Here is a 67,122-nt window from a genome sequence, read left to right as displayed (position 1 = left end):
TTTGATCTTTTTTCCATGATTTAACCAATTATGTTTTTGGGTTAAATAAAAAAAATCCCTTTTTTTGGACTTTAACCTGTGCCTAAGTTTCCTTCGCTGCTCGGTCCATCACAGATAGTTATGCAGATTTCTTTTTTGCAGGTTATTTTTTAAATATTAAAGGCAGCTTTCCAGAATTTTATTCATATCAACTATACCTTTGGGATACATTCATATGAAGTTAAACTTCAAGAGTCCATGAAAGTAGACAAGTCGAGAATAAATAAAATCTGGAAAAAAAAACAAGTGTTGTGATCTCACTTGCTTTATTTATATTTATTTCAGTGTGTTTTATAAATTAATTATGTGTATGACTGTGTTTTCATGGTTTGAGAAGTGTGTGCAAGTTAATAAATATGTTGATGTTATGGTGTAGTCTAATAATGGCATCTTCTTCAGTAATAAATTCTGGAATTTTCCAGAATTTAAAAAGTTGAGATAAATAGTACAAAGAGGTCTTGTGTCTGGCATATTCTGCAGCTCTGTCTACAGCCTCCCTGTGTTTGTGTAAATAAAGATGGCTGAAAAGCTGAGGATTCAGCTTACTGGGAACTTACTTCCACAATAAAAGAGACATTTGACTTCCACTCCTTATTTTCTGCTCTTTGACAGTATAGTAAGGGATTATAGCTATGAATAAAAATATATAAAAGGAACAAAAAGAAACTATTCAGACAACATGACACTGGCAAGTGATAACAAAGGAGCCTTTTCTCAAACCATAGGTAGGTTTACCTCAAACTAAGCCTTGTGGGACATAAACACTTCAGAATTCAGACTCAAAGGACTGCCACTTTGAGCCAACGATTGATTTGCCAGATAATGCAGGTCAAATTTCAGTTAGAACTTTAGTGTTAGGGCCTCACACAGCAACTTAAGCAAGCCAAGTCATTCTCCAAACCCAAAGGAGTAAACATCACATAAGAAAAACCTGTTTATCCCCAAACTGTAGGACTTTTATTGCTTCACAACACAAGCTGTAAAATGCACAAAATCAAGCAGAGATCTGTGTTTCATCCACACCTCATACGAAACAAAAACAGCAAAACAACAAGGTAGCCTACTCTCTAGGAATCACTATTCAAGAGAAAATAATGAACTCATAATTTATGCATAACATGTAAGGCCATGTAAAGCAAATTAATGACCGACCATCCAACCTTGAAGTTGCTGGAAGGACCATTTCCTCACTACAGGGATGTTAGCTGCTCTCAGTGTAGCTCCCCTCTTAATATGCTAGGGAGTTAACGGCACCACAACAGCTATTTTTCTACAGAAGCCAAAGAGATGGGATTATTACAGATGAGTTTGTCTGACTCTGGGTAAGTAATACAATAAGCCTATTTGATAAAATGTTGGATGTACTTAAACGCATTACATCCAGCGTGTTTGGAAAAGCATCACTGTCATCTACCGCTCACACTGGACCTCATTTGTCAATATTTGCTTCAGTGAGCATTGCTGGGGTACTCTGAAAAGCTTGAACAAAACAATGAAGCTGACATGCAAAGCTTCAGTCTGCTGTCAGTATTACTATGTTCTCGTCATGCATTCTGCAAGAAAATGGGCAATGGTTTGACAAAAATTTGTACTTCTGAGCTTTTAAAGCTTACCAAAGACATGCAGGGGCATGCAAACTCATGCACATGCAGACAAAAACCACAGAAACCTTTTAGTGCTAAAAGGCAAAGCAGAATTCAAACTACACATTCAAATATCTTTACTCCCATTTAATTTGAAGTTACTACATAGGAGGCAGCCATCTAATGACCTAAGCTCCTTGTATTTACAATTTCCACACAACCTCAGGCCCCAGATTTGCTGCCTCCCATGTGCTGCACTAATGTAGGAGGTAGTCGCCCAAAGGATGACATGGGGCACGGCCCAGATTTTGGAGAAAGGTTAGCTTGGAGGTGCCCACAACTAGGGAAGGCACTGCTCTGAACACTGCGGCAAATGAATCTCCTGGGTAATGGAGACAAAACTATCACAAAATTAGGAGAGACATTAACTGGGGTATCAATAAATAAACCTCTAATTAGGAAAAAAGAAGCAGAGCGAAGCAGGAGCAGCAGCACGGGGGGAGAATATCAATGGGACGATCACATCTGTATGCAGGCACAGCTCTCTGGCGAGGGGCTGGGCCTCACAGGGGCTTCACCAATGGCACTGGCTCACCCATCCATTCCCATCTTGCCCTGGTGTAGAGCGTGCCCACTCTTTGACTGTGCAGTGAACCCAGTGTGCAACCTCCCCTCCTTCCAAGGCTTCCTCTAGGTGCTCCAGTGTTTCCACATTTTCTTCTCTTCTCTTCTCTTCTCTTCTCTTCTCTTCTCTTCTCTTCTCTTCTCTTCTCTTCTCTCTAACCAGCTTATCTGCACAGTGCCCTGAGTGTGCTGCTGTGCTCTGTGACTTCACCATGATTGATTGTGGTGGGGGTCCTCCACTCCCTTGGTGAGAGCGAAAATGGAGGAGCGAAAACAGGAGAAAGCAAAGAAGCCTGGAGAGAGTCAGTGATGGGTAAAGTGAAACAGAAGCACTATTTGTGTACGCATGTATGTACATATGTGGGCCTATATATATAAATATTCATTAGGTCTGTAAAATGTGCTCTTGTTGGAAAGAATGAAGGTTAACTAAGTCTGTTCAGGCCTGGAGTCAGCATGCAGGTATTTATCCAGTTATAAGGCTAAAGACTAGTGATGTTTGGTGAGCACAGTGATGTGCAAGTGCTGCCTAGGTGTTGTGGAGGCTGGGGGTGCGTGGCGCTGACCGCTCCCTGTCTCTCTCCCCCTCTGTTCCCTGGAGGGTAATAAAGACTGATGACACTGATGCTGTGCCATCCGGCTCCACAGTCTCCACTGCACAACCATTTGCGCCATCATTTATCCCGCTCCCCCCTCCCCGTTCTAATTCTGCTTTAATAACCGCCAGCTCCATTCATCAGCGTATTGACGGGCATGACAGGCGGTGCGGCACACACTAACTCCCTGCCCTTTACTCGCTCACAGCTGGGGTCAGTGCGAGGTCACACAGTCAATAATCACAACACACCTCACTGTCACCTTGGAGCGACTACATGCCCTGCATATCTATTATCACGTATGCCCAAACTGCTCATTGACTTTACTGCTTCGTAACCAGCACTGTGCACAGTCGCTAAGGTAGAAGCTGTGGCCAGAGGTAAAGCAGTAGTGTAAGAAACATGCAAGGTAGAGGAAGAGGTGATTCTGCTCCACTGGTGGTCCAAACAGAAGAATGTGGACCCAAAGGACCTGCTGTTTAAATGAGTTGGGTAATAAGTGAGTTTGGACCATCCCCAAATCCAAAAGTATTCTTATTCTTACTCTGTAAAAGTCTGGCATGCAGAAGATCATATCTACTCTTTGCTCCCTCCACTTTTTTTTTCTTTTTTTTTTTGAAGGGGATGGGCTTTTTGGGTGTGGTGGCGGGGGGTAATTGTGGGCAGTCATTTGTTACAGGTGCAGAGCCTCCTTGTCTCTCCTTGGGCATTCACCTCTTCATATGCAAAACATGTCCTGCTGTCCTCCAACTCCAGCACAGTTTGCCGCCGTGACACATTTTTTCTTCATTTCAGCTTGACAGTGACATTTATGTTCATTTGCTCTGTGCAATTGTGAAGCATCTGGAGAGGCTGTATCTCTTTTTTTCCCTCCTCTCTCACCTCTTTCCTTTTTTTTCTGTCCTGACAAAAATATTAATACACATTTGCATGCCACAGTGACTAAGCCCTTGATGAACAGTTGGATTTTTGGGAACACACAGAGGAAAAACTCCTCTGCAATTACACATGGCAAGAAGAATAAGGACTGCAATGGAGTCCACTGTTTTTAGATAGATTACATAGAGCAAGTCAGGATATAGCCAAGATCACTGGTACTGGGAACCTACGCCAGTCCATGAATCTTGTGATGCTGCTGAGTATGGTGGTGCTGGGAGTTGTGGTGCACTGGGGAGCTGAACATGCTGCACACAGAGATGGGCCAGGTGGCACCCACCCTTCTTCCTGCTCCATGGTCACATGATTAATCCCCGCGCTCTCTCACAATTCCTATTATTTTTCCTGATCCTTCCTGGCTACACGTGTACACAGATGTGCAAATATTACAAAGGGACAAACAAAAGAATTTTAGATTTACTGTGAAACACATGCTTTACCTTGAAGCATACATGTATGTACAGATTTCCCAACCCACCCCAGCCCTACTTCACCTATCCTGGACAGGCAGCAGCAGCAGCCAGGGGTGCGGGTGCTGAGGGCTCTAATCTGCGGTGCAGGTCCCATCGGCAAGGATCATTGAGCTAATTAATAATGTGGCACAGAGAGGGATGGCAGTCATTAAGGAGCCACGGCTGTGTGTGCTGAGATGCTGTGGGCTTCTGCACGGTTGTTTGTGTGTGTGTCTGCGCCTGCGCGTGCGTGCATGTGTGTGTGTGTGTGTGTGTGTGTGTGTGTGTGTGTGTGTGTGCGTGTGTGCACTCGGGGGGTGAATGCGTGCAGATAGAAGGGCGGGTTGATGTAGAGAGGGGGCACTGCAGACACAGGGACTGACTCCTGCGTGCAACCCTTTGATTCATAATTCACAGAGGCCAAGCAAATAGGAAGACACATCATTATACCAGACCCACAAGCACATATGCAAACACGCACACAGTGTGATTATAAATGCATGTACACCAAATGTGTCCCATAATTTCCTGCAGGTATACTCTGTGGAATTTCTTTAAGGGTCATCCAGAGTATGGTGAAGCAGGATTTCCCTGCCTCTTTTTACATCAATAAAGACAACTGTGCTCTCCAGTTAGACCACACTGTAAGTCAGACACAAGTGGGGCAGCACAGTGCTCCATGGGGGTTTTGTTTCAAACACTCTACTGCACCAGGAGAGCCTATCATTTCCAGTTTACAGCCATATGTTAGGAGGCGCTGTATACATCACCAATATTTACTATAGACATGGGGACCAGAAGGCTAAGAGCACTTGGTTGTGTGAGGCAGCCCAATAGCTCAGCCTGGGCTAATGAAAGGAAACAACAGGAGCAATTAGCAGTGTAAACAAACAGCTCGCTGAGGCCCCAGTCTCCAGCCTCCCCCCTGACAGCAAAGGGACTGGCAGCCTGGAGTAGGAGGTAATTGGGGGAGCTAGGAGCCGAGACAAAATCAATGGCAACGCATGCACAGACACGGCGTGATTACTCACCACCCCGCGTCACAGCGCCGGGGACTCAAACACGACAAGGTATTACAGCAGGTTTGACCCTGCCAAGTTTACACTCACTTCAGGATGTGCTGAGTGACTGTATATCATTGGGGTTTACATGTGCATTTGCTCTTACAGCCACAGTAAAGACAAACGCACCCACTGGCACACTGACAGTTGACACAACACAGCATTCAAGCATCGCACTTGAACCACTAGCCATATAGGAGCCTAATGACCTTCCTCTCAGTCTAATTGATTTCATCTTGGTGCCACTTATGTGTCTGCCTCTACACTAATGTCTCCTATTCACTCACTCATTGGGAAGTATCAGCGTCTACAGTGCGACCATGTGGCTGCGGCCTGCAGACAGCCGTGCAAAACCCATGGCCATGTTTGTCTCCTCCCTAACCCTTAGTGGAGCCACAGGGCAGAGGGGCACCACTAATGCAGAAGGCTGGCTGGGATTTCTACACTGCAGGGCACATTCTGCTGCAGGCACGGCGCTTCTGCTGTCTGAGTGCTAGCCAAGAAAATAATCAGCAAGAGAGACTTTCCTGCAGAGGTTTACAAAAGTCTACCATGCATCCATTATAGGATGCAGTTTTCATCTGAACTAGGACTTGTTGACCCTCATTTTGGGCAGTAAGATGTAATAATGAGTGCCAAGAGCTTAGCAGTGGTTCATTCCTTCACTCATCTATAATTACAAATTCTTCCTTGTAAAAGATGCTTCATTGCAAGGAAAGATCTGTGTCACAAGATGGTGGTGAGACAGAGATGGGAAACAGGACACAAAGTGGACTTGGAGATGGCAGAGCAGGCTGGGCAAGAATAGAAATGGGTTACAGAGGCAAGGCTGAGATCGTTTGAATATAATAGTGGATGTAATGGACAAAGGATAGGACAAAGCTGGAGCTGCCAGGCAGGACCATAGAGAAGCTTCATGGATGTAATGAAAAAGGACATCCAGAGGGTTGTTGTGACAGAAGAGGATGGAAGGGATAGGCTTAGATGAAGATAGATGATCCATTGTGATAACCTCTAAAGTAGAGCCTGAAAAAGAAGAAGAAGAAGAAGAAGATAAGAAAAGGTCTGACTTCAGAATTTTCTACTCAACTAAATGTTTCAGCACCAACAGCAAAGCGCTCAGAATGGAAGAAGGCCTCTGTTGAAGAGGCCTTCTTCCATAAGCCTTATGAAGTTGACCAAAGTGACTTTATATTTTATCACTAAACTTGAAGATTAAAATTCATGACTGACTAAATAGCAAAATAATATCAAGCATTTGTAAACTGTTTTAAATGTCTAGTTTTACTCTGGGTATTAGTATAAATATAAATGCCTAAAAAGTATTTAATTCGTTTTTTCTGCTCATAGTTTTGTGAATATTAAAGTACCCTCCCAAAAATCACACGTTTACTGTACTTTACCAAATGCACAAAGACATGTTGAACCTAAGGTTTTGTGTTAATAAACATATGTCTTCTGGTATGTTCTTGTGCAAAGCACTGAATCCCTGCCACCTCCAAGATTGCTACAATCCAAGCAAAAATACATTGTCAAATACTCAGTTTTTATAATCATTATTGCTTTTTTTTTTTTTTTTACTCTTAGTGATGGCAGGAGTCAGAAAAATGCCAAAAACGTGAGGCAAACCGAAAGATTCAAGACTGTATTTCAAAAAGGATTCCACATGGACATGAATTTCAAGCTCATACTGGAGCTTAATCTGGATCTAAGAGACTTATTCCATCATCTATGCTTCAGAAATTTGGGGGGGGGGACATGACATTAATCTTATGCTTCAGCTACATTTCTGATTTAGTGGTCAAATGGATGGATATTGCTTCTATTAGTCCTCATTATTACTGTAAATTCGGCAATACCGCCAGGTCGGCTCAGCAGGGATTATGGACTATTATCAGCAGAGTGGAGACAGAGACAGAGATACCTTCTCTACAAGTTGCAGAGCAGGCAAAGTGGAGAGGCAGGGAAGGCAAGTGCAATCAGGCTCCACATAATGTTAATACAGGAGACAGAGCTCTAATTGGGGTGCAACACAGTCCCATTCAGCTATACTTAACAACATCCTCCATAACAGCATCCCTCAGTTTAGAGAGCCAAATGTCTGCATGGTGAAGATGCACACACTTACACATTCCCCGGGCTCCAAATACCAGTGCATTACTGCCCTGCTGATCATTGACAGACCTGCCACTCACCATGGAGATGGATGCTTCTCCTGGGACATTTCCAAACCTTGTTCTTTGACTAAGCTGTTTTGCTGGTCTAACTACCTTTGAAAACAACACTGAGGTGAGTGCGTGCGCTTTCAAAGAGGGGCAACGTTAGTGTTTTCGTGTGCATTTTCGTGCCAAACTGTGACTACAGCTCTCACTCCCTTGGTACCTGCAAAACACCCTCATGGGTGCTACTAAGTATTGGTACTGAATTAGAAAGCCTGGAACCAATCTGTCCCCCCCCCCTCTAACTGTTCTCCCTCTGACTAAAAAGCAAGTGATGTTTTCCCTCCTGAGATGCTCCACAAATAAGTCCTGTTGCTCATTTATGCATGTTTCCCTCCAAGTTCCTTGATTAAAAACATGTAAATGACTGGTTTAACATCCCAGCTTCCCTGAGCATTATATTAACCTCAACAAGTCTTTAAAATTTGCATTTTCATTCAATTTGAGGGGGCTCAAGGATTCTCCATCCACTGGTGCCTATTCCACTTCACACCCCTAGAAATATCTTTATCTCCTATCAGTCTCTCTTCTTGGAGTGTGTCACTACCGTTGCCTACACACACATTTCACAGTCGTGCATTCATCACACAGTCCCAGCCATGTCGATAGTCGCCTGGCTGAGCAGGCTCATAATGAATTTGAAGAGTTGCACACCTATAGCAAAGTCATTTACTTTATCAGTCCGATAAAAGGAAGTGATAAGATAGTGGCTTGGCACTGTAAGAGTATCAGCCTCACTCCGCTATTCATCTCACCAAGATCTACAAATGGCAAAGCTCATCCCTCAAGGCAGCCGCACAGAATCTTTATCTAAAGAATTTAAAAAATGGCTAATATCTCATAAGAATGTGTGCTTATGAAACCCACCATTTCCATATCATTACCAACCAGAGCATCTGACTGCCATACTAAGAGGCTTGTCTGGCCTCTCTGTCTCTATTCTGTTTCTGGTTCGGGAACTGCTCGGAGAATACAGGTGCAAATATGATTTTGGCCTGTTCCTCTTATGAAGTTGACCTCCTGTAATTGACACAGACACACTGGCAATTTGATTAGCTCTTCCTGCTGCTTGAGGGCATCTGACCAGAGCAACCTCATCTGTTTCTTGTATATAGCCCCACCTATTGGGGAAGTCAGTGCATAACACATAAGAGAGCAGAACAAACCTAACTTCCATGACTCACATTTTGTTTGGGATTAAGCCTCTGCGCCAGATCAAACAGCATTTAACAAAGCAGACCGCAGTTGAACCACACACCTATTCCCATTAATGCTGTACGCTCTTCTCTGCAGGTGAAAGGTAACACAGTATTCATTGAAACTGCTGATACAATTATCCAAATGCTTTTCATTTTTGTCATGTGTCAAACGGGAAAGATTTAAATGGACATATCTCATAATTTTTTTTCTCATGTTATGTCTTAACATGCGTTTAGATACATGTGAGAAAATGCCAACATTCACATACAATGATTTGCATAGAGCTAGAGGTATGCAGTTGAGCTAGTAAGTGTGTGTATGTACGCAGCCAGCTTGTATGTTAGTGAGTTTGCGCGCGCCGCTGAAAGTAATTCATCCCGTTATTACAAAGAAAACTGATAAGAGCCTCTTGAAGCACTTGAGATAAGCTTGCTGGCTTAAGTGCGCTGACATTGTCACCAAACATGCAAGGCGCAGGAATGCAAGTCAAGAAAAATGGTGAAAAAACACGCACACTCACAGGCATATGAGATTCACTCACAGCCCCCGAACAAGAATGTGCTCAATAGCAAAACAGTGTGTCACATGAAGTGAAAATTACTGTATATCGATTCATCAAGATACATCATTTAAGCTGTCAAACATCAAAGGCTCTCTGATCACAGCTCATTCTTGAAAGAGACACCAATAGCCTCATTTATCATATTTGTTTGAGCAAGGAAAGACAGAGTGAAGCAAGATGTTAAAAAAAGAGAGAGAGGAAGACACCGGAGAGAGAGAGGGAGCTGTGAGAAAAAGTTTGGCAAAGTAAATTCATCTTTAAAGGAATGAAAATATAGAAAATAAACACAGTGAAATACAGGCATTAAAGACAGACGAGTGTATAAATATAAGCGACAGGCAGATGAGAAGAAGAGAGGGTGTGAGTGTGTAAAAAGTAGTCGTGCCAAATGAGAGAAAATTAATAGCAAGCAGCAACAGAGATTCTTAACACCTCTGTTTGTAGTGGGACACCACCTGGACCGAGGCCCTGTAGCCCCTGAGGCTCTCCAAGCTTAGCATGCTGGTTCACAGCTTGACACACCTGCCTATACCAAAAATGTGCAAAAAAAAATGCTGTTTTCCTCTTCCATCACGCCATTTTTATTATCTGCATCGCTCGCCTTTTACCTTTATTTGACCTGCTGAGACTTCGGGCGTGTCATTCACTTCACTCCAGATTTATTACCATTTATCTTTTTATTAACATGGGAAACATTTTTGGGGAGATCCGATCGCTAATTTCTATCCAAATAATGCTTGTAAGAGGACATCTTTAAAGTTTATGCGGCTCGTGATCAAATGGTTTTTATATATCCCCAGGCTCTTGTATTCTCCAAATTGCTTCAATAAATAACTTGTAAGTCTAATTATGCAGCAATTAATTGCAGCCAACATAGAAAGCCCATCAATCTTCCAACTTGAAAAAGTCTTTTCCAGCAGCACAGCCTGGCAGTCCAAATAAGAAATTTGATTAAATTTTGCAGGCACGTATGGGATTGTGTACGCGTGCCAGTTTGTCATAATGTCTGGAAAAATATGAGAGTGTCTATGTGTGTGTGTGTGAACATGAGCAAGTGCCCATGGAGGTTACAGCCAGATCACAGAAGCGAGAGCTCCATCCCAGCGGCTCTCTGCAGTCTGCTCTCTCTGCCGTCTCGTCCCGTTGCTATGGCAGCAGCAGTGAAGGCTGTATCCATGGCCAAAGGAGGAAGCTGGCATCCCCCACTAACAGACCGCCTGCCCCCTCCTCTCTCCCTGTCTCCCCCGCCTGGCTCCTGACCCGCTGGTGAACCTGCCTAGGGGTCGAAGGTCAATGGCTCAGAGCTGCAGAGTGACAGTGAGGGATGATGAGGGAGAGAATGAGAATGAGAGGAGTTACACCACACAGATGGGGAGGAGAGATGAGAAAATGAAAAGATGAGACCAAATTTGATTAGTATCAAGAGGTGGGGTGGGTGGGGTGGCGATTCCACATTTTAGAAAATGACTGCTGTTTTGCCCAGTGTCTTTGAAATGGAGTTGGAATACAAATGACGTTGACTTTTCTTGCTCTGAAATATGAAGCATTTGTTTATTGTGGGTTTTTCTTATTAGTGCGCTCTGAGGTGATGGGGCTTAAGGGGCTGGGGGACACAGAGAGAGGCGAGGGAGGGGAAGGGAGGTGAAAGTCTGACATGCTTCCACTTTTTTTTGTTTATTGATTCTGTGGGTGTGTTGGGGTCACAGGAGAAAGTGTTTCTCTCCTTGACTGTGCACAACCCGTGTGGGGTTGAGTAAAGATATGTGGGAAAGGAGTCCTCTGTGTAGTATGTAGTCAAAGGGGTTGATATGGTTTGGGGAGGTCAAGTGAGTTGACCCCTGGCCTTTTTGCCTTTGAGAGGTCAGACAGGTTAGCTCAGAGCACCACTTCCTCACCTTGATGAGTTGTGTCCTTTCATACCTAGGGGCCTTTCAAAACAGTTGTTTTACATTGCTTAACAGTGTGAAAAAATCTGCTGACATCATTTAACCATTTTACACTGAACCGGAAAATTTCACTTGACTTACACTTATTTATGTTGACCTAAGTTTGAATGTGGAGGAATTCTTTTTAAATAAACTTTTCAGATTTAGCATGCTGTTACAGTACAGTGCACACTGAACAGAGGACCAGAGGAGATGACCACTCCACCCACCACCGCCCAGGCGCACATCACCATAAGCTGCAATATTGCCACCTGTGGTAATACATTTTCATCAACACTGCTGCCAATATGAACCAGGAAATCATTCACTTCTGCCTCAGATAAGTGCCATGGTTTCACTGGAGATCACAGTGGCTCCTTTGAATACTGTGAGGATAACATTACCCCCCAGTGGCAAATGTTTGCAACTGCACTTTGAAACTCATGAGTGAATGTCAACAGACACCAGCACAATCAATCTCCATCCATAACACTTTGTGGTCCATACAGTAGCTATGGAGCAGAGGATCTAACACTCTGCCTATTCCAGCGGATAGATGCAATATGTCAATGCTATCGGGAGCAAGCAGCCTGTTTAATTTTTTGTCCATCATTATCTTTGGGTGGCATGAAGCACATGAGCCTTTTTAGTACTGTCAATGAGAGACTTACACAGTTGCCTAGAAGGCAGGGTAGAGGCTGTATGTTAGCACACAAGCACACACAGAAAGGCACACTCATAGCGCTATGCAGACACTTCATGCAGTCCCCCTCTCTGCTGCATTCTTTTTCTTCTGCGTTTTCTCCAGATGTCGTGTCCTCTTCGTCACCCCGTTCCTTTGCTCCGCTCTACTCGGTTCCCCCGCCCGGAGACTTGTCACAGCCCCTAACCGCATCAGGAGCACTGCTAGATTGGATATACATGATCTGTCCATCCATCAATGGGGAGAGGGAGAGAGAGAGAAAGAGAGAGAAATGGCAGTCTATCTGCGAAGAGATGAGATAGAGACGCAAGGAGAAGGAGAAAAATTGGCATGGGTCGTCACTTGCAAACATGAACCTCTTAAACCAAAGGGGAAAGAGGCATTAGACAGGCACAAAGAGAAGAATATTAAAAACCTGTCTTAGACAGCACATGCACGTAGGCGGCTCAAGCATATGTTGAGGTTCATATAGGAATAAATGGTACTCTCTATGCAGTGTTACTGATGCGTATATACATGCTCCCTACTGTTGTTATCGGTTAGTAATGTGATTAGTAGTAATGCAGTTCTGTGAGGAAGTGAACTGGATCAGAAGGGTACGCATTTTTTTTCCTGCAGGTCATCCAGTGTGGCAAGATTATTCCCTCTTAGAAACCTTGTTAATCAAGCAAAACAAGATTCTGCACAGGGCTGATCTGTGTGATATTTCTTCCATGGGGTGATTCCAGTAGTGTTTTAAATGTGAACTTAAATGACAACAGTGATCGTGTTGTGCCAGCTATAGGTTGATTGTTTAATTTAAGGTTTGATACACGTGATGTAAGACTGTTACATAGTCTATTATTATTTCCACAATCTTTCAAGAACCACAAGAACAATAACTCTACGAAAAGCTACTGCGGTTTCAAATGACCATTTTTCTTCCACTGTGAAATAAATAAATCGAGAGGCAAAACACAGCATCCGACTCCAATAAAAGCACAACAGCTCTCACATTTTTACTTGTGCGACTGGTTCTTATAGCTGCAGACAGTGTGCTGTCAAATATTTGCTTGATGTCGAATATACAGTAAAAGGAGGGTTCAATCTGAGGTTGCCCCGCGACTCCATCGTTCTATGTTGTGATATTCATCTATGTCTGCCGCTCTATCTTTTTCATACATTTCCAGATGATGCAGTATCACATCTGTGCATCTCCTCCCTTTCTCCTGTCTTCATCGTGCTCTCCTTATTATCTCACCCTCTTTCTCTCTTTCCCCCTCCTTATGTTTTTCCTCACACCTTTACCTCTGTCTTCCCTTATCTTTCTTTCCATTTTCATACTGACACCCCCTCCACACCTCTCTCTACCTCTGTCCCTCTCTCCCTTTCTTTCTGTCCCCTCTCTCTTTCGCTCTCCTCTCTCTCTCTCTCTCTCTCTCCCTCTCTCTCCGCTGTGTTCTGATGAATTGCCTTCCCCTCCCGGTGAACTCGACCGATAATCCTGGGGAAGCAGTAAAAGACCATCGATCAGCCCTGCAGACAGGCCCACAAGCCACAGCACAGGAACAACACGCTAACAACAAGCCTCTGCACTCGGCTCTTTGCATGCATATATGTGCATGCATGCATGAACGTGTTTTTGTAAATATGCAGCCATCTGCATACATGTGCAAACTTCATGCATGTATGCAGAAACATCAGGTGGCATGCATAGCTGTCTGCCTTAAGACAGAGGGATGTGTCGCTTTAGTATATTTGTTAGCTTGTTGCTTCACACATGTGAGCCACATGCAATGATACGTTGAAGAGAAATCTCTCATATTGCTGATTGTCTTCCATGTGCTATGTTTAGCTGTATGTGTCAGCAGCATACTTAGCATACAGTGAAGAGTTCCCTCTGTGCTCATCCTCTGTGCTTCCTCACATGATCCACCCCCTGCTGTGAGTCATCCTCTTGGAATGTGTGTATGTACGTGCTAACATGTATGTTTATGTGCACATGTGGCATGTGTGCGTGGGTGCATCCGTTTCTGTGTGTTTGCCTCTCAAGCGTGTATGTTTGTCAGTGTGTGTGTATAGTACTCATATATGTATGCAGCACACGCAGAGCCCATAAATCATCTGGCATTCTCCAGGCCCATCCTGAAGGAGAAGGGTAGAGAATGCACATGATCTTGGGCAAAGCTTGATGGCTATGAAATTGACCAATTGATTGATTGAAACAATTAATTTTGCACAGTGCTTTTATGGCTGAGAAGCCAAGTGATCATTAGTTTGCAACAAGCAAGTGAGGACAGCTGGATTGTTTCATAATTTCCACAGAAACACTGCAAAGAACCAGCTACTGCTCCAGGCTTAGGATAATGATAAGCTACCGGCTATTGGTTTAAGTTATACATAATATGATAACTCAGACTGTCATGTATAAAGTCCATCTGTCTTCATCCGCCATTTTACACACAAAATAAGCCAACTTGAGCGATTCAAGCACAAAGCAGCCAATGGTCATTATTCTATGCCCTTAAATATGACAAATGTATGACTGCTTCTATTGAATCCCATTCTTTACATGCCATATTACAACGCACTGCTGTTCGCCAGTATGGAGGAGCTTGACCATAAAAAGCCAGTTGCTTGGAAAATAAATCTCCACTTCTGACAAGCACTAAGCTACTATTCATTGAGGAGACTCACCATTCATACTTTATCTCCCTTTTTATTTTGGAACTGTTTGTGAGTTGTCCTTCAGTGCCTTTCTCTTTGCTGCCTTTGTTCCTAATGTACTGGCACGGCTGACTTCATTAAGCTCTGTATGCGGCAAACACATTTATGTCCTATTTTCATTTTTCCTATTTCATTTTGCCGTGATACACCACGGCACTGCCACCAAAGCGGAAAATAAACCCTCCATCAGGCTTGAAGCTACAGTGCTCTTTGTGAGCAATGTGCCACCCTGTGGTCAAACTTGGGAACTGCAGCACCAGTTCAACTGAGAATTTTTTTTTTTTTGTTTAAACGAAGGTCAGCTGATATAATGTGCAATCCAGGCGGTTCCGTACTGCAGAAACACATCGGAAAATTCAGACTGAGCAAAAGAATCTCGTGCAGATCAGAAAAATAAGGCGTGCACGCCACTACCCAGACTTCAAAAGATACCTGCAACAGGTATCTCAAGCATTTCACAACCATTCAGGAGGCGTTTCTGGCGCTGATTCTTCTAATACTTGCGGCATGACTTAATGCCAGGGTGTGTGTGAAGGTGCGTATGTCCCTGTGTGCTTTCCTGAGAGTGAAACACCACCACGGACATTGACAGATCGCAGGGGAATGTTCAATTGCAGGTTGTTGCGTCCTGCTGTCATTGGGCTCATCTGTCACAGGGCAGGGCTAGCTGGGAGGCAGGAGTGAGGGGCGGCACTCCGCCCATAGATGATGATCACACCGGAGCTCATGCCAGGCAGGCTGCTGGCCCTGTCTTGCTCGTGTGGTCCCACGGAATTCTTGTCATTCACGAAGCAATAATAGTACAGCTGTGATAGAAAAGGGATTTTCCCACTTCGATATGCCTACAGTGCAACTCTCTGTGTTTATCGCTTCATCTTTTGGCCACGGGGCTGTGTTGATTGCAAAAAGAAAAGTCTTTGTTAATATCAATCTGGCATCTCTAGGGATTATTTTTGGCTCGATGGTGAGACATTTCTCACTACAAATGCCACACACAGATGCTCTGCTTCAGATATGACTCAATACAAAGGCCTGCAGGAACATAGCTGATCTGACTTGCTTTCTCTCTCATGGATACACACACATGCACACACACACTGCTTGCAGGGAAGGCGAGGGAGAAAAAGAACTCCAATAACCTTGTGTCTTCCCCACCTAAACGCAATTTCCTCATCCTTCCTTTCTCCTTTGTTTCTTCTTCCTGTGAAAAAAAAAAAAAGTCTGCTGTTGTCACACTGACACAGGGCTGCACTTTCACATGTGCACCCTCTACAGTCAAGGCCGGGAAGTGCCTTTGTTGTTACATGAGAAAAGATACAAACAGGAAGGCCAATTACGGCTCAGCAGTCATCTATCTGTCAACCATCTGACAGGAACACAGCACAGCCAAATATATGGCTCTCCCATAAATCACTGCATCTCACTCTAACTAGCTTGTCTTGTATGAGTAATTAGTAGTATCATGCAGAAGCATTTTGGCATCCCGAAATACCATTAGATCATTTTACTTTTGATTTTCAGTCACTTTTCTCCAAAACCCACACACTCAAATGGCCAAATGTTCCTGAAAATTATATGCATAAAACTGATTTAGGAGGCACTCAGGAAATCGATCATGCAACAGAATCGTTTAATGTTTAAGGAAGGGCCTTATGATTTGTGGATGTTGAAACAGAGTTCATATTCCACATTTAAAGATTAAAAAGAGGACCTTGTATTTTCATAGTGAGCCCTAACCGCCTCGTACCCCCTTTGCAGTCGTCCCTCCCCGAGAGCTCCATTGCTATTGCAGATGCTTTATGATGGGCAATTTAGCTTCAGCTGCTATCTGAGCCATCTCAGGAATGGACGCGCTTAGAATCAAGTGCAATAAAGCAGGGAGGGAAGTGGGAACTAAAGGGGGGGTGGGAGAAAAAGAAAATACAGAGACAACAAGCTCGTCTGGGCAGCGCCTGCAAACAAAAGGTGTTTTTTTCGGCGGGGGGGGTTAGGGTCTCCAGTGGATGCACACAAACACAAACATTGATTTCCCAGGCGCTTGGCTAGACAACGAAAAGCCATACCTGTTTGTTATCAAGGGAGCCTCCAAACAAGGCCAAGCCTATCCAAGCAAATATCGCTTTTTTCTGCCCATTTGTGTATGTGCATATCTCAGTGAGGACCAATCTGAGTTTGAAATAGATGGAGTGAGGCCTTTGTGTGGATATTTTAGGCTGGTCCTGCCTGTGCAACACACCTTCAAAGTGTTGTCTGAGGTGATAGGATTTAGGATAGAATTACATTTAGGTTAAGGTTAGGGTAAGGGGATACAGAATGCTGTTATGTCAATGAGAAAAGATGGAAGTGCGAGCGTTTGTGCGTATATGTGTGTGTGTCTGTGTAACATTTGGTCCTCCACACTGGCTCGGCTTTGTTGAGTCTGCTGAGCCCCAGGAAATCTCCAGAGACAGGGAGACAGATTTACACCCTTCCCCCTGAGAAGGCTATAATGCCTGGGACCCAGCAGAGCTATGGAAGGGTCCAAGAGCAGTGAGTGGAGACCAGGGTGATGAAACAGAGAGGGAGAGGGAAAAAAGGAAAGGATAAAGGGAGAGAGGAAGGATGAAATACGGCAGAGACCGGGACTGCGATATCGATGGAATGCAACATTGCTGAAATTTTGCTTGCCGCCCTTCGCCTCCGCTCACATAGCCTATCTCTCTTTCTCCTACACACAAACACACACGCATGCTAGACACACAGACACACACACACACACACACAAGGGGATGCCATAAATCTGCCAGTGAGCGCTGCTGGGATAGAGACACCTAAGACAGGCCTATGCTGTGTTTGGAGAGAATGCAGATGTACCTGCCTCCAGCACATCATCCTCTGTCCCTCTTCCTCTCCTTCATTCTGCTCCTCTCCACCCCTTCTTTTTATCCTCTCGATCTCTCTCCAGAGTTCTCTGTCTCATGTTCTTAACCCCTTTCAACCTTAACTCAGTTCATCTCCCCTCCACTCTACTTTCTACACTCCCTTCCCCTTTGGTCTGACTTTAAGAAGCGAAACTCTTCCCACTTAGGACGAACAAAACCCTTCAGCCAAGCCCAAACGCCATTGTTGGGCTGAGACGAGCCTGATTCAGGAGACAGACAATAGCTCAACCAGAGGGGTACACAAAGCTCTCACTTTGCAACGCCTATGCATCGCCTTTTGGGGGAATAATGGTAATGAATACACTGTCTATGCAACCTGTTTGCTGCAGTTCTTCTGTCTGAGAGCCTGTATACATCATCCGGTGACAGGTCTAACTACCTGCTGAGTGATACCTGATGTCCTCAGATGGGCTACATTCACATGGTATATCCACCTCTACATGATATGTCTGGAATAAAAGCAAACAGGGGACATCACAAAAGAAGCATGAAACGTGTTGAATAGGTTTCATATTTGCTCACAATTTAAAAATGGCGACAGCAGGTGTGTGTATTGAGGGGATCTATAAAAGGTATCTTTGTTAGTCTGACAGCCTAATAACTCGAACAATAGCAAGTGCTTCATCCCATCTGTACCATAGCCCCGATGGCCTCCAGACAAAACAGGCTTAAAAACACATGCGCACACTCTCACATTCACAACGACACATTAACACCTATGCCTTGACATTATCACAACCGGGCCTCACGCAGCCTGGTCTTCCAGCTAAAAACAAGGACTCAAACACAGGCGCACACACGTAAACATACACTGTCCAAACAGATGTGGCCTGTGTGACCTGATTTACAGCGGAGTAAACGATTTAAGCCGCACATCTCACTCCAACACCTAAACACCTGACAGGCTTCTCATAAATAAAGCTGACCAGAGACTCCCACATAATTTATACCCTGGCTATCTCCTAAGCTAACATGTAACAGGTCTCCACTCCATATTTCACCACCCGGAGCTCGACATTCACTGGAAAAGACGGACATGCAAAAGTGAGTCCAGAAGAAGGGGGCAAGAGAACTTCAAAAGCCAAGGACAAAGGTTTGGATTTGGCGATGCGGTATGGAGATTGAAGCTCTCTTGATCTCTACTAATATGTGTGTTTCTGTGTGTGTGTGTGTGTGTGTGTGTGTGTGTGTGTGTGTGTGTGTGACCCATGCCTAGGGCGTAGCCTAAACTAGCTTAGCCACAACCCAGCTCAGATCAAGGCCCACAGTCAGGAGTTCCACTTCTGCGTCTCTCATAAATCGTCCTGACTTTGTCTGATCTCTCTTTCACTGGCTGAAACTTATCCTCTTCCATTAAGGGTGATGGATCAGTAGCTCTCAGGGCGTTCGAGACTCTGAGGTTACAGGTCCTTGTGTAGATTGTGCTCCACACTGCAAATGTGAGAGCCATACACACAACCTTACACCAAACATGCAACATGAGTAAATTTCCACGGCAGGCATTGACACAGAAGGGGGAAATATGGTAGTGTCTGAAATATTTTTATAACACCTGATACTGATTTAAAGGAGTAATAGTACGAATTTACTTTTCTTGCAGTTTCATGCTCTTTATTTGTCGGGTAGCCCCCCCTAAATTTGACAGCATCAGTGCTCCCTCTGGTGGCCGCTACCTGCCATGATCGCATAACGATGTCTACTCTCAAACAACGTGCAACTGAGTTTTTTTTTTAAAAAGTAGCTCTTAAATTTTTTTGATTTACACACGATCCGTTTGTTGTATCAAACAATAGGTGATAATAACAACAAACCAGGTGACAAATGTAACAATTTATAGCTATTAAAATCTATCTAGTGCTGATTTAAGACCGTTGCTAGAAGTGGAACAACAACAATGTAATTACACCAATAATAACAACAGAGAAGACAGAATGCAAATCACGAGCCTCTCCCATCCAAGCGACCTGGCTGTGGCTGGTTTCCAGGGCATGAGAGATAATTGAATAGTTTGGCAGGAGACTTCACAAAGCCTCTCTCCACACATGTTTGAACAAGGACCTTACGATCAGCAGCTGTGCTGTGGGCGGGCGTGTTTACTTTAAAAAGCTGGGAAGCAATAACACGTGAAAAGTGTTTTGTTGTGTTTTACAATGGTGGCCGAGGAAAATGTTAACAGCTTAAAAAAACCACTGCAGAGTTTTGAAACGTCAAAACTTCCTTCATATAAACTGAGATGCTTAAGTGAGGCTTTGTTTGCATTTTTGCAGTGACACTTAAATCTGCACCAACGCAAAGCACAGAGGCGCTCTGAATCGCAGAAACATTTATTCTTATTATATTTTAATGCGTAGTATTGTTTGACGGAGGGGTGCTGTTACATCACGTTGAAGCTGTTGAGTGACATTGCCCCCAGCTGGTGATAGTAGGACACAGCAGCAGTGAATGTGAAGTCCACCAGGTGGCTGCAAATGATTCACATAGTCAGGCACACATGTGAGATACAAATGAACTGTTTTATTTATTTAATATTTTTATTGTATGTGGGCCTGTGTGTGTGTGTGTGTCTTCTATGGCCATGGAGAATGCGCATGCGCACATATCGGGTGAGAGGTGGCCTTTTGTCTCGGAATGTCGGTCGCTTGCGCTTGCGCGTTGCTTCTCCGGCCATCGTAGGCACATAAAGCCTGGTAAATTGCACCAGGGCAATAAAATGGCAATAAAATGACAACAACAGTGCATTAATCCATCACCAGGGAGCGCTGAAGGTACTGTAAAGAGCTCTGGCTGGAGTCGGAAATGATTTCTAGGTTTATCAGTTCAGTGGCTGCAGCGTCCATTCCGCTTGCCAGGGGGCAGTGAGGAGCTGGAAAGTGCTGAGATTCTCCTTCCCACTGGACTAGGCTTATATTAATAATCAGGCAGGTATTAAAAAAATAAATAAATAAAAAATTACGAAATGTAGCAACTTTGTATTGAATGGTCTCCCTTCTTTTAATTAGAAGACAGCTTTAATGAAATGGAGCTTTTAACTTTCAGGAGACCGATTAAAAAAAATTCCCAGCTCACTACTTCTCTCAGCCTGGCCTTATTTGGAGCAGTATTTTCCATGCCATGTTCTCACAGGGAGGCAGGGCTTCATTGTTTCAGTGGTAAAGCCCCTCCAGCCTTCAGTCTCCTCTCTGGCTCCCTGTGGCTCCTGGAGAAAGAGAGCTTTATTTAGGAGCACCTGGATTTATGTGGAGGAACCAAAAGCAGCAGGTGATGGAAACCACTGGCCCAGTAGGCTGGCTGTGGCCAGGGGGTTCTGGCAAGGTAGTAAGTGGGCCCTGTGGGTCACACTGTCATTTCCTGTTTCTCTACCCCTTTGCTCTCTTTTTACTGTCTTTCTATCCCAGCCTGCCTTCATCTACTGCCTCTACCTTCCTGCCAGGATCACTTCCTCCAATAGGAAACAGATGAGTTGCTCAGAGTCTGAGGTGGCCGTGATTTGCCCTTCCCATAATCAAGGCAACACATCTGACATAGATTTTCACATAGTTGGGGCTAAAACATGCCTTTAAAGATGTCATTTTTAAATAATGCAGCCTTATTAACAAACGTTATCAAAAGTTATTTTTCTTGGCCTGTTAAAATCTAAACAAAACCATTTTTTAAAAGAAAATTACCTAAAGTGGAGCCATTATTTTCAGATTTCAGCTTTGACACTTAACCACTGGTTTCGTGGCTTAGCGCTGGCACACCTTTGATTTTGCACCTACATCTCAGGTTGTGTCAGACATGACAACTGAACATTCACAAAATAACCCCTGAGCAAGCGTAGTGTAGGCTTTTAGACCTCCGCTCCCCAGATGAAACCACTAGCCGGCAGCTATTCCACAGAAACGGCAATCTAAACTGAACCAGGTGTGCACATGCTGCAGTGGAGAGGTCAAAAAGTGGGAACACATGATCCACTCTTTCTTCTTTCTTTTTTTCCTGCTCTTCTTCCATTAATAATTGCTGCCTGGTTACAAGAAAGAAAGAAAAACCATGTGCACTAAAATGGACCATTAAACCTTCCAATAACACTTATGTAATGTGTAGCTGAGTGTATGGCGAACAGATTTCAAACCAGGCAACACAAGTACAGTCAATTTGGGGGGGAGGTCGGATGGTAGTGACAAAGGGTGATAATCAGACAGATGGATGGTTAGGTAAAGTGGTGGACAGACAGTACAAAGTAGGGAGACAGAAAAAAGAGCCTATGCTGTGGAGAGACATCTGTTTGGTCTGCTCCGCGCTCTAGAATCTCTCACATCGACTGGATCCCTGTCACACTGCTCTGCTTGGGTTTATTTCTGGCCAGCAGTTGAGATGAAGGACTCAATGTTTAGACATGAGCTGTTTGGATAAATTGTCCCGTGCGCGTTACAGATCCCGCAAGTAAAGCCCTGTATCACTGCGCCCTCAGAAGTACGACATCCGGGACACATTATATTTCACTAAGATTCTGCCATGAATCAGTGTGCAGACCATCCACCTCTATTTCACTTAGTTTTATTACAAATGTGTTTACTGCTAATCAGTGTAATGGACTGGACCGTGAGCACTTGAATGTGTGTTTAACTTATATATTCTGTGAGCCTTGGGAGATGACAGGGTCCTTACAAGGATGGTGGTTGTAATATTGAATTATAAAACCTATTCAAGAACCTGTCAAGAGCCCCTTTATCCTGTGTGGAGTAACATCTATGCCTTCTTTTATATGTTAGATTTGTTATGGAACGCGGCTTTATAAAGTATTTATCAAGGCTTTATAAGGCACTAAAAGTATAATCAGTTCAGGAGCCACCTCCAGCAGCAGAGCAGCCCGTGTTGTTGAAAGCTCTCAATTCTAAGGCCCAGCTGAGCCTCCCAGCATTTTAAGTTCTGCCAGAACGGGTCCTTGTGGATCAGTTAATATGAACCTCCACATCTCCTGCTGAAATAAATACTACTGTGGAAAGTGTGGGGATTTCATGGCCTCTCTGAACTCTAATCCTTGATGGAAATAGAAAGGACTGAAACTTCATGATCATTTGGCTCACTGTAATATGTGTACACTTCTACGGTAGACAAATGTGATTTTTTTCCCCTTTACTCTAAGAAAATGAGCCTACTGCAGCTGGGCCTTTCTCACTTGGTTATAAGCCTTGCATACTGTTACCTCAGGCATATAATACTTCACATTCATATACATGGTAACATTAGATAGTTTATGGCTCTGTATTATGTCAAGGCTGGCTAAGGCTGGGAGAATGTTGTGGTCAGCGGTGGGTCAAAGACTGTCAGGGCTCTGAGCTGGCAGAAAGCCAGGCTCAGTACGTGTCTGCCCTGAATGTTAATGGATTAACGCTCACCACACATACAGCCAGACTGGGAAACTCAAGATGACTTTTTACGTGAAAGGCCGCCAATAAGTCGCCATCATAAATTCAGGGACACATGCTGTCTGTACGACCACGGCAGTCAGGCATGTTTCCTCCGGGAGGCCAGGGCTGAGGGACTCAGTGATGGAGAATGGGGGAGCAGGTGGGCTCTGTGTTGGCTGACCTTGCCTCTCGAGCCCCACAAGATATGATCAGAGCATGCCGGCAGCTGTGGCCTTGCTTTAAAGCACCCAAGGTATCATGTAGAGCAGGTACAGCAATGCAGTATTCCACAGCCTACTGTCACATTACCCTTAACCGCTTAAGATTATGTCTTCATACAGTGTTTTAAACACAGACCCTGCTGATTCGGCACTTTCCACCCCTAGTGAAGCCCGTTGTGTTACGCAATTTTTCTCTTAATTGCTTCAAGCGAGTAACTTAGGCTTGTCTAATGTGAATTTTCGCATGGCAAAGAGAGCTGCTGTTGCACTGCTCAAACACTCTGCAGCGACAGCCACAATCTCTATGTGTAATTTAGCAGCAGGGGACAATGAGATAATTTTGCAGGAGAGCCTATACTCCCAATTTAAAATCAATAAAATGCACAGTTTTTCTTCTTCTTCTTCTTCTTCTTTTTTTTTAGGAGCTCCACTTAAGCTGTGCTGTAAGTAAGAACTCAGTTTGAAACACGCAACTGTTGCCTGCCTTCACAGGGGGTCATTTTCAATCCACTGATGGGTTCACAGCACATTTCACTCCAAAGTTTCACACACATTTTGACAGTAATGCACTCAATTTTTCCTTATTATTTTGCTATTGCACTGTGAGCAATTACGCATAATTATGTCAGTGGATGATTTCTAACCATTTACTAAAGAAGTGACTTACAAGCAATCATTAGCAGCAGCATGGTTTTTAAATAGCTGAGAAAAAAAACAAGTAACACATGCCGCCTCCCCCCCCCAACAAAAGAAAAAAAGCAATGGGGCTGGAATTTGTAATCCAATTATCTTATTCTATAGTGGATAAAACACTGTGCTGTGGTTTCCTATGATTTTCTGTCTCCAACAACCGAGGACTCACTTAATGCCTTCAATCTTTTGTGCTCTCTCTTTCTCTCTCTCTTCTCTGCAAATTAATTTATGGTCTAATTACAGGACAAGCCTCCAGATATGAAGGAACACAAATCACTGGTCCTTACCAGATGGCAGAAAAACGGCACAGGATAATTGAAAATCTAGAAGTGGATCAATATTTAGAAGCCCAAGGTTACACGAAGTATGACACTACTATTAACATGGAAATATGATGCATTACATCCACAGGCAAATTGGCTCCTCTTTCTATTTGACGGTGAGTGAGTACTGACTGATAAGCTTCTAAATAACAAAGATGCAACACTAGCTTTAAACTACTAGAAGCTTAGCTGCTGCTGCTTATACGCATGCACGTGGCCTCTCAAAGCACTGCACCGCTGCAGTCTTACGGTGGTACCTGTGGCCACATGTGCAGCATACTTGCTGGTCGGAGGTATGCGGAGTAGGTCTACTTTATAACAAGCCGTGTACCCTGAAAGCTCAAAGCCCTGCCATGTCACCGACTACCTCTGGCTTACCCCACCCTTCTCCAGCATTTACCTCTGGCCTGTTAAAAATGATATCAGCTCATGGAGGGCAAGCATTAGCATTTGCATTTTATTGGAGGAACAGAGATTTAGAGCAGAGGATATATCAGCTCTGAGCAGACAGAATTAGTTAACAATGCATTACCTGCCTTTTATGGCAGCTATAACTCTTTCCCCCTGGTGGGGAGAGGAGATGAAGGGAGGAGTGTTGGGGAGGGGATGTGAAGGGGTGGTGGTGGTGGTGAAGGGGAAACACAGCCAGCAGAAGGTTGGTGGTGAGAGCTGTGGAGCAGCACACGGGTGGGGGGGCATTTAGAACGAAGAAGCTTTGTCTGTGGTGCTTTACTGCGCATTAAGTGTGATGGGCACCCAAATTAGAGCATCACGCCGCAATCACCTTCACACAGATCAGTGCGCTGCGCTTCGAGACGACGGCGATGCAGTCGTCACTGCAGACATTTTTATCTGATTGGAACAAGGAGGCACAGCTGTTGGGCAGCTGTGTCTACATGATCACAGCACAAGTAAAGGCCACATCAAATTACACCGGCCTGTGTGATATTTGTGACTCACGAAGCTTTATCTTGTTTTTTTTCCCACAATTTTTCACAGTTTCACTGAGACTGACAGAAGAAAGTGAATCTTTGCTCTTTTTCTGCTTACGTTATCTCCACGAGCACACGTTTATTTGTTTGTCGTTTTAGTGGCATCCCTGAGCAAGCTGTAACTCTGATGAGGCCCCACTGCTGCAGTCCCTTTCCTCACCACAGCTGCACAGTAGCTCCCCCGACGCTCATTTTGTGCAGTGTGCAGCAAGACGACCCACCTCTGCTGTGGACAGTACCCTGTGGAACTCATTTGCACTAGAAGTTACTAGCAGGGGGAAGTATGTTTGAAGTGCAGAGAGGCTGTTGCGAATAAATAAATACATTTACACCAGAATATGATTCCCATGGCAAAAAAACAGCGTTAAGGGTTTTATAAATTTTATATATTACAAATGTCAAGTCGTACTTCTTTGCAGCGTCAAAAATCTGTGTCCTGAGAAGTCAACACTTTTTAAGCATTTCAAGCTTTGATGGAGCTTTACACTTACATCCTTCTGATCAAATACCCTCTACGCTGCCTTTACTTTGTACTGTATTTGCCACACATAGTCACTGGAGCCTCCAGTTAATGCACAGTGTCTTTCCCAACCAAACCCATACTGGCCTGGGTTTGTGAGCAGACAGCTCCAGGCTCCATAAAACAGCCTGCTGCTCCCTCTCTTTGCCCAGCTTAATGGTCCCAGGGGCTGGATATTTACTAGTGACCTTTGCATTCCATTTGGAGTGTAAAAGCCTTTTTGCGAGGAAAATTCCATCACTTTAGACGTAGCCAAGCAGCACAGTGAGTGTGTATGTGTGTGTGCATGTAAAAGAGAGTTGCTATAAAGGGCAGCAAGAAAGAACAAGATGGTGGTGCGAGAAGAACAAGACTACACCTTTACTGCGGTTTATGACTAATCTTGCAGCTGGTCCGTACAGGAGCGACATTACAATTCTTACATTATATACCATATGTATTTTTTAAATGAAAATTAACAACTCGTATTGTAATGCACTTAGTTATTTCATAATTTGTTATGGTTGCCAGATAAAGATAATTATAATTCGTTCTCACATGCTTAGAGCGTGGTTTTAGCAGAGCTTGTACTCTGCTTGTGTTTTTTCTTTAAGTGAGTTTCAAGTAGAAGAAAAAAAAAAATATTGCAGCGATGCATATTTGTTTTTATGGCTGCATCATGAAATTGAAGTGGATTGCCTCAGTGGCCTAAGGGTTTAAGGCACCAACCATGAATGAGCCGTAATAACTGAAGTTTCTATCTGACCTTTGTTGTGTGCTATTCCTCCATCTAACTTTCTTGAACATTGAAAAACGACTAATTGAATTGGATTTTTGTTTTATGTGTTGTGCTCCACTTAAATTAAGATACTTAGTCTATCTTTAAATTTAACTTGTTTTAATCAGCTCTATGAGATTAACCATGAGCTTGTAGAGATATGGATGGCTTCAGCAGAAACGCTAAACACACCGTGAATCCCTGCACCTCAAAAAGCTGCATAAAAATCCATAAACACCTGTTTATGACTTGTTCATGTGAGCGACTTTAAGAGTTTGAACTGTGAATGACTTGCATAAAAATACCTTTACTTTTGGATTGCTATCGATTAACAGCACCATCTGCTGGGGAAGAGCAGCTATTGCTCTTGAAACATTTAACGGACAAAAAGTAGTTTCACTTTAAAAAGAAACAAGCCCATGTAATGATATCCATCATATATTATTTGGCCAAGATGATGATTTTCCTCTCTCAGATAGTAGGAAACTTCCTCATATTAAGTTACAGTTTACCTCCATAATAATTGTTATGAATTATGTTTTAGAAATTTCTAGTATTATTTTCTGACTTAAATGCTTTGTGAATGGAATTCACAATTCAGTCTAAAATAGAATCGACAGAAACTTTAACACTGAAAATGTTTATTAAAGGGTGCTACTGTACACATACTCATAACATTTCATTCACACAAGAAATAGTCTACATTTTAAAAATTCTGCACTGGCAAAAAGGAAGAGGGGAAAAAAAAATATTCAGGAACAGAATACTCTTCATTAAAGGAATCGACACCAAAAGGATAATCTAAGTTAATATCAAGGGACATGATTTGTGTATGGTACATATGAAAAGGGGAGAAGCGCACAGCCTTCATTCACAATGCCAATTAAAGCTAAAAACATTAATAAAAAAATAAAATAAAACAGATTTTATTCGGTAGACACGAAACATTTGGTCCCAAGAGTCCACGCTGGAGCACAACAGATCAAACTGCAAAACCGACATCCATCTTGTGTATAAAAGCTTGGAGGTGCTTTTCAGGTCCCAGAAAAAGAAAGGGGATTAAAAAAAAAATTATAATAATAAAAGAAATCTTAAGCTAAGAACAAATAGAGTCAACACAAGAGAACCCAGGATGTGACTAATTCAGTTCAAAACCTTCTTTAATGTTTGAAATTATGGCAATGTCAACCATTTAACATAAAAATCAAAACATGACTAACAACAACTATTAAAACCACAGGGTTGTCATAGGGATTGGTCACACATCCAAGGTTTACATTTTTTGGCCACAAGGTGGCAGACCCTAATGACAGGCATGAACCCTGGCTTCATTTTGCTTGGATACATAGTAGATTGTCAGACTTAACCCAAAAAACACTTATATATAAAAACAAAATATATAAAAAAAATACTGCGCATAATTGGTTTTACTGTCCTTTTGGTTAGCTGTTGATGTGGTAATGTATTCTGTCTAGACCGGTGTATTTGAACTTAAAACTAAAACTTTGTTATTAAAAAACAAAAACAAAACAAACCCACCACTACATTATGAAAAAAAAACTGAGTAAATCAATCCTGGCAGGCTTTACAGCAAGACAAATGAGAAATCTATGATATAGAAGTTTTTCCTTTTAAAAAGAAGCGATTATGCAGGCAGGAAAGTGCTGCGGTGACTGCTTCCTGACTTAAAACAATAAAAAAACCATTTCATCCTTGTGGTGTCAGCTGGGTTCTTAAAAAGAAGAGGTACACCGTTTATAGCAAATTAAAAGTTGTGAACCCACAATGGAACACACTCGGTGTTAACACAGCCTGTACCAACTCTGATTTTCAACACTAACATAATCGTATCCTGTAAGCACTAAAAGAATGTGTTAAAATATTTATTTTTTTTTATTTTAAAAGAAGGTAAAGAATACAAAGACAGAATAGTATAAACTCTCCCCAGTAGCATATCACCCATGTCATCTACAGCTTCTCCTCCTGAATGATGGATCCTTTTTAGTAGTCTGGGCCCGTGTGCTCCAATGAGGCTTGGATGGAGATAACACAGTGTCCAAAATTTGTGTGTGTCATTGCTGGACATGGTAAAAATTGAAGGTTGGGAGTTTAGGATGTGAAAAATGTCTGACTCAAGGTTGTCCCTGCAGTGAAGAGGTCCCGTTTTCTCCTGAGGCGATACACTCACGCACTGACAGCATCCTTCTCCTTCTTGTCACTGTCTTCATGCCAGGTGAGACGTTCCTCATAGAAGGCTATGACAATCTGTGGGCACTTATGATTGGCCTCCTTGGCGAGAACGAGATCAGCCTCATCAGAGTCTTTCCTGAAAAGAGAAAGTTTAAAATCACCGCTTGGGTTTGTGTCTTTGCACAACCAAGATATAATATCTCCATTTTCATAACACTTGCAGCATGCAAATTTGGTCCAACTTGTTAAAATGTAGCAAAAGATTTCACACATTACAGTAATTACATGGAGTGCATTTAAATTTAATCTGCTGCAAGTTATTATTAAAATTATAACTTAAAACAATTTAAAAAAAAAAAAAATGGACTGTGCAGGTTTCTGTGATAAATTAAACATTACTACAACTATTATCTGATATTAACCCTTAAATGGGGCTCAACCAAGCATGAGCAACAATGTACTACATTTAATCCCTCAAGATAATATGCAATTACATAAAGCTTTATGGTGTGGTTAAACATAGGCCAGCTAAGCTATAAATGCTGCTAAAGGCAATTTACAAATAGAAATATCAGAGTGTAAGAGCTGTCCTTTAAAAAGAATTATGTCAGTACAGCTGCATATAGTAGAAGAACTGCCTGAATCTGGGGCAAAAGGTCATCTGTATGGTTGTGCATGTAAGAAGATTTCTACCATTAGATGCATTTATTGATCGATTTCACACAAAAACTAAAGGCAAAATTAAATCAAGACTTTCAGAACCTACCACTTCATAAGAAACATGAGGTCTCCACATGAGTCTGTTGCTCCAATGATCTTCTCCGGCTCAAGTCCTCTCTCAAAACCGCGTGCGACAAGAATGTCATCCTGAAAGACCCCAAACAAAATTACTTTAGAAATCTGGATTTTGTATTAAACTCTTGAATTTACACCAGCTGTCTTTAAATGTAAACAGTTTCAGTTTCCACACACTTTAGATATAAATGCGTTGTGCTACCTAAATGTCAAGTAAAAGAAAAGGAAGCTAAATGCGGCACATTTCAAGATATAGACATCCTGCTTCTGCAGCAAAAAATAGTTCTTACCTCTTTTTTCTTCTTGGGCTTACTTCCACCTTCCTCGTCATCGTCAGAGCTCCTCTTCTTTGAGCTGCTGGAATCTTTGGCGCGTCCAGAGGACGCCGTGTTTGATTTGCTGGCCCCACTGCTTGGTGTGGAGGTCCCACCACTGCTTTTCTTGTAGGTCTTCATGAATTCTGCAATAAGCTCAGGGCAATCCAAGTTTTTCTCTGGTTCCCATGTGTTGTGCTTGCTGAGAAAGAGCACAGAGTAGAAAACTCAGTGCAGCCTTAATGCACCAGTTCGGATTGGAAACTGCAAGATATGCTAAAAAATTTGAGATCTTGCAATGTTTAAAACATTGTAATCTAATGGTACTTCCGTGGTCATTACTGTCCTTTAGATGGCAGAGCATCTGTGTCTAAGAGAGCTGTTCTGTTGTGCACTGGGTGCATCTTGTACCCGAGTGTTAGGTTTTAGAAATCTCCAATAACCTACTCCAAAATGTGACCAACTGTTTACAACATTTAATTTTAATAAAGATGCAAAAGAGTTTTGACTATGGAGCTTAGGACCGTGGTGAGTACATTTATTTAATTACTTACTCCGAGTATCCCTTCCACTTTAGGAAGAATTCAACCCTTCCTTTCACCACCCTCCTGTCCAGCACTTTTTCCACAACATATTCTTCCTCATCAGAGGATGAAGACTCTTCTCCGCGAGACTTTTTGCCCATGGTAAAGTTTGGTGCTTAACACAACGCGGTTGCAGGTGACACTTCCCTGTTTAGAAAGAACGGAGAAGCTCACGTTAAAGATATTTGAGTTTTGATCGCTCTCCCACTAGTTCTAGTTAATAAAAACGCATCATTTTAAAAATAATAATAATAATAATAATGGCTACACAGCCACATCACAATCGCAAAGCATCCACAAGTTACAGATCGGTAACACTTTAACATTAGCTAATTAGCCGCCGCTAGCAAGATGGCTATCATATTTCAGCGAGAGGCATAATATCGTCATCGCTTGTTTAATTGCAACATGGAACGTTAAAAAGGCCAACTAAACAGTGCAGCTAAACATCCTGATCGCCATCTACTCGTTAAAACGGTGAAAAGTCGGTCACTGTTACTACTAAAACGTGCAAGTAGCAAGGACGACGGCTACTAGCTGAACGGTGCTAGCAGCAAAGCAAAGGAAAACTTGCTACAGCAGGTAGCCTGCAAGCAACCGCTAAATCGAGCTAAACAACTATGCTATCAAACCATGCGCCCATATCTACAGCACCATGAAACTCGACATTGCAAGAATAGTGTCTTACTCTTCTGGAGGTTCCAACCGTCGATCTGTACCCGTCAAACCCTGTCTTTGTGGACGAGCAGCGAGGCCAACCTTTCAGCTACTTTAACAGCTAGCCTCACACACACACAAAAGGTGCTGTGCGCAAAAAAAAAAAGCGCGCGTTAAAAGCGCACAATAACTGACCCCGCCCCTCGGTCAGCTGATGATCAACAGATAAAGTGGTTGAATGTGCTTCTACCATGTTTTTAAGTTTATTCTGTAACAATTTGGAATATTTTTTGTATTAATACGTGCACACTCTGTATAGAAAATATTTTTTCTTTGATAAGGTGTGTATGTTAATGTGGGAGGTAGGGCTATTGCTGTACAAGGCAGCTGTGCTTCCGCCCACAAATCGAAAACAGAATCATTTACGGTTCGTATGATGTTTAATCTGAAGAAAATGCCCGTCTTCCTTGTGTTTTCCAGGAAAATAACTTACCGAGCTGTGCAGACTGTATGCTTACTGACTTAAAGGCGTTATACACGATAGACACGATACCTTCTTGAAGTTTTCCCTTTCACATACAACAACCATAATCCATTTTTTCATTGTCGTCATTGTACACCAGGTGATTGGACGCTGGTAATGATTGATTCTACATAGCCCAATCAAGATCGAATCACTGCGGACGACAAACTGCAGCGGGAATAGCTGTCCAATTGCTGTGCGACAGGGGCGTTACCGTTGCTATTTATTGTACTGTTGACTAGCAGGCTACACTCGTCTGACGCAGATCTCGGCTCTTCGCTTGTTACACAACACGTCTTCAAGACTAAAGCTGCAACATGTCGAGAGAGAGTGTGAGTACTGGGCTCGGGAGTACTTATCTGTTATTGTATACGTTGTTTTATGTTAGGGAAGGTAGGATATGAAGTTGCTGCATGCTTTTTATTCTTAGTACAGTCTCCGGTTTGGGTCGTAGCTGCAGTAGCTTTCCTGCATTGTAACGCCGCCATTTTATAGCAGCCAGGCCTCGTGGCCTTTTGTTCTTGCAGATGAGCTGCAGTGGAAATTTAGGACTTTAAATCAACATTTACGATGGAAAATTGCGCTTAAATGCTACAGGCATTTAAATCACGACCGACTCTGATCTATAACTACTTCTAAAACTTGACCTATTCGCTGGTCTTCCAGCGGTTTTGCTAACGTTAATGGCGGCGGTGTGTCCCTCCTCCACACGCCCTGAATTTTAATAAGGGGCGCAGGGAAGGATGTATGTACACGGTGAACAGCGTTAATTACTACCCGATTTAAAGTGATTGTGGTATTACATTAAAGCCGACATTGGAGCAGCTAATCAGATGTTATCGCATTGCTTTCTGTTGTATAGGTCCCACGTGAGCCGGAGCAGCTCCGCAAGCTGTTCATCGGAGGCTTGAGCTTCGAGACGACAGACGAAAGCCTGCGTGCTCATTTTGAGCAATGGGGGACCCTTACAGACTGCGTGGTAAGTCGTTTCATTAAGGATGTAGTCTTGTTTGAGCAGTCACGATTTTGCAAGAATGTAGAGCATGTTGGTACCCTGTGTATGAGCTGATCCAAAAGCACTCTTCTTTCAGGTCATGAGGGACCCCAACAGCAAGCGATCCAGGGGTTTTGGCTTTGTAACATATTCATCAGTGCAGGAAGTTGATGCTGCCATGTCAGCCCGTCCCCATAAGGTCGATGGAAGAGTGGTAGAGCCGAAACGAGCGGTTTCCAGGGAGGTGTGTAACAACTGGATGAGGTGCAATTGTTCTTGCATTCAAAAGGCGCATAGTGATTACAATAACAAATATCTTTGATTCCAGGACTCAAACCGGCCAGGAGCCCACATAACTGTGAAAAAGATCTTTGTTGGAGGCATCAAAGAAGATACAGAGGAGTCACACCTGAGGGATTATTTCCAGCAGTTTGGCAAAATAGAAGTCATTGATATCATGACTGACCGCAACACTGGGAAGAAGAGGGGCTTTGCCTTTGTTACGTTTGATGACCACGATTCAGTTGATAGGATTGTCAGTAAGTACAGAAGTTGACTTTTCCCTAGCTGCATGTTTTGTCAGAATTTTGATTGTTGGCTAGCTTGTTTACAAAAAATCGCTTTCCACAGTCCAGAAATACCACACTATCAACTCTCACAACTGTGAGGTGAGGAAGGCCCTCACAAAGCAGGAAATGCAGAGTGCGGGAATGGGTATGGGAATGAGAGGAGGTCGCAACACTGGTGGCAGGCCCTACGATTACGACAGGGGCTTCAATCAAGGTATGGCTTATTTTGTTGATGGTGGAGTGATTGATTGTTATACTATGTGATAGCAAACCTTGTGTTTATCCTATTTAGGTGGCAGAGGGCGATATGGAGATGGTCCTTACAATTGCAACGGAAGTGATGGTGGTGAGCATGGTTTTGTTGTGTCTTCCTATTTTCTTTGCTTTTTTTTTTTTAAACTCTACAGTATATTTTAAGGCTGTCTTATATATTTAGGCTATGGAGGCGGACCTGGTGGTCCTGGTGGCTATAATGGAGGTAACCGTGGTTACAACCAGGGCTACAACCAGGGTGGTGGATATGGAGGAAATGGTTATGACAGCAATGGTTATGGTAAGATAATGCCATTTCACTGCCTTTTACTAGAACTAGAACTTGCTCGAGGTTGACCAATGTTATAAACTCTGTAATCGCAGGCAATTGTGGTGGTGGTGGAGGCGGCGGTGGCGGCAATAACTACAACAACATGGGCCACTACGACCCCCAGGCCTCTAACTTTGGCCCCATGAAGGGCAACTTTGGTGGCGGCGGCGGCGGCAGGAACTTTGGTATGAGTTCCCAGACTTCACAAGTAAATGCGTTTATTGTACGCTGGCCTCGTGTAGGTTTATACTTTGTTTTTTGCTTCCAGGTGGATACGGAGGCTCAAACAACAGTGGCTATGGACGTCCAGGACGATTTTAAAATGAGAAAGTGGTAAGAGCTTGAGAGCATGCCTTAAGAGTCTTTTAATGTAAAACAACAGCTTGTGGTGAGCAGGGAATCATTGAGTGCAGATAACCTTTAAACAAATTCACTCTGGATGTCAGGTCACAAAGTCAGTGCACAGTTAACAATGTTGTTCCGTATTGTTCAACAGGACTGAGTACTTAGGAGAGGAGAGCAAGGAGAGGAGAGCAAGCGAAGTGACAGGGCAACTGCAGGTTTACCTCCTAAATCTGCTCAGCCTATGAGTTGTGGCAGGTTACAGCTGCTGCAAGAAGAGATGTACAGTAGATAAATCATGGAGGGCCTTCATTTAAACATTTTGTGTTATGTTTTTCTCTTTTTTTTCGTCAATTGTGTTAATGGAAAGCAAGCATTCCAATGAGGTTTTGTGTAGATCTTTAAGTCTGGTTTTTATTTGTAACTGCATCAAATCAAGCTGAAATAAACACCTTTCAGTTTTTTTAACAGTCTCGTTAGCCTTTTCAGTGGTTTTGGGAAAGGGAGGGTTTACTATTAGGTGAAAATGGGTCGAGCCATATACATCACAAGGTGGCCGGGGAAAGTCAATATCCGTGTCTCCTACATGCTGCCTCAGGTCAGCGCATATGCAATACTGGTTAAGGGGCGGGCAAAGAAATGGTGCGCAAATGCCATCATCAGAAAGCCCATCACTTTGGTACAAGCTCTGCCCTGATTTCTGCAAAGATCACCTGGAGAATGCTAGCTTACATGCAAAGTCTATGAGGCTAGCCATGGAAGCAAGCTGAGGGAGAGAAGTAGCAAAACCATCGCCAGGATCATTGAAGCAGGGGAGAGTGAGAACAGAGGCCTGAGTCTAGCAGGCAGCAGCTACCAAAAGGCTTAAGTGCTGTTTGTAGGTAAGACCAGACTTCTCAACTACTGATGGTATATCTTGCATTTTGTCATGTAGCTGGTAGTGAGATATGTAGCCCAGTAATAATTAAGTTTTATGACCATTCTACTTTTTGACTTAATTTGGCCTCCAATTGTGCATTGAGGCCCAACATACTGCATGCTATGAAATGAGCAAATATTTTATATTTTTGGGTTATTGTTTTATTTATAGTATTTCTCCTTTGTAGGTAACTACATGGACCCCAAAACCTGGCTTCATTTCTGTGACAATGGTTTTTGACAGGTAAAAATCATTACTTGTTTGTATTTTTAGTTTTTTTAAATTTGAATTAATATGGTTTTCCCTTCTCCCCACAGGTTGGCTGAAAATTCATGCTGGTGCTCAAAATATTTTAAGAAGACTGCTGTGCAGTTTTAATTTTTTATAAACTTTTTTTAATAAAGTGTTTGTATAAAAACAAATCTCTGGTTTCATTCATTAACTGAACATGAAAAGTGTCCATTTATACATTTATGAAGCTTAACATGATTCTTTTGACAACTTCCTGCATGAATCAGTCAAAGTGGCACAATCGGGTAGAATGTTCTCCAGAGTAAAGAAATTATACCCAGTTCTTCAGCATTGCTCTCTCTTCTGCATTGTGTGAGGTACCAGATAAATTTTACCATCGGGTGTCTGCTGTAGAGAATATTCATCTATCGAGTATGGTTGTCCATCTTCATCTCGTAAATGAGAAAATACTTGCGTGTAAAGATCTGTAAGACGACATTTAATGAATGCCAAGCTGCGCTGGAACTCTAGCCTTTCTTGTGCCAGGTGTTCCCTTTGGGCCTGCAGCTGATTCAGTTCCCTTTCAAGGTGAATTATGCTCTCGAGCTTCCTCTTCCTGCAGTTTTGAGCTGCGACCTTGTTCTTCCCCCTTCGTCTAATGTCTCTGACCAGTGCTAGTTGAGCATCTGTCAGAGTATACTGTGTCAGGAGCTCATTGAAGTCATCGACAGGTAGATTGATAATCTTATCCATGGGGAAGGGGATCTTCAAAGCTATGGCCCGCCGCTCATCTCTACTCAGGGGAGGGGTCGAGATGCTTCCTTGGGGTTTTGTGTACATGTTAAGGTGTGAGCTCCCTCTGCTGGACATTGCAGAATCATTGTATAGGTCACTCAAGGCTGCAGCCGAACCCTGGTGTTTCATTGATCGAGGAGTTGGAGTACTCGGCGGTGGCTGAGATAAAATGGGTTGGGCTGAAAAATAAGATGGATGTGCACCTGAGTGTAAATATGAGTGAGTATGACTCTGATAATCCGCTGAGTAATGGAGGTGAGATCTTCTTGTGTGCTCAGTCATGCCGTCTGGTTCGCCATCACTATATGCCATTCCTATGTCTATGCTTTGGTAACCTGGTGCACCGCCAACAGGATTATCTGGAGAGGCCAAAGGTGGACTGGAACCCAGTGACAGACCAGAGTCAGACTCCAGATCATCACCGGAGCGAGTGTGTGCATTTTGTCCATGTACAGTCCACTGCATGTGCCCACGTAGTCCCTGAGTGAGACACGCATTGGTTCTCCTGTGCCCTTGATTGACACCTGACATATTTGTTTGCTCCCTAAGGGGCACAAAAGATTGCTGTGGGTGAGAGGAAATTGCGAGCATTCTCTGATTGAGCTGAGGTTCAGAGTTTCCATACACTGTTTCTGTGGAGGTGCCTAGACGATGACAGGTAGGCACCTCTTCGGAATAAAATCCATTGTAAGTGTTGGCGGTTCTCAGCTCACAAGCAGCGGGGGGCTCTGAATGAGGCTGAGCCATCCCATACTCTCCCACAGAAGCCATGGGCTCCATGGTTTGGTACTGTGTTGTCTCATAGGAGTTTTCAGGAGGGACTTCGAACTCCTGTAAGAGAAACACCCACTCATGACTGACAGGTACAAAGATATGTCACACTCACAACAGATAAATGACTAAAACCAATTAAATTTAAATAAGACCCCATGAGATAATCATTGCATGTTTTTTTTTTTTTTTAAGTTTATCTGGTTTGCTCTACAAGAAAGTTTGCCCCCACTTCAACCTACCACCCATAGAATATGAAGGGCTCTTAAAGATGTGATCAGGTTCCAACTGGAAACAGAACGGCTATTGTGCAGCACAGGGGGCCACTAGCAATACACAGCACGCCCCCTTTCACAATCCTCCTATCCTGCCATCACTCAAGTAGACCATTGTTGCCCATCTCACCTGGATGTATATTAGTTTTTCAACAAGTGTCACATGAAATTTGTTCAAACAAAGATATTCTGTCATCTATGAATCACATTAGTCCTACTTCCAACTAGACACAGGGAATAATGTCTGTGTGTTACAAAGAGAAAAGATGCACACTTGTTCCTGCAGTGAGATGTGCAAATATAAAGGGGTTTTTTTTTACATTGTTCAATTTTTATTTTCTTAACCCACTGAGTTGCAGTGGAATCCTTATATTGCTTACAACACAACCTCAACAAAATATATTTCCCTTCCTCGGAGCTAAACAGCTGGCAGAGGATTTTTTTCATTGAAGCAGCACTTTCTCCAAATAAACCTTTGGTAACTGTGGCCAAAGAGCTCAATTTGAATTCATCTTTTCACAGCACCTGTTTTAAGAAGAACTCTTTTCCATAATGCTCTGTACATTATAGACACTGAGTTGAGACAGTGTGATGAGGTTCCTTCCTGATGACTCTGCAAAGGCCCTGTTTCAAGCACTGTATAGTGTAATGCTGCACCACCACTCCTGCAACAGCTAAACTTGCACCCTCTTCAGAGTCATACGGGAATTTTGTACTCAGTAGAAGAGGCGTTCTAGCAGAAAATTTTCACATCCTCTTTATTGCTCTACCTTTCACAGCTACTGTAAATCCCTAAACACAGCTGTGGGCTTGACTTCCTCTGACATCTTTGTAGCTTTCTGCTTGTAGGCACTTAATAGCCCGTACTGTTAAATGTTACGGTTTGAGTTTGTATCAGTTACAGCTTAACAAATAAGTGAACTTGACAGGTCTTTTCACTTTAACACAACCAATTAATAAGAGGAGATAATCAAAGCATAATAATGTGACAGTTTGTGTATATCATGTCCTCATTTATTTATTTATTTAGCGATTGATTTATCAAAATTAAACCTGAAACTCGATGATAATGTAACATAAAAAATTGTGATGATGAAATCTACATCTGCAATGGGTAAAGTAAAATTTAGCATTGTTTTTTATAGTGCTCCCAGTGTATTTGGTACTATAGGTACCTGCAGCTCTGTGATGGCCATCAACTCCTGCCAAGCCACATCCATCTCTGTGTCCTGAGGAGCTCCATGAGATCTCACTCCAGGGAAATTAGCTGGCATGGGCACTCCCCCACACAACTTGCCTGATGTAGCTGCTACCTTTTAGAAAAAGAATTTCTTATTTGCTATGTGGATTTAAAAAATATATATATTTATATCAATGTATCTATTTTACATGTTGAGGTTTGTGTTTTCATGCCTCGTAGACAGACCTACCTCACAGGTTCTCCTCAGAGGGAGAACATAGTTGGCTGTGGAACACATTCAGGAGACGCTTTTGTTGCAAAAATTAAACCTGGCAGAGACAGACAAGAGCATGCCATGAAAAAAATATTACACTGAAAAAGAAGGAAATTCAGGAAAAAAACACCAACAACGCATTTACTCCTTTGACTCATGTGTATAGGCGAACTGTTTATTCATACCACTCCTTCAAATACAAATTCCCAATATGCACATATGTGCTAAACAGATGACTGTTGGGGTGTTGTACAGGTTCTGTTGGGCTACATAAAAGGTTCAGTTCAGTTGAGATGACTCCTCCCATCAGCTGTCTCAGGGTGCAGCTATGCCTACTGCTGATAAGACAATCTGCGGGAAAACAGCGTGCTCTATAAAAGTAACGGGGGCCTGGTGGCTGCTTTGGAAGTGTTGGTGCAGGGCTAACATGTTTCCAGTAATGGTTCTCTTAACTCTTTGAATTAGGATAGACAGCATTGTGGTTATTTTTTTATGTTTCTTAGCTGTTTGCTTAGTCATTCAAAACCCAGTTAGGGTTCTGAATGGGACATCGCTTCTGTTATAGTCTATATTTGTTGACTGAGACTTTTTATATAACAATCTTTATCTTTGGTGACCCTGTTAAAAACACAAATACTGAAATTATAGTGGGAATATTCCTTTACACTGTGGTTGATGACTTAAGGCTTTTTTTGTGGGCGAAAATTATGATCATCATCTTATTTCATCATTACAGTGGAAAGGTCATTTTTATAAATAAAAAAATAAGTATTTGTGAGCAAGCAGGGGTTTTTTCATCAATTAAACAAAGACGTGAGATCCTCACATCCTCACATCCTTATAGAAAGTGGTCAGGGAATTTATACTACTAATTAAAATGAAATAATTTAAAATGAAAAAAAGTTAGGCTGTGTCTGAGGTACCGCAGATCACAGTTTATTTCTTTTAGATATAGCCTTTGAAGGATCTGCAATTCCCTGCATTAAATAATTTTACTTAGATAGTCCAAATGTGATATAATCTCATAGTTTTTTTTCTTCATCTGCTGGACTTTTCAAGTTTCATTTTCCATTTTTTTTATTTGAATGAAACATCTAATAAAGTGTTTCTGACCTCCAAAATCAAACCACATGCATTTAACATGCAAAAAAAAAATGTTTTGAGAGTCGGAGTAAGTCTGTTTGCAATTGCGTAAATGTCCTGCAACATGGAATTATAACTATCGTATTCTGCTTTATCCAGTTCTGTGTTGGTGGTGAGTTGCTTAAGGCTCCTTCATGTACTGAAGGAGTTTAAAGTCAAGATTAAGAACTAAATGAAAAGCAAAAATATTACCTAAAATGTCAAAAACATAAAGTCTAATAAAAAAAACTTTATTTTACTGTAAATGTATTCCTTATTGCTTCAATGAATGTTAGTTTTACCATTAGTTCAATACTCTCACAGCATTTTTTTATGTTAGGCTTTTTATAAGATGGCAAAAAATATAAGTAGGAATATTACAGCCTCCAAACATCGCTATTAAAAAGCGTTAAAAAAGCAAAGTCTAACAAATCAACAAAAGGAAGATATGAATGAACATACCTGAGCAACATTCTCTGCGTCTTCAGCTGGTGATGAGTTTGAAAAAAAATCAGATGTGAAGCACAATCCTGAAATTAGAGGCAAGAAAAGTACTGAGTGCTGCTGCTGCGGTGTTACTCACTTTTAACAGATCACAAGAACTAAAACACATGAGGCCTCCCGCTCTATCTCTTATTCAACTGTGAGTCTCTCTTTCTGTTCAGCTACACATACAGCCACCGGCATAAATGGGATGGCTCAGTGCAGACAAACGCAATCTTCCTGTAAAGCACCCACACCACAATTTTTTGCACTCTTGTATCCTTAATAGCACACTTGCACCCCAACCTCCAAATTTCCCTTTTGCCCACATGACAAACCACAAACCAACAGTCTGGCACATAACACGGCAATCATTCTGTCAGTCCACAGTGAAGTAGGTAGATGTTTACAAATATATATCTAAAAAATGTAAGCAATTCTGATTCTAATTGTGTAATGACAATACACATAAAAGGATCCGATTAAACAACTAAATGTGAGAGAAAAACTAGCCGTATGATTATCTCTGTCCAGGCCAAACCGTACAAGAACAATGTCCCTTCAAATCCTCCCAAAGGAAAGGTATGAGGAGTGTGATGTGGAGCACCTGGAGTCAGAGCCGGCATTGCAGTGAGGGCCCTGTTCAAGCAGGGGTGGGCTTGAAGGCAGGATTGAGACTTAGTTTAGCAGAGATGGAATGCACACCCTCCAACAGGTAAGAAAGACTACATTGTTCCTCTATCTGGCAGAGCAACCGCCAAGGGAGAGAGAGGAGCAGGGGGAGAATGGAGGGGAGCGTGTCTTACATAGCAAGTGACCATTACAATCCTTAACAAAAAATCCCCTCATTGCCCTGATCTGCAGCGCTGTGAACAGTGAATTCACAAAGGCTGTGTGTTATAGAGAAACTGCCCCATTGTGCAAAACTTTTCACACAATTCCCGATGATAGAGATTCATCGTGTTGTAGAGTAATTCATATTTATAGTGTTGTTGTGTGTGTACAGCACTGGCAGCCTCACAGTGACAATGATGATTTTGGAACCAATCTGGGCCATATTAAATATTTGGCATCTTTCTTTCTCTGTTGCAGACCCCTTGCCGCGCACATTGTGTACAACACAATGGTTAGATTCATTCGTTCATCGATGGCACCAAACCATTTGAAGCTGTTATTTCAGCTTCTGTGTCAGACGCATATGTTAATACTTTGTATAGGATTCAAGTATTTGTTAAAGCAAGCAGAAGTAAACACGTGCTTGGAGAACTGCTCGCAGAATTTCTCAGAAATGTGAATCTGAAAACAGATGTCACAATCATTTCTTTCCTCGAATTGTAGTCGCTGAATTAACTTGTTAAACAGAAAGCGGGAAAACACACACACACACGCGCACACGCACGTCTATCATCGTACTAAAGATTTGAAATGAAAATGAAAATTTTACACATCTGCACAAACATTCAGACAAAAGTTGTAAATGTGATGATAACTAAGTTTGAGTTATTTAACGTAACATTAAATATACATTGATGGGCTACAGTTACAAATTTCATTCAGCTGTACATTCACAAGCTTTGGGAACGTGGATGGTTTTGTATGGCCCAATATAATATCACATCCCACTGAGACATAAATCACAGTGTTTTCTCTGTCATTGTTCTAAGATGGAAAAACTAGGTGGCTGACTAAGTCAAGAAAGGTGAATGTCTACCAGGAATCAAAGAAGGGACTTCCCAACCCAAGTTCCTAGCACCCAGCCCCTGACTCAACCACTGCCACAGCATGCCAAAGAGCACCCTGTTATTACTGCAACCACAGTGGTTTTGAATCTGGACACAGTTCCCAGGTCAACGCCCACATTCCCTGTTTGTGTTTGTTTGCTTCAATTAGTCTTTGACATCTCTGCTTTCCAGCTTGCCTGAACCTTTCATGGCTGTCAGAGTTTACTTATTGTGTAGCTCAGTGCTCCAAACAACTGTGCTTCAAAAACAGGCCAGAGGTGCTGGCTGGGAACTGCCCACGGTTGAGTCGCTCAGGCTTAGATTTGCTTCATGTGCGTTACGTTTTGTATTGACGCTAATCTGAAATTATTTGTCTGCTGTTCTTTCCGTGGTAATTAAAATGTTCATTAAAAATTAAGGAATTGTGGTATCTTTGGTTTTGTTGTAGTATCCAAAAAGCTTTAGCAAACATGAGTGGGAAAAACCGCCTCATGACCAAAAAAAAGGAAAAAAAAAATGGATGTGTGCAATGGGTTGTGGTATCAAAAGGGGAATATTTTTGGAGTCAGCTTCTGGGAAGGGAAAAAAATAGAGAGGGCAGTTTAAGTTTTTTCTTTTTTTAAATTGATTATGGAAAAAAAAAACTAAAAAGCTAAAAATTACAAAAGGGGTGACATGTATAAGGTAATGTGCGCAGCCGTTAGTGGGAATATGCAGATCGGTATCTGACTGAAAATGCAATCCATCTTATAGCACATTGTTAAACAGGTATCGCTGATACCGACGTGGCAGACAGAATGAAAAAATGTGCACGAAAGTTGAAAGATTAATAATCGTTTTGGAAATTAACTGGAAGTGCAGTGGTCTGTCGTTCACACAGCATCAGTAGCAATGTTTGTCACGATGGTCACACATTACCAGACATAAGAAAGAGAAAATGAGGAACCTGAACATGCAGCATCATTCTTCTGAATGTCTCAATAGTGCCTGTGCTTATCTCAAGATGTTCAGATAAAGATAATGTTTTGCAACAACAGTATTGCGTTTCTTGTTATTTACTGAGAGCCCCTTTTATTTTTGTGCAAGCGTGTTTCTCAAAAAAAGTTGACATGCCCTGTACAGTGTGAACTAACAGTGAATGCAATGAGTTGCAATTTTTGTACACCCTATATTTGACTGAAAACGTTACAAAAACGACATAGTTTCAAGTACTAAACCCGAGATATGTTACTGCTGAAGAATACAAAGCAACGCTTTTCCAAAAATATCTCGACGGGGCCATGTATACAACGGTGTTGCATCACCGGTCTCTTCAAGAAATTCTTCAAGCCCTTGGGAACGGAGGGGATGAATTGCTTTTCTATTCTTACTTCATATATGATTCCATTTGCTCAATTGCTTGGAGCCTCCTTTGTGTTATTCTTTGTTTAATAATACAGTAAGTATTTTATGCGCCATGTATGGACAAGCAGGCCAGTTTAGCAACTGTACTCTTTTACTATGGAGCCATGCTTTTGTAATAGTTGCTGAATGTGATTTGGCATTGTTTTGCTGAAATAAACAAGACGTACCTGAAAAACGGAGCTGCACTGGCAGTATATCTTTCTCCAAAACCTGCATATATCAATTAGCATTAATTGCTTTCACAGAAGTGCAAATGCTGGCTTTTGAACTGTGTGCTGATAACAAGCAGAAAGAACATGGTGCACATTGCTGTTTCTGGATTTTTGTTTGTTTTGTTTTGTTTTTTCTTTGAATGGTAGTATGTTAACTTCCATTTTTGGATGCACAGCAAGCTAACTTTACTGGAAATGTTTTTTCAAAAGTCTCCCCAAGCTCATCCAGTGATATCCACTGCAGAATTTCATTTTTAATATTGGCCTTTCTCTGAGTTTTCTGACTCTTTTATATGATCTCTACCATGGTAGAAGATGAGATATACAAGTTCTTAAACAAAAGAAATTCTCAAACTGTTAAAGCAAATGCCTACTGTGTTGAATCCATCTCCAGTTTTCATCTTAAACACTTAGACTCTCTGGGAGCATCTTCTATGTTGCTTACTTATTACCAATCTGTGTGAGATGTGAGATATTCCACCTGTTTTTAAAAAATAAGCATAAGAGCATTTTTTATTTTTAACTTCTAATATGTTGTCACCAGAGTATTTTAATTCATTATAATGTTTAAATTGGTTGCAATTGTCTTTTTATTTAGGCATCACATTCCTTTGGAAACAGGTTATGTATTCTATTGGCCAATGTGCTCTTGACAATGAAAGTCAAGTCTGGTTGGTAATGCAAACACATATTGGAGGGGGGGGGGTGCAGGGAAAGGAGGATGTTGGTTGGCGGAAGCTCTGTTTTACACCGATAAAAGGAGCACTTGATTCATAGGAAGGGAACTGCTAACTGCTGTGGTTGCTGGCATGTTGTGGTGAGAGGGAAACAGCCCATACTATTAAAATACTTCACTTTTACATAATGCAATGTTATTATTTTCTAGTTTTAATCTTTTAAGTAAAAAAACACTGCTGATAATATTAAAAAAAAATAAGGTAAATACTTGATGAAACTCAAAAAAAGCTCCTGAAGAGAGATTATTAGCTATCAGTTTCCTCACATCATGCTTTTCCAGTGCAGACTTTATTATTTAGGATCTTTTCATGACAGAGTAGTGGTGTACATGTTTAATACCACTTACTTTTTGTAATAATCGATCCAGTTCTTTTTTAGGTAAACCGAATCAATACCATATGCCATCCAGAAAACTTACAGTCATTATATACAGTAGGTATTTTGTTTCTGTTTATTCATTGTATGTGTTGATTCATCATTCAACTTTCAGAAATCAGTCAGCTTTGCCAGTCATCGTCACCACTGTGATGCTTTTTAAACACAAAAAAGAATAAAAATAAGTTTAACTTTGTGATGAGATGGCATGACAATATCAGGCGATATTTTAACCTTTTAGTATGAGCTAGTTCAAGGCAGTATACAGTTTCCTCTCTGGTCAAGGCAATTTTGAAATCGTAGTGGCTAAATTTGTGCAAGCATACTGCAGTGTTGCAACATTTCATAGTTTCCCACAGTCCTCTTGTGAACACGCATAAGAATAGTTGGTATCTCCTCACAATACACGTTCTGCAGTTAAATAATGGCTGGACATTATTTGCTTTCCAGTGATATTTGAAGCCCAAAAATATCCTACAGTAAGGCCAAACAATGATGTAATTTATGGAGTTAGATAGAGGGAAATCCCCATCTGCCTGTGTTTCCAAATGCTTCCCAGAAGTGGGAACTAAGATAATTGGAGTTGGTTAAATGTAGGAGGATACTGAAAAAAGATGTTGATGAGTACGAGCAAGCTAAAATGGCTTGTAAAACGAGAGATTTCTGGTTACCACTAAGTCCTACAAAAACAGCAACCACCTTTAGTCATTAGGTTTAATTACAGTAAGCTCTGCAGGGATGTGAACTCTAAAATAAACATCCTGACTTACACGTGTTTTTTTTAAGAAGTTCATACGAGCTACTAAAGGCATTTACATGTTTGGATTTACGGTTTCAACCACGAATGAATTTAGGTTTTATTGTAAGTCTAATGGGGTTAGTAATCTTCATATTTTACACAGTAACAAGATACAGTCCGAAATTACAGTAATAAAGTTAGTTAATAACTTGTTTAGCTTTACGTTTGGGCCATTAAAAGGTTCAGACTTTCCCGACTTAAAAGGCAAATGTGTTATAACTACAGGCGAGTCTGAAAGTACTTCTTTATTAACCACATCGCTTTTGAGTTTCAGCTCTTTTGTGGCTGCTTGCTCTGCAGTGAACTGATCTTTGCCCTGCACGCACAACATACGGCACTGCGTCAGCCAATAGGAAAGAGACTCATTTACTGTACGTAATACGTAGCCTAATGCTGCTAGCCCGGTAGCTGGTTTGCTAACAGGAAAGAAGATGGATTCTCCCATACTGGTAATGTTAGCCCATTTATTTATTTCTGACGATGTAAAAGCCACGAGCGTTACCTCGTTAGTACTTCACATAAGTATTTACTAGCAAAATGTTTCTCGCAGTTTTGTGTTGTAGAGTCATTTAGAGAGCAGTCGAATAAACTCAATGCTAACTACAGTGAACGGGTTGGCCGTGTTAGCTAAGGAGCTAGCATCTAAAGTTAGCTCGTATGCGTTTGTTGATGATGTGGAACTGTCATGTCTCCTTCACGATTTGGTGATTAAGAAGTCTTTTAAATAACATTTAGACTGATTTTGTGACGCCAGTCGACACCCAATTTATTCAACTTACTTGCACGTCCACCGTCGCCTTTTTGATAGTTCATGTTTATTATTTAACATACGAGTTGCCACATATTTAAAGAATTATTAAGGTGAATTCGTTCCTGTGTAGGATAAAACAATGCCTAACGTGTGCTGTCTTCACAGGAACCTTCCTTATACACGGTGAAAGCTGTTCTCATTCTGGACAACGATGGAGACCGGCTTTACGCCAAGGTATGAATTTCAGACATCTGTGACATCATGTTACTTCGTTATTATTAACGCCGGTGACATGCCAAAAAGTGATCTTCTGCGAAACTGTGAATACTGGACAAAAATCATTGCTGATATTTAAACGCTTGTAAATTAATTATTGGCCTATAATCTGTCAAACTCTTGTGAATGGTATCAAGTCATTTTAAGCCTGAAAGAAAATTGTCGTCACAAGGTAATTTACCTGTGGTCAAAATGTACTATTTTCACTACAGGCTGTTTACCAAAGTAAGCAATGATATTAAACATTAAAAAAACACCGGAAGTCACTGTTTGACACAACAGGTCTCTGGAGCCAGAGCATGTCTGGAGGTGGTCACCCCCTGCCTGAAATATGATTGCTCCCCCACCAATGATATTGGACTACAGTACTGTTAATCTTGCAGTGCCCAATACCGTGGAAGCATGTATAGAAGCAGTAGTAATGTAACATTTACTTGAGTACTTTAGTTTAGGGTTTAAAGTATTTGTACTTAATTTAAGCATTGCTCTATCATGCTACTGCTCTTACGCTAATAAATTTTGGATGCAATTATTAGAATTTCTACCCTTTATTTTTTAAGCTTTAGTTTGTAATTGTTTTGCAGGTTAATTGCATTATTATAGATCAAGTGGTACTGCAATATATAGGTAATTAAAATCAATAGCTTGAACATTAAAGAGATACATATGAATGTCAATGGATCCATAATTATGATCCAGTGGTACAGATATAGTACTGTTAATGATTTTGAAAAGTGCTATTCAACATAATGAATATGCTTACTTTATGTTTTATGAATATATTTTTATTATACAGTTCATGCAGTATAAGCTACTTAATTATTATTATAAGTTTTACTTTATAAAAAGTCTAAATACTTTTTTTCACGTTGCGAAAGGATTATCCAACACAAAGGTATAATTAAAGTTTTGCACAGCACTACTTTATCCATAATAATTATGTTACAGGACACAGGGTTGCACATTAGCCTGAAAGTCACCCAATGTTTTGGGGGGTTTTTTGCCAATTTTCTGCACTAATTTTAATTCTGATTAAATATTCTGAGTTTGTGCAGAGGGGCCCACAGGAACTTGAAGAAAAATCATAGAAACACTCTTGCTCTGAAGTTAATTTTCAGTTAATAAACCTCTTTTTGCCACCCAAAAACCCCCCACCAAAAAAACAAAAACACTCTGCCTGATTCTGTAAATGCTCACATAGCTACATTAAACACAAAATTCAACCCATAACAAATGCTGTATTTTTTCCTGATTAAAAATTATGTGCTCAAACAGCTCCCAGTTACTTTAGAAAAGTGTAAACCTTTAAAATGTGTATGACTCACTATTGTCTCGTTTTCTCATTTTGGGTTGATTGTTTGCAAGAAAATGACATCCTCTACCATCATCTAATAATACAAATGAAAACTAGTGAAAATTATGTAACCTTTAGACTAATATCTAAATATGACTTAATTTCTAATTTCTGCAGTATTATGATGACACATACCCAACAGTGAAGGAGCAGAAGGCATTTGAGAAGAACATATTCAACAAAACACACAGAACAGACAGTAAGCAATCTTTACACTGTTAAAAACAGTTACTTTGCCTCAATACATACCTAATATCGAGCATGGTTGTTTTTTGTGCCTCTTTAGGTGAAATAGCACTACTTGAAGGCCTCACTGTTGTCTACAAGAGCAATATAGACCTCTTCTTTTACGTGATTGGAAGTTCACATGAAAATGAGGTAAGTTTAATTTTAGTTTTTGTAATGAACCCTTTTTAAGTAGGAGTTGAAACTTGCTTATGTTGTGCTGAGGAAAGTGACAGCACATGCCGAATATGGATCCTGCCTCATCATCCAGTCTGTGAGAGCCTGAGAAATGGTGTGAATCACAGTACATGAGCAAGTTTTGACTAGTATTGTTTTGCACTTGGAACATTATAATTGCACTAAACCACATAAGAAGTTTTCACAAGTAAAGTCCAGAAAATGCCAGGTGAGGCCTGTGAAAAAGCTGCCCGTTCTCACACGTGGCAGACAACTGGAAATAAACAGAGTCATTTGGTTCCTCATTACTTGAAACATTTCTAAAACCACGCATGGAAAAAATGTCTTAATTAACAAACAAAAAAAACAGGGGTGGGGGGTGGGGGCTTTTGAAAAACACAGAAACTAACTGAAAAAATTGTGTTTGCTTACAAAGCTAACTAAATTAAACTTAAAAAAGTCATCTTTACTCTTAAAGGTAGTCAAATTTTATTAACATTTATTAACTTATTAATATTGTAATATTAATAAGTTAACAACTTATTAATATTACAATACAATAGTACTCTTTAAATCTTACCCCTAAATAATAAATATTACCCCTGAATAATATCATAATTATTATTATTATTATTATTATTATTATTATTATTTAATCTTTTAATTGTACTTATTTTTTATTATTAAACTGATAAACAAACCTGAAGATTTACAAACCAAAAGAACTACATTGAATAGATAGACTGGAAACTAACTCAAACTAAATTGAATTGAAAATAAAAATGAAATAAAAATTAAAACTAATGAAAAATATAAAAGTTTAATAACTGACACAGACTTCAGTATGTAACCTGGTGGGTAAAGATCGGCTGATGACATGATCTTTGCATTCTCTTGTGCGCTTCGTTGGGTAGAAAAGTTGAGGGCTACAGCACATGTGTGAGGCTGAGCCTTAATTTGCCTGTTCATTCTGTTGTTCAGCTTTTGTTATACAGTAAATTATTTAATTTTAAGTTTTTCACTCCCTCCAACTTGGTGTCAGGATTATTTGATTAGCTGAGAACTGAACTGTCTTCCCCCCCCATATGTAACTTTGTATTTGTCTTAGCGAATAGAATTTTAAAGCAAATTGTAGAAGCATATAATTTGTTATCATGATTTGGCTATAAGCTGCTTTTCAAATGTTTTAAAATAGTATTTTGTGTCCCTGACTTTTCTCATACAATATATGCGACTCTAGCAAATAAGTCTACCAATATAAACCAATATAAATTAAAAAAACAGTTGAACCGTTCTTTAGTAATGAATCAAGTGTTTTATCCTCAATAAAAAGTGGCTTTTATTTGTAAACTTTGCTGTAATTTAAGAACTGGTTATATAGTGCACTGATTCTAATGTGTTCTTTTATTTTCAACAGCTCATGCTTATGGCTGTTCTAAATTGCCTTTTTGATTCTCTCAGTCAGATGTTGAGGTATGTTTTTGCAGCAGTTATTTACAAACATACAAACTTTTTTAAGGCACATTTTTTTTCACTAAAATTAATGTGTATACTTTTAACTGCAGAAAAAATGTTGAGAGGAGAGCTTTGTTGGAGAATATGGAGGGACTCTTCTTGGCTGTGGATGAAATTGTAGATGGAGGGTGAGTAAAACTAAAGCGGCCTGATAATTCTGATTCTTGTAAGTCATCTTTTAGAGTTTTACATCACTTTGTCTCCTGTGCTTTTCCCGCAGGGTGATCTTAGAGAGTGACCCACAGCAAGTTGTGCATCGTGTGGCTCTTAGAGTAAGTTCCTCTCTGAAACGTTCAGTGAATTTTGACATCGGTTGTTTCAGCTGCTAAAGTAATGTAATTGTTCTTGTAGGGTGATGATGTGCCTTTGACGGAGCAGACAGTCACCCAGGTGAGAACAACATTCAAACTCTGATCTTCTCTCTCCCATAAAGTTTTAAGGCTCCATCAGTTTATTGACTGTTAAAACTAATTTCTTCAAAACCTGCAAATGCAAGGTCATTGCACTCATTCTCATCCATGCTCGCATTTTGCATTGTGTCATATGAACGTCAGGGTACATGACTACTCATTTGTTCAGTGGTGAGGTGCTAGGTAGCCAGCGGTGGTTCCTGTCTTTTAGCTCTTACATGAGTGTCTGTGTGTGTGAGCTCTTCTTGATTAATGCTGTCATTTAAGAGGCCTGAGACTGGCTACTACCACCCCTCCTTTGGCCATGATTAATAGCTGTGCCCAGTCCCCATGCTTTATGGTTATGATTCGGCTTTCCTTCAGTGGATTAAGATGATTAATGAGGTCTTGCATATTTTCCTTCATTTATATCACTTGCTCATCATTTTTTTTTCTCAGGATTTTAACTTTATTTTAATCATGGTTACTTTATCTTCCTTGGTCGTGCCACTTGTGTTTTTCTTTTACTTTTATTTGGTACTGTTTCTCCTAAGGGTAGCCGTTCTTTTCTGGGCCGGTAGAGTTGGACTTTAGTCAATGTGATTTGTTTGGTCAAGCTTATTTTTTTTTTCCACAGGTACTTCAGTCTGCCAAAGAACAGATCAAGTGGTCCCTTCTGCGATAAGAGTCATGGCTGCACCAGAATACCATCGAGCCACTATACAGCCAAGATTTCACAGCACTGATCTACATATTCCTTTTCCTCTGATTTCCACTCCTTCAGTCAACGCTGTGAGGAGTACTGACGGCTGGTTCAGTCACACTCCCAGGACTACTACTTGACAAAGTTTCATTTTCTGTTTTTTTTCTTGCATTTTCTTTCTTGCACAGGCGTTGTTTAACATACTCAACGTGGGGATAAGATGTGCTGTACATTCCAGTAATGGTTGTCCTGTTTTTATTTCTGTTATGTTTTTTTTTCTTTTGTCTTCATCAAAGAAGCTGGTTGTTTATTAAAACCGTATACAGATGTAAAATGTTAATAAACACCATCATAGCTTGTGACAACATTCCACGTGTCTCCTTACAATAACAGTTGTGTCATTCAGGACTGCATCCTTCCACCTCCTCCACATTACTGTAAAAACAATCCAGTCATTTTCTGTCCCTTTCATTTACGTGGGTGTTGTGATTAAAGTTTGTACAAGTATTACTGTAGTCATTAAGTTCTGTATGGGATCTTCCATCAGCATATACAGTTAATAAATATCTGACACTGGCATGGGAAAAGCCATGATGTGTCCAAACACTACCTGTTTGTGTGGTGTGGCTTTAATATTAGTTTGTACTCTGTTGTTGCACATAGACTAAGAGTCGTGAACTGTTTGTTAACATTCATTATTCTGTTATTGAAAAATGTTCACATCTTCAAGTTTAGCTTGCTTTTAACAGCTTCTGCATTTCAGAATTGAACATTTTAAGTGTTCTTTGTTCTTCAACACCTAAATACATAACAGAAGCTCAAGGGCTCCATCTCCTGGTGTTGGCAACAAAGTGCAAAAATACTGTAAACGGGAGGAGACTCATCCATGCAGGTCTGATGTGGAACTTGCATAGTACTCAGTACTGTGACATGAGATAAGTTTTATGGAGAAACCCTTGATTCATTTCTTTACTACTGAGAGCTGCTATGTGCACCGTGAATTGTGTGCGTCCATGTATGTACCCCCCCCACCGCCTTCATATGCTGAGCTTGTGCTCATTTGAATGCAAATGAAGGAAACCCCCCAGAGAGGAATGGGTGTGAGTATAGGCACTAGATCATATTGGTACCTGATGCATATTACAAGAAAATGATATATCTGCATTCTTCCAGCGAGGTATTCCCATATGTTCCTATTCTGATCTTTTCAAAGTACTCTTTGTGAGCAGAGATTTGTGTTGGCTGTGCTGAAAACAGTTATATCCATGTCTAATCCAAACCACGTTTGGTAGCAGGCCTTATTAGAGTCTCTTCTCTCCTCATCCTTTAGATTACATAAATTATCCTGAAGCTCTTTGCATGCTGTGACAGGTCTCAGGTCATCGAGCTACTGTTTGTAGCCTTTTTCACAAGCTGTCATATGTAAGAAGCTTGCCAATGTTTCTGCTATGGATATCTAAGTAATTTTGCTCAGACATCAAAGTAAGAAACTGACAGAGCAAATGCTCTTGATGTAGAGGTGTCTGTGGCCTGGAGGAGTTTGCTGAAAGGATCACACACATTTGTGGTAATGTTGGAATGCAGAAGGTAAATTAGTGTTCCACCTTTGATTTGCCCCATGGAAAATTTTATACCTCCTCCTGTGGAAAAAAAAATCTTGTGAGAAAATAACCCCGAGAGTGTGAGAAGCAGTTGTGATATTTTGAGTAATTCAATGTTAAAAGTAAAATATATTTATGTTTCCTTAGCTCAAAAAAAAAAAAAGAAAGGAAAAAACACCTGAAACATATCAAAAATACTGTGTATTTTAGGTTTTGTGACAGCGGTTGTTAAAAAACAACAACAGTGTGCATGTGTTTTTGCCTGGATGCATAAATGTGTGTTGTCTTTACAAAACACAGAGTAGTGCAGTCAATGAAAACTGTTATTGGGTGTGAACTGTGGTCCCAGTGTCTTGACTTTGCCCCAGTTTGTTTCAGCCCTTGAATCTGTGGCTCTTTATAGCTGCACAGATCGACTGACTGGAGACCATGATGATGCTACTTGTGATTATTAAGCGTTTTACTGGATAAAAAGCAGTAAGAAAAGGAAAGGTAATCATTATAAATGGACTCCATTATTGCACCAGTTTACTGTTATCGCAGCGGTTTGGTGGTATAATGAGGACAGCTGATGTCTCTGTGTGTGGTTTCACTGAAGGAGGAGGAGGGGGTGGGGAGATGAAGGTTAAAGAGGATGAGGTTAGCTGAAGTAGACAGCAGTAAATGTAATTAGATGAAATCCCAGTGAGGGCACAATGGGGAAAAGAGAGGGTTAAAACAGATCCCCACCCAAGGTGCCTGTCCAGACCCTCACTTTTCATCTAGATAGCCCTGCAGCACCATCGGCAGCTCAGTGACGCGATTTCATCCACTAATTACAGTTGCACCATCATAAAAACCAGCAAGGTAATTTATATTAATTATATAGGAATGAGTATAACAGTTTGAAACGCCATGGCTTGACATGCTGTACATAACATGCAGTAAAATTGTCAGAGACGTGTGGGCTCAGAGCCTTGTAATTGATCAATGCATACAGTGAAAGAGTCGCTCTGCGTATGTGTGTGTGTGAGTGACTTTCTGAATTAGAGTCTATAAATTATCATCATCTGTAAGCTTACAGACTCTTTATGTCATAGTCAATAGGCCCAAGCACCCATCCAATGGCTTGTCCTGCTAACCAGAAACAACACAGGGGAAAACAATGACAGCATGTTGGATGCAGTACAGTAAATGTATTAAAGGAAGTGCCATTATACTGTCTAAGCAGAGCAAAGGGCAAGACCAAATGATGTTTGATGACCCACTGTATTAAAATTAACAAGGCCATTTTACCTCTACTGCTTTCACATTTCCACCCAGTATATAAAATTACTAACATAATGATGCTGCTTTAGTGTTTTGAAATAAAATAATATGAAAGGAAATCACTCCTTCGCTGGCTCATTTTTCACATGCCTTCATTTTCAGTGTTTAAAATAATAACAAGAGACCATCAAAAATCTATAGCATCACTGCAAAGGCAGCATTTAGAAATAGGTCACCGAAGGCTGCTCGGAGCACGTGTGGCTGCATGTGTGAATGCGTGCATGCAGAGAAGAGGAGGTATGGGTCCAGGCCTGCTCCCTTTGCCTCAGCAGCATTGTGGCAGCCTGATGTGGTTTATGACCGCAGTTGCCCTCTCCGGGTCTGTTTATGGATTCCCATAGAACAGAGAATCATAGCCACTTCAAGGAAAGCCAGCCAAAAACAACACCTCCACCATTGCACTCTTGCCTGCTTTAGCCATAAGTCAGCCCACTATTTATGTTTCCGAAGGAAAAAAAAAAGAGTTTTCATAGTAATGACATAAGATGACTGTAAATTCTGATGCTAATGTTTAATTTTTTTTTTGTTGATGTAAAATAAAACTGTCACCACAAATGTGTCTGCTTTATTGGATGCTGTTACAACTGGGTGAAAAAATTGTGAGGTTTGTTAAGGGAAAGCTTTTTTTCTTTCTTCGGGATGGAATAGCATTGCCTTTGCAGGGCCGGTTACTTTATGATACCTGTAAGATTTATTACATGAAAATGTTCAACTTTGATAGGATAATGAAAGTGCACCACCAAGGGCATTGTTAATCGAGGAAATATTCCACCTGATGTGTTTTCCCTCTGTTGTTTTCCCCACAGTTCTCTTGTGCCGGAGCAATGCATTACTCTTTTACTGAAAGCATGCTTTAGAAGAGTGATGGTGAAAATTCTCCAAAAATGCTGCCAGTGCTGCGTCCAGCCAGCAATCGCATTGTGTTTCTTTGTTGCTGCACAACAAAAACTCAAAGTCCTGAAGCACGGCTGTTCAAGTTTGTTGAGCGGCTGGGTCAACTCCGCCATCCTGTAAAGGTGCACAGCTGGCTCACATCTGGTAAGAGGATGTGCTCAACTGCCTCCTCCAGACCCTTGCAGGCAGGGTGCACTCTGGAGGACATGCTTCTGGTGATGCTGTGTCACACCAGTCAAAGGTTACTGGGTTACTGCGGTTATCAAACAGTCAGCACTACATTTTGGTCCAAAAATGATGCAAAATTGTACTAAAGAAGGAACATCAGTCATTTTCACTTGTCAACATCGGACTCCGGCATGCTGGCCGTAACGGTTTATGAGCGTTTCTGCTGGTGTTATTCAGCTCCCACCGCATCCGTCAAAGACTAAACATGGCTTACAGTTCATGTTTAGTCTTGTTTTGCATGAAAAAAAGAGGATCCTCTGGATAATCCACTCTCTTGTACTACAGTGTAAGTGTGAGTGTGCAGGAGCTCAAGAATGTAAAGAAAAAGCATTTTCTGTTGCATACCTCTAAACCCCCAGCTTGTTCCCTCCTCCCTCTGTCATCTACCCTTTCTCCCCTCCCTTCCCCGTGGATTCCCCAACCACACCACAACACCGTTAACAGAGCGGCCCTGACAGATTTACTGCCATCGTCTTTCCATTGGCCGCCAGCGTGACAGCTGAGATTTAATGCTGCCTTCTTATTGGCCAAGACCTGACAGGTTAATTTATGGGTGCACTGTGATTTGATGCCTCCTGCCTTTGAAGTGAGTTACAGCTCTGTCGCTTATAGGACACAGAAACGGTGTCAGGTTGCAATCGTAAAATCTTATCCCTGAAGGGAGGTGGCACTGGAGTATAATAGTCCTTACATCATAAGAGCAGAGGAGACTTTCTTGTGAGCACAGAAGGAAGAACAGAGAAATGTGTGGTATGGTTAAAAAAAAGACCACTAAATTTCGACTGAAAATGATTTAGATAGATCACAAAGCAATATACTTAAAGGGATAGTTCACTCCAAAAATGAAACTACATATTTTACCTTTGCCATGTACCGTTTTGTTGTGAGTCGGCATGGTTCTGGGTGTAGATTTCTCTGCTTTCTCTGGAATATGAATGCGCAAACTAAATACTTCTGTGTTCAAATTCTAATAAAATACATTTGAAAAAAACAGCAGCTGTGGTCCAAAATGCTGCTGCAAAAGTCCTGACAGGGACTAGAAAGAGACAGCATATTTCTCCCATACTGGCATCTCTTCATTGTTAAATTCAGAATCAAATTTGGAATCCTTCTCCTCATAAACAAGGTCTTGAATAATCAGGCCCCATCTTATCTTAAGACCTCATAATACCACATCAACCCCAATAGAGCAATTCACTCTCAGACTGCTGGCTTACTTGTGGTTCCTGGGATATTTAAAAGTAGAATGGGAGGCAGACCATTCAGCTTTCAGGCCCCTCTTCTGTGGAACATTCAGTATGTGTTTATACATCATTCTGCATTTATTTATTAGTTATTATTAATCTCTGGCTCTCTTCCACAGTGTGATCTTTTGTCCTGTCTTCCTCCCCTCACCGCCAACTAGTCGTGGGAGATGGCTCCCCCCTCATCCTGGTTGTGCTGGAGGTTATGTGCTTTTAAAGGGAGTTTTTTCCATCCCACTGTCACCCAGTGCTTGATCCGGGGTTGCCTGTTTGTTTGGGTTTTCTCTGTATTATTGTGGCATCTTTACCTTACAGCATAATGCGCCTTGAGACCACTGTTATTATGATTTATACTTTATTAGTATAATTAAATTGAATTGAATGTAATGGAACTGAATTACACAGTGTCTCTTTCTCTGCTTAGGCTGCTGCCCTCATGAACTGGCCAAAGATAAGTGCAACAAGATGGATGGATGGATGAACTGCATCTCTTTCTAGAAATATTGATCTAGTTAGTCAAAAAAAACCCCATCTTGCTGTGAGCATTTACTTTTCTACCAAAATACACCCATCAACCGTATTACTCTGCTGACAGAAGGGTGCATCTACTGGTGGTTAGAGGCTTACACCTGTGACAGCATGACAGGATGTAAACATTAATAGGTGTCCCCCTCAGGTTAGCTGTAATGTTAGAAAGCTGCATGCTACTTTTTCCAAGTGGATGTAGCCTGATGGGAAGAAAATAGTTGCTACTATTTGGGGTTTCTTTTGAGTAACTGGATCAGGATTTGTATTTAGACATAGTGCTTTGAGCAAGGCAAGTGCCCTCTGGTTGTGTTATATTAAAAACAAAGGCAGCCATCTCTATAACTGGTATGTCCCAAACTGGGCTGCTAACAGGTAAACTGTTCCTTTAATCTTCCTGCCTCTGATTTGATGTTTTCCTACCCGAATGTGCATAAAAAAAACCCAAATATGGGATAAATAAACTTATTTCTCACCTCATTTGTTTAAGTTGTTTTCTTTCTACTCTCATTAGACATCTCTCACATCAAATAATGAGCAAATTTTTAGGTGACTCGGGGGTCAGAAGATCATAACTGACGGAATAAATCACTATATCGCTAAGCTGATCACCAGCAGCAAACTGCCAAAGTCACTTTGGAGTCTGACTACTATATCTGCTCGCTGCAGCCCCAGTGTTCGTGCAACACCATCATCTATCTGCAGCCTATCTCTTCATCAGCCTGACAGTCAATCCTGACAAGATCAAGAAGACTGAGAATGTGGCCCTGTAACAGCCTTGACCCATGGAAATCTCTTAAGGGTAAATAGCATGGCTGCCCCTGCCCCGTCTATCAACCTCTAGTGAATTCATGCACCGTTTCCCTTGGAAATCAAATCCCTCTCTTTACTCTCTCACTTCACACTTGAGGATGTCTGCTCAAGTGGAAAATTGTTGGAAAATAAAGAGACTGAGGAAAGCCCTGGACTTGCCTTGTCAAGTGGGATTGCATAATTTCATAAAAGACCTTCTCTTGAACTCGATAACTTGGGGTTACGCAGCATGCCCTCTGACAGTGTGCCATGTCAGAGAAAGAAAACAGGCTTTACATCTTTAAAGAGACATGATCCCTCTGAACTCAGAGGAGTGATGGATTGTTTGAGTGTGTGTTGGAAGGGGTTGAGACAAATATACCTGTACAGAGTTAACCATTACAAAAAGGTCTTTTCTGTAATATATACATATGTAAAAGGCTTCTTTTATCAAGTCTACAGTTTGGAGTTCATGGAAAAGGTTTAGTTGAAGCTTGATAAGCTCACACTAGAGAATCTCCCATGTGTTTCTGGTCTTTGGAACATAAAGTTAATGGCTTATCAATATCTTTCCACAGGGCAGTGATCACCCAGGATCTCTGAAACTGAAATATGTTTTTACAGCAAAGAAAACAGTGATCTTGAGTGAGAGAGACAACATAATCTGCACCTCTTTTTTCCCCCCAGTGTTCTGATATTTATCGTAAGACTAAGTCTGAGGCTATACCACGGCACAGCAGTGGATTGAGTTGCCAGTATTCACAATGTCAAAAGATCACCAGAATTGTCATTAGTCATTGTGAGGGGGACATGGACATTTGTACCAATTTTCATGGCAATCTATCAAAGCAGTTGTTCAGACCTTTCAATCAAATCTGGAAACGTCTCAAGCGAGTTTTAGAAAAAAAATCCAGGGGAAAACCATAGTGGTGTTAGAAAGAGCATATTTTCAGATACCTTCAGATTAATTTTTATCTTTATTTATCTTTCTGATTCTTGTTAATGCATTTGGCCATTTTACATTGTTTAATTTCATGTTATGACCTATATTGCTGCCATGTCTGCTCCTGGGCAGAGCTACACCATTTTAATTTCTTGGAGAGAAATAAGAAAAGGATGCTGGTGTTACTTTGGGAAGGATGACACTTTGACTTGAGTGATAGACAAAGCAAGAAGTGTTTTTCCCTACAATCAACAATGACTAGCAACCCAAACGTTTTCACATAATGTAATAGTTACATACCGCAGACACTCTGGTGTGAGAAGATTGAAGGCCTCTCATGTTAGGCAGGCCACCTGCTTGACCTGCTGCAAGGAGTGAAGGAGAGATGGTAAGTCATGAAATTGGAGTTGTAAATTTATTCATTGTCATTTTTTTTTTCCTTTGGAGAAACGAGGTATGCATTTGGCAAAAAAAAGGGAAAAAAGGGGGAAAAAACCCAACTGTAAAAAGACTGAAAGGCATTTCTTCATTTCTTGGCATTGAGCAGCATATAGGGCTATACAAGATCATGTATAAGTTGCTATGAGTCACATTTCCCCCAGTTCAATACATCTTCATTGTTGTTTAAATACCAAGTTATTAGTCCTGTTATTAGCCAATGCTAGCAAGCTTCTTTAGCAAGATGCATCCATAAAATCTATATAACACAAAGACACTCATATTTGCTAATAAAACACTACAGACCGTAAGCACAAACTTTTTAAGCAGTCTATACTACACATGAGCCACACTAACTTTCAGATAAACAATATTAAAGGAAAAGGGTTGTTTTCCTTTAGACTTCCATACGACCGGAAGTCCTTTTGCAATCAAAGATATGATGACAGAACAACATTTGACTTCTTCTTTGTAAGCACTGTAGCAGATGACTAACATCAGTAGAACATACTGTAGGATGTTTGAATTGATGTAATTCCAGTGCCCCTCATTTATTCCTGTTATATTCTTGTTAAAACCAGCGGACGCTTTGCACTCACGTTCATCTTTCATTTAATGTGTCCTGGCAGTCCTGTGTGAGACTGCCAATTAGGAACTCAGACAAAGTTGTGACATAACCTTTTTTGTCAGAGTTGACATTTTGACTTGACAGGGAATGCACAAGTTTTGATTAAAAGCCTTAAAAAGACTTTTCATGTGTCCCAGTAAGATACCGGGACCACGAAGACGAGGCTGGTAAATGAAACTCATATAACTGCCAGGCAGTCAAACTGTTTTCATTAACCCCACATCCAGTTTCTCTTATTCAATTAATTGCATATTGCAATGAGGGAATTTAGAAAATTCAGCTCTCAACTTCTGACCATTCCCGGGATTCATTTTCATGTATGAATATTCATGATTTGGATATATCATTGCACACATGGGCTGAATACAAACTTTTCCCTGGTTACCCGTCAGACGGGTGAAAGCTTTCGCTCCTCTTCTCCTCTGCGTTGTATTTTGAGTACTGGGAATGATGTGGCGAGGCTAATTAATCTTGTTGAGTTGCACTAATTAAAAAAGAGTTGGCAGACATCTAAATATGGGACAATATGAAGCATGACATGACTGAACATTCCCATTAGAGAGATATTTTTGAGGCGGGCAGACAACCCCTTTTTAACTTTCACAAGTTACTAGACTTTGTTAATGGTGAGTCATACACTGGCACCATATGGACACCACTAAAACACCAACTTTGCGTACGTTTTGGAAGCCATTTTGTCCACCTCAGATTGGCATAAGATGGCTGTCTTTGACTAAAAACGTTCGTTTAATTCAGCAATTCTTTATTTCTGCCCCCGCTAAAGTTCTCATTTTGGTGCAGGATGCCTTTTGGTTATAACATAAACCAAGAATCGGCTGCATAAATAATTTATTCTTGAATAATAGCTCCTGGTATTAGAGAATATTACAATATTTGGTAATCATTAATAAGTAATGCGTTCACACTTTCTTTGCTCATTGTTTGACAAGAACTTTAGATTTATGTCAGACTCTTTCATGTAATATCAAATAATAATTGAGCGAGTGTGATAAGTCAAATTGATGTTTTTACTCTCAAATGCATGAGAAAGGCAGGGTGCACCAACAGAGTCATGTTCGTGTACATGAATTATTGTAATTTAAAGGTCTTTTTTAGTCATTCTTTACATTTCTGCTGTGGCCCTGTGCTTCTGCGTGAACGTTTTAGGACGTGTTCACTGAGGTGTCACGGAAAATGGGAGTAACCTGGGCAGAGGGATTGAAATTTTAATGATGAGCAGCACCACCGCACGCTGACGGCCATGGTACACCTCAGACAGCTTAAATATCACTGCTAATTAACGCAGAGAGGTGGGCTGTCACGGGCATGATGGATGTTCGTAGGGGGCAGATCGTTGCTTTCAACCAACCAGCGATTCCTTTATTAATCAAAGCCTGAGATGAAAAGGCTCTCCCACACCTCGGGGAGAAGGAGATAGCAGGAGCTATTGTTAGGAGGGTTTGAGTCATTTGCAGCAAGCCTGTGATGTGTTTGATCAGAGGGCAACCAAACATTTGTAGGAGACAGAGGGTTTCTGCTGCCGAGCGCTTGTTTTTCTAAACCTCTGAACCACCTACATGATGACAAGAGCCACGGCATACACAGTAAGCTGAGATTTACCGGTTGTTTGGGAGATTTCAGTTTGTCAAGCCTATGTTTTTTTTCTGCATCCCTCTGAGGCGAGAGGTGAGCATGTAGAGAACTGGCCATCAGTCTTAAGGAGAGCTCTCCTCCCTGATAGAGTGAGCCAGACTGAGGACGAGGCAGCACTCCCACACTTTACCTCTGGACTGACTCCATGATCAGTCTGTCTCGCAGAGATGATTTCGAACCTAGATGATTTCAGCACTTTGTGCATGAAGATGGAGTGTTATCTCCCCCTCTCTGATCTCCTCCCCATCTACCTCACTTAAGGAGGTCCATTGTTAAGTGCCGGGGGCCTGTGGGTGCTGTAAATCAGTCTGCAGAGGGAGGGGATGTCTCCCATGGGGGAAAGCGCACACTCCCAGCAGCCTTCAGGCTGATCTCATCCTGCCTATCCTAATGCTGTGTAATTAAAGAACTGGTCAATAGCAAAGAAGAAGGTGCTAAAGGGTATGATCTGCACTTCCTATGGTACAACTGATGTAGCAATACCCATGCAGCTCGAATTACAGGGCAGTCTGCTGGAAGAAATTCTTTCCCATTCTCTTAAATCTGGCTAAAGCCACAGAGGCGTTTATGTCCATTTGATTGGGTCCTTTGGAAGAAATCTGTTAAACAAATCATCTGTATGAACGACTGTTGTATATTTCACATTTCTTCACTGCAAACTGCAGGTTTTGAAATTTGATTTGCCAAGTCTGCTCTGACCAAAAGTGTATTTATGGGAAATTTTACCTTATTTTTACAAGACGCAGAATTTCCAAGTAGAGGATTTACAGTGCTTAAAAGACTACCACCCAATCTAATGTTTATGCCCTAAACTGAATCAACAATATCGGTAATTACCAAAATCATTAAAAGAAAAATATTTCTGTAATGGTTAATCCATCGGTATGAACGAGCTCTTTAACTGAAATAATGCTGAAACATAATTATTGTTATCCATGAATTTTCAATTTTTTTGTTTTACAAAAAAGCTAAAAAAATACCAAAGTACATTATAATGCCAAATTACAGTTATTTACCTGCACAGAAAAATGTGTTCTAGTGTTTGAATGTAATCTTTGATTCATTTATGACTTCTGGGAGAAGTCTAGTGTGCCGGCTAAAATTTGGGTATAAAAACATGAATTCAGTTTGTTATTCGCCTAGCAAATAAAAATAACATTTTTAGCTTAGAAATGGTCCTTTGAAATTTTCTATAAAATTTGGTAAAATAATTTACCAGAGGTTTTCTGTTTTTTTCTGACAGATGGCCTGATAAATTTGTTAAACACAGATATGTTTGTATGACATATTCACGAGATAAGGTTCACTGAACACGTCCTCCATTGAATGTTTACTAAAATATATCCCATAAACTAAAAAAAACTCCAAAACCCAAACACTTTTACACAGTGCAGGTACCATCAGTTTCTGTGCATTAGGGAGTTCTGTAAAGGCGCACTAAATTATGACACTAGTCAAGGTTTTACATGCTTATGTGTCAGAAAAAGTTTGCTTGTTGATTAATTGGTATGTATGAGATTCAGTGTGTTTGACAGCTGGGTTTCTTGTTTTTCCTCAGCTTCACACTGAAGTCAAAAGAAGCAACTTTTTGGTGTAAAGGAGGCAGCATTCTTTGAAACAACATACAGAGGTTTGTTTCCATTTCCATTAACAGGCTGAGAGGAAAATTGGCTCTCATATGGTCATGGCTGCCACCTGCTGACATAACTGCTGCATTACTTACACAAATATTTGAACGTAGCACACTTTACAGACTATCTTTGAAAACTGTTATTAGAAAATCACCCAGGAACCTTTGCTGTAAATATATGACCAATACCGCCCATTTAAAAAGAAACAACTTTATTTTTACTTTGGGCCCAAAACTCCACTCACTACAGTGTGAAACTGACTTGATGTCACTCCTGGCATAACAAAATATAGGGGATGATAAAACAAAAACAGATAAACAAAAAAAAAATATTATTTTGCAAAAAAATGAATAAAAGATCCTCCAACAAATACATGCAAATTAAAACAAAATATCCTAACTAATCATAGCTGCTGCACTAAAAGGGCAAGTGTGACATTTTCAAATTTTTGTCCTAAAAGCAAGCTTCGTGCTGAGTCACCATGGCCTTTTGAACTATCATAAAGAACAACAATAATCAGACTAAAGGTTAAAACGTCATCAAAACTTTGATTTGCCTTTGAGTTTAGGTCCCATACATGCTATCTTCTAGCCCTAAAACAATTTATAGATATATATATTAACTTCATAAACAGTAGACAGTCAGCAATGGGCCCAAACTCTTCTCACATATCTAAAAGTCTGACAGAAACAGATCTACCTGTCTATTATTTAAAAAAACCTTTCGTCTAAATAATAGTCATCTACAACTGAACTAACATCTGCAGTCCAGTGACTTCACAATATACAGGCCTGAAGTTTTACATTGCCAGTAATCAACATACAAACGACCCTCATAGTTCCACAACAAAGTACAACTTGTCATCTTCACTGAAGATGCTCAGTGTTAAACTGTGGATGAAATGACATGGAACTGTATTTAGATCACATTCAGTCAGGCAAACACACAATTCAGCAGTGAGAATCTGTAGATGAGCCTATTTATATTATAACCTGGTTGACCTGGGCCATTCACACAAGTACTGAAGAAAAAGGTCCCCAGTGCTTTCATGTGAAAAGACTCGAGACTAGCGTTGATCCAGCTGCATTTAAAAAATATTACGAGCATGATTCTGACAATATTTCATAGATATTTATCTAAGAGTAAACCTAATGATTTACCAAAATACAATGAAGGGAATAAAAAGTCTTAAAGTGAGAACAATCTCTGATCACTGAACAGGAAAAGGCAAGACAGCGGTTTCTAGGAAGGGAGAGTAACCACAATGGATTTATACTGCAGGTCATTTTACAGAAGCACGTTAAGAAAAACCTCATTTTTGCCACACACGGGTCATCCCTACATCCAGTAAACATCAGCTTCAAAAAAATCTGAGCTCCTTGAAAATCTGTCAGCTGTTAGCCAGTGTAAGTCTTACAATTAGGGCCATATGCCTTTAAAACAAGGTAGAACTCTAAATGTGTTTGCCATGGTACAGATACCATTTATCCAATTCAACTTTAGTGTTTGCGTTGGTTACCAGTAGGGTTGGACCTGTAGTTATTTTTCCAGACGTACAGCAGCATGAACAGCAGATTAAAATATTTTGATTAATTTAAGACTTGTGCGCTAAAAGAATATGGTACATAAAGTAAAAATGGATGACTAATTCGATGTTTTTTTTTCCTCTCCAACAATCTTTAACATTTAGACCAGCGGCATCAAAAAGGTCATTAAATTTAACTTCACATGTGTTACCGACCTACAGTATTTCATTGACTAATCACTTCCTCGAGGCAGCACACAGCAAGCCTGCTGTGACCTTTTGCTTATAAGCTGTAGCCGGTACATAATTAGTAACAAAAGAAACACAAAACAAATAGGACGTTTTAATGCTTCGTGGTTTTCTGTCTGCGTCTACATTAGCGAACTGTTCGTTTGAATTAAAAGGCAGAGTTGGGGTTGACTGCAGGCTGAAAGCACGAAAGGTGCTGACTGTCCATGCAGTCACAAATTTTGTGTAATCTCCATTTATTGCCGCAATACGATGTCCGTGACTGTAAATGAGTCCGTTCCCCATCGCCTTCTTCCTGGATTCTAAAAGTGACAGTAGGTTAAAAAAAATAAAAATCCACTATGAGCTGGTGAGAGCAAACTAAAGTTTGGCTGTGGAAAAGTAGGGCTATTTTCAGGTCACCACTCCAAGGTGTGATGTTACTGAGCTGCAGACTGATGTTGGGTCTCTATGTGGAAGTTGAGGGTCAGACAGTCAGACGGTTGCTCGAAGGATGTAGTGGGCTCCATGAGGCTGGATGGGTAGATGAGTCCTGGGAGTACTGGCTTTCCTCTTTGCTCATCCCAACTGTACACAGCCGTCGGTGTCTCAGGAGCCTGTCTGTCCGTGAGAAGTTCTGAAGCAATGCAAACAAACGTGGGCTTCAGCCAAAGTAGTATTTGAATTAGAGTTGGGTAGTACATTTGCAGCAGTTTTATTTGGGCGATGTCTGTCATTTTTCTGCTGCTCATTTATTGGTGTACCTCCATAATAATTCCACTTGGTAAATACTTCACTTGTAAAATACTTGCTGAAGTGGTTCAAGTAGAGATTGGCACACAGAAACTGGCTGAGATTCTGATCAGAATTTAGAATCTAAGCCTTGAAAATCCTGCACTGTATGGTCGATGCTAAGTGCTGTAGAAAGTCTCTATTTCCATGCACAACTGATTTTAAATATAAACAGGAGTCAATGATAGATAAATTAGCAGCATACAGCTAGTTTTTCACTTGCACTGCCCACATTACAGATTATGCACCCTAGACATTGTTTGATTGCTTCCTTTAGGTCCCTTCCCTTGGTAATTTTTGTTTTTCCGGCTTAAAACTAAAATATTTCTAAATTGGTTTTCTGTATTCTTTTTTGTTTCAAGACAGCGGGCACATGCAGTGCCATATCACCAATACATCTGCAATCCATTGTTGTTGGAGTGATTGTGACAAGCTGAAAATCTCTTAATGCAGGATCTGTTCCAAGTACAGTACACGTAAAGTATATTAGTGAAAAATAAAAAGTATGAATAACCTGATGGCAGCGATCGCACTGATAAGGCTTTTCTCCGCTGTGCACCCTCTTGTGCCTGTCCAGGTGGTAACGCTGAATGAACCGCATATCACAAGCATCACACGCAAATGGCTTTTCCCCTGGAAAACAAAACAAAACACACACACGGGGAAAATGAATTTAATCATCAGGACATGCTGCATTTATCGCTGATTTTCACAAAAGACACCTAAATCTACATTACTGCGTTAAAGTCTGGAGACACCTCTTTGATGAGAAAAGGGGTGCAAACAAAAATATAAAAGGCAAAACCAGACTGGGCAATTCTAATGAGCTTGATAATTGATATTAGATATGACCAGCTTTTTTTTCGACTGAACTCTCTTAGACAAGCACTCTTGTAATTTCTTTATGCAGTCTTCAGGAATCCAGGATTCTTGAGGGACACACAAAGCTCTTCTTTGGATGTTGGCTGCTTTTTGTTCCCTTCTCTGTCAACATGATCCCACACTGACAGCGTTTCATTGAGTATTTTTCTATCCAGGTATGCTTTTACTGCATTGGCTGTCAGTTTGGGATTACTGAAGCCACTACCAGTGAGATAATTTTAAGATGGTACTATATGGTGGATCGAAATCTGATGTTACTTCTCTGCTTTCAAAATTCCATCAATTTTAAGAAGATTTGCAACAGCAGTGACTGAAATGCAGCCCCAAACCATGACAGAGCATCCACTGTGTTTTACAGATAGCTTTAGACGCTCTGTTGTACCTCTCTTTTGACCTACTCTGTACATTCTGATGACAATTTGAAACAACAATTTCAAATATGGATTAACCACTCCATAAGACCTGTTGCCTCTGATTTTCAGTGTAGTTCTTGTTTAATTTGGTATACCACAGCATTTTCTCTCCATTTGCCCTCCTAAAGAATCTAATCTTGACACCCAGCCTTCCACCAATTTCACTTCTCGTGAGGCTTCAGCAAACAGTTCAGAGAAGGTTCAGATGCATCTGTCGGGTCCTGTGTCAGGTCTTTGCTGGATTTGTCTTCCATTTTCTTCATGAAATGACTTTCAAACACTGTTCATATCTTTTGTTTTCCACTTTTTTAGTTTCCTCATTTTTTTTTTAGTAAATAGCTTTTTTTTGGGGAATGACCTGTTTGGTCTAAAATACTGTTTTGTGCTTGTCAAGGTGTGTTATTACTGGCATTTTTTTATAGATTCAACTGAAGAAATGGGATCAAATGACATGATTTTCAAAGACACTATTTAAAATTGGTTCTTTCCTAAGCTGTCTGTTATGTGTAGACATGACAGGGGTTTATTCTTGAGCTAGATGCCCTTTTCATGCTTTAATGATTCATACTCAGTGTTATGTGGCTTAACAAAAGAAAAAAACCGCACTCCTCTGAAAATGGTCAACTATGAGGACTATACTGAAAATGAGTGAAAAGGCATCCAATGTCCAAAGAAAAACTTGGAAAGACTGGAGAACTACTGCTCCACGCCTTCTATAGACCATTGTAAAAGAT

At 41.0% G+C, this 67,122-nt stretch overlaps 5 protein-coding genes across 12 annotated transcripts in view; 2 read left to right on the top strand and 3 right to left on the bottom strand.

Annotated features, from left to right (window-relative positions):
- Positions 1 to 27,047: 27,047 nt before the first annotated feature.
- On the bottom strand, positions 27,048 to 31,116 carry cbx5 (chromobox homolog 5 (HP1 alpha homolog, Drosophila)). The gene is made up of 5 exons (XM_019349900.2): positions 30,995 to 31,116; positions 30,277 to 30,453; positions 29,699 to 29,924; positions 29,380 to 29,480; positions 27,048 to 28,749 (listed from the first exon to the last, which is right to left on the bottom strand). The coding sequence occupies exons 2-5, from the start codon at positions 30,405 to 30,407 to the stop codon at positions 28,608 to 28,610; spliced, it is 600 nt and encodes a 199-aa protein (XP_019205445.1). The 5' UTR covers positions 30,408 to 30,453; positions 30,995 to 31,116; the 3' UTR covers positions 27,048 to 28,607.
- Positions 31,117 to 31,661: 545 nt separating this feature from the next.
- On the top strand, positions 31,662 to 34,442 carry hnrnpa1b (heterogeneous nuclear ribonucleoprotein A1b). Its single transcript, XM_003448259.4, has 10 exons — positions 31,662 to 31,818; positions 32,349 to 32,465; positions 32,578 to 32,724; positions 32,809 to 33,019; positions 33,111 to 33,263; positions 33,342 to 33,395; positions 33,486 to 33,602; positions 33,686 to 33,817; positions 33,901 to 33,965; positions 34,129 to 34,442. The coding sequence occupies exons 1-9, from the start codon at positions 31,804 to 31,806 to the stop codon at positions 33,951 to 33,953; spliced, it is 999 nt and encodes a 332-aa protein (XP_003448307.1). The 5' UTR covers positions 31,662 to 31,803; the 3' UTR covers positions 33,954 to 33,965; positions 34,129 to 34,442.
- nfe2 (nuclear factor, erythroid 2) lies at positions 34,283 to 40,261 on the bottom strand. Of its 7 annotated transcripts, XM_019349898.2 has the most exons (5): positions 40,125 to 40,248; positions 40,004 to 40,029; positions 38,396 to 38,474; positions 38,141 to 38,278; positions 34,283 to 36,750 (listed from the first exon to the last, which is right to left on the bottom strand). In XM_019349898.2, exons 3-5 carry the CDS (start codon positions 38,441 to 38,443, stop codon positions 35,470 to 35,472), a joined length of 1,467 nt encoding a protein of 488 aa, XP_019205443.1. In that variant the 5' UTR covers positions 38,444 to 38,474; positions 40,004 to 40,029; positions 40,125 to 40,248; the 3' UTR covers positions 34,283 to 35,469. The 7 variants fall into 7 exon arrangements, with proteins under 7 accessions (XP_019205443.1, XP_019205444.1, XP_025757378.1 ...); XM_019349899.2 differs by having other exon boundaries at positions 38,141 to 38,274; positions 40,004 to 40,261; XM_025901593.1 differs by having other exon boundaries at positions 40,004 to 40,259.
- A 5,305-nt stretch (positions 40,262 to 45,566) lies between these two features.
- On the top strand, positions 45,567 to 51,272 carry copz1 (COPI coat complex subunit zeta 1). Its single transcript, XM_003448191.5, has 9 exons — positions 45,567 to 45,722; positions 46,190 to 46,258; positions 47,772 to 47,853; positions 47,941 to 48,032; positions 49,474 to 49,529; positions 49,622 to 49,699; positions 49,792 to 49,843; positions 49,923 to 49,961; positions 50,598 to 51,272. The coding sequence occupies exons 1-9, from the start codon at positions 45,705 to 45,707 to the stop codon at positions 50,643 to 50,645; spliced, it is 534 nt and encodes a 177-aa protein (XP_003448239.1). The 5' UTR covers positions 45,567 to 45,704; the 3' UTR covers positions 50,646 to 51,272.
- An 11,470-nt stretch (positions 51,273 to 62,742) lies between these two features.
- znf740b (zinc finger protein 740b) overlaps positions 62,743 to 67,122 on the bottom strand; it is a 7,598-nt gene continuing 3,218 nt past the window's right edge. For both annotated transcript variants that reach the window (XM_003448192.5, XM_005478035.4), the window contains 2 exons: positions 65,608 to 65,726; positions 62,743 to 64,938 (listed from right to left, as the gene is read on the bottom strand). In XM_003448192.5, coding sequence (XP_003448240.1) covers positions 64,789 to 64,938; positions 65,608 to 65,726 — 269 coding nt within the window. In that variant the 3' untranslated portion in view covers positions 62,743 to 64,788. The remainder of the gene's footprint in view (positions 64,939 to 65,607; positions 65,727 to 67,122) is intronic.

The sequence above is a fragment of the Oreochromis niloticus genome, linkage group LG20 (assembly GCF_001858045.2).
Source record: "Oreochromis niloticus isolate F11D_XX linkage group LG20, O_niloticus_UMD_NMBU, whole genome shotgun sequence".
NCBI lineage: Eukaryota > Metazoa > Chordata > Actinopteri > Cichliformes > Cichlidae > Oreochromis > Oreochromis niloticus.
This window is presented reverse-complemented; position numbering and strand designations above follow the sequence as displayed.

Bases quoted from the DNA above. Each gene is read 5' to 3' on its own strand.
- cbx5 (XM_019349900.2), bottom strand. From the start codon at position 30,407: ATGGGCAAAAAGTCTCGCGGAGAAGAGTCTTCATCCTCTGATGAGGAA. The intron at 29,925-30,276 runs GTAAGTAATTAA...GCTCTTTCTCAG, and splicing joins AAGTGGAAGGGATACTCGGA to CAAGCACAACACATGGGAAC. The intron at 28,750-29,379 runs GTAGGTTCTGAA...TTCTCTTTTCAG, and splicing joins CTCATGTTTCTTATGAAGTG to GAAAGACTCTGATGAGGCTG.
- hnrnpa1b (XM_003448259.4), top strand. The intron at 32,466-32,577 runs GTAAGTCGTTTC...CTCTTCTTTCAG, and splicing joins GGACCCTTACAGACTGCGTG to GTCATGAGGGACCCCAACAG. The intron at 33,396-33,485 runs GTGAGCATGGTT...TTATATATTTAG, and splicing joins TTGCAACGGAAGTGATGGTG to GCTATGGAGGCGGACCTGGT.
- nfe2 (XM_025901593.1), bottom strand. From the start codon at position 38,443: ATGTGTTCCACAGCCAACTATGTTCTCCCTCTGAGGAGAACCTGTGAG. The intron at 38,279-38,395 runs GTAGGTCTGTCT...TTTTTCTAAAAG, and splicing joins CTCTGAGGAGAACCTGTGAG to GTAGCAGCTACATCAGGCAA. The intron at 36,751-38,140 runs GTACCTATAGTA...TTTCTCTTACAG, and splicing joins TGGCCATCACAGAGCTGCAG to GAGTTCGAAGTCCCTCCTGA.
- copz1 (XM_003448191.5), top strand. The intron at 49,530-49,621 runs GTATGTTTTTGC...TTTTAACTGCAG, and splicing joins TCTCTCAGTCAGATGTTGAG to AAAAAATGTTGAGAGGAGAG. The intron at 49,962-50,597 runs GTGAGAACAACA...TTTTTTCCACAG, and splicing joins CGGAGCAGACAGTCACCCAG to GTACTTCAGTCTGCCAAAGA.